Below are 60,948 nucleotides of genomic sequence, written 5' to 3'. Positions count from 1 at the left end.
CCCATCCAACCTGACAGAGCTTGAGAGGATCTGCAGAGAAGAATGGGAGAAACTCCCCAAATACAGGTGTGCCAATCTTGTAGCGTCATACCCAAGAACACTCAAGGCTGTAATCGCTGCCAAATGTGCTTCAACAAAGTACTGAGTAAAGGGTCTGAATACTTACATAAATGTGATATTTCAGTTATTATTATATTAATTTTTTTGCAATAATTTCTACAAATCTGTATTTGCTTTGTCATTATGGGGTATTGTGTGTAGATTGATGGGGGGAAAAAACGATTTAATCAATTTTAGAATAAGACTGTAACGTAACAAAATGCGGAACAAGTGATGGGGTGTGAATACTTTCCGAAGGCTCTTTATATAGTGTACTTTAAAAGTAATTAGAATTTATGTAAGGTCCTAAATAATTTAAAACATGCATCTCATCTTATCTGGTATTATCTTATCTTACCATAAGGACATGTTGAAAATCCTTTTTTATTCTACAACCGAGTGATCCCACTCCCAGACACCACATAATCAAACACGACAATAATTAATAACATGTCAATATGGGACCATAAACAAACACAATATTAAGAAATAACTTCTGACACAATGTTTTCCTCTTTGGGATATTTATTAAGTATATATTATTTGAAGGTGTCTACTGAAGGATGATGGTATTGTACAGTATATTCTACTCATTTGGTTTTGAGCAATGACTTCAAAGGAAACAATGGGGATTCAAATCACAAGATCAATAGAAACACAATCAAAAACAACAAATGTAAAAAAAAAGTCAAAAACAGAAAGATAAAAGAACATTTTCTATTGACGTTGATGTTAAAGGGAAGCAAGGAAAAAATAAAAGATCCACAATTTTCACATGAATAATGGAATAAGCCCTAGATTTAGTTGCCAAGTTGCAGAGAGATATCGGAGAATGGAAAGCAAATTAGACCCATTGATTCAATTCTAAATGCTTCAGTCATAAGGTATGAAAGACAATGGGCGCTGCGCTAGCTGGGAGGGATCAAACAAAACAAGCTGTATTGTCTGGAAACACTCCACAGAGAGAGGTAAACACCATTAACAGACCTCATAGGAAAATAAAATCTTTCGATTTATGATGCCATAGCTGAAAAGAATGCCAATGCAATCATGACTGGAATCTGACGATCAATCATCACGAATACATGTTCCTCCTGAGGGTGATAAAACCCTAGTTCCAGTTCCTTAATAGCTTTACGAGGGAACCTACTTATTAAGCAGCTTTTTACTGTTCAAATGTGTATATTATAGCATACATGACATGAGACATGAGAGTACTACTAAGGGTTTGGACTGCTATAGCAACTGGACAATATAGAGAGTATAACAGTATCAATAAAACACAACAAAAGCTAAATCATAGGAAAGATCAAGATATATCCAGAACTTAATCATAATTTATGGACACAGCAATTAATAATAAGTTACACATAATAATTTCACAAAGATATCAGTGATCCCTTGATTCTTTAACCCCAAACCCTCCCTCCAGCCCCCCCCCCCCCCCCCGCCGTTGAGTCCATAACAGTGTGGTTTGATTGACATGCAAGACCAAGCCCCCAATTGGTGCAGTCCCAGCTTATAGGAGACAGAGCTGCCTGGCCCTGTCCTGCCCACTCTAGGACTTCACTTCCTGCTTCTTCTTGCTCTGGAACTTCCTGAACTGTGATTGGATCGCCACAGCAGCCTTCTCCGTCTCAGGGGCCTTCATGTCGATATCCGCAAAGTCCTCCTCAGGAGCATCCTTCTTGGAGTCATCTGTGGGAAGGGAGGAGAGATGGTGAGACTACAACAGAAAATCAATTCAAATAAAATTGTATTGTCACATGCGCCGAATACAACAGGTGTAAAGCTTACCGTGAAATGCTTACTTACAAGCCCTTAACCAACAATGCAGTTCACGAAATAGAGTTAAGAAAATATTAACTAGATAAACTAAAGTTTTTAAAAAAGTGACACAAGAAAATTACATAACAATACTGAGGCTATATATAGGGGGTACCGGTACTGAGTCAATGTGCGGGGGTACAAGTTAGTCGAGGTAATTTGTAAAGTGACTATGTATAGATAATGAACAGCGAGTAGCAGCAGTGTAAAAACAAGGGGGGGGGGGGGGGGGGGTCAATGTAAATAGTCTGGGTTGCCATTTGATTAATTGTTCAGCAGTCTTATGGCTTGGGGGTAGAAGCTGTTAAGGAGCCTTTTGATCCGAGACTTAGCGCTCTGGTAACGCTTGCCGTGCGGTAGCAGAGAGAACAGTCAATGACTTGGGTGACTGGAGTCTTCGACAATTTTTGGGGCCTTCCTCTGACACCACCTAGTATATAGGTCCTGGATGTCAGGAAGCTTGGCTCTAGTGATGTACTGGGCCGTATGCACTACCCTCTGAAGCGCCTTACAGTCAGATGCCGAGCAGTTAACATACCAGGCAGTGATGGAACCGGCCAGGATGCTTTCGATGGTGCAGCTGTAGAACTTTGAGGATCTGGGGACCCATGCCCTCTTCACAACTGTCCTGCTGTATTTGGAACCATGACAGTTTGTTGGTGATGGGACACCAAGAAACTTGAAACTCTCGACCCACTCCACTTCAGCGCTGTCGATGTTAATGGGGGCCTGTTTGGCCCTCCTTTTCCAATAGTCCACGATCAGCTCCTTTGTCTTGCTCACATTAAGGGAGAAGTTGTTGTCTGACCTCCTCCCTATAGGCTGTCTCATCGTTGTCGATGATCAGGCCTACCACTGTTGTGTCGTCAGCAAACTTAATGATGGTGTTGGAGTCGTGCTTGGCCACGCAGTCGTGGGTGAACAGGGAGAACAGGAGGGTATTTTTTTTCAACTTTATTTAACCAGGTAGGCCAGTTGAGAACAAGTTCTCATTTACAACTGTGACCTGGCCGAGATAAAGCAAAGCAGTGTGACACGGACAACAACACAGAGTTACACATGGAAAAAACAAACGTACAGTCAATACACAATAGAAAAGTCTATATACAGTGTGTGCAAATGAAGTGAGATTAGGGAGGTAAGGCAATAAATAGGCCATAGTGGCGAAATAATTGCAATTTAGCAATTAAACACTGGAGTGATAGATGTGCAGAAGATGAATGTGCAAGTACAGATACTGGGGTGCAAAGGGGCAAACAACAAATAACAATGTGGGGATGAGGTAGTTGGGTGGGTTATGTACAGGTGCAATGATCTGTAAGCTGCTCTGACAACTGATGCTTAAAGTTAGTGAGGGAGATATGAGTCTCCAGCTTCAGTGATTTTTGCAATTCGTTCCAGTCAATGGCAGCAGAGAACTGGAAGAAAGGCGGCCAAAGGAGGAATTGGCTTTGGGAGTGACCAGGGAAATATACCTGCTGGTGGGTGTTGCTATGGTGACCAGTGAGCTTTACCTAGCAAAGACTTATAGATGACCTGGAGCCAGTGGGTTTGGCGACGAATATGAAGCGAGGGTCAGCCAATGAGAGCATACAGGTCGCAGTGGTGGGTAGTATATGGGGCTTTGGTGACAAAACTAATGGCACTGTGATAGACTGCATCCAATTTGCTGAGTAGAGTGTTGGAGGCTATTTTGTAAATGACCTTGCAGAAGTCAAGGCTTCCTATTTCGCTTTGTTGCGAAATAGGAAGCTGATTCTAGATTTAATTTTGGATTGGAGATGCTTATTGTGAGTCTGGAAGGAGTGTTTACAGGCTAACCAGACACCCAGGTATTTGTAGATGTCCACATATTCTAAGTCAGAACTGTCCAGAGTAGTGATGCTAGCAGGTGCGGGCAGTGATCAGTTGAAAAGCATGCATTTAGTTTTACTTGCATTTAAGAGCAGTTGGAGGCCATGAAAGGAGTGTTGTATGGCATTTATGCTTGTTTGGAGGTTTGTTAACACAGTGTCCAAAGAAGGGCCAGAAGTATACAGAATGGTGTCGTCTGCGTAGAGGTGGATCAGAGAATCACCAGCAGCAAGCGCGACATCATTGATGTATACAGAGAAAAGAGTCGGCCTGAGAATTGAACCCTGTGGCACTCCCATAGAGACTACCAGAGATCCGGACAACAGGCCCTCCGATTTGACACACTGAACTCTGTCTGAGAAGTAGTTGATGAACCAGGCAAGGCAGTCATTTGACAAACCAAGGCTGTTGAGTCTGCCAATAAAAATGCGGTGATTGACTGAGTCGAAAGCCTTGGCCAGGTCAATGAATACGGCTGCACAGTATTGTCGATGGCGGTTATGATATCGTTTAAGATTAAGCACCCCTGAGGGGCCCCAGTGTTGAAGATCAGCGTGGCAAATGTGTTGTTGCCTACCCTTACCACCTGGGGGCGGCCCATCAGGAAGTCCAGGATTCAGATGCAGAGGGAGGTGTTTAGTCCCAGGGTCCTTAGCTTAGTGATGAGCTTTGTGGGCAGTATGGTGTTGAACGCTGAGCTGTAGTCAATGAACAGCATTCTCACATAGGTTTTCCTTTTGTTCAGGTGGGAAAGGGCAGTGTGGAGTGAGAATGAGATTGCGTCATCTGTGGATCTGTTGGGGCGGAATGCAAATTGGAGTGGGTGTAGGTTTCCGTCATGGTGTTGATGTGAGCCATGACCAGCTTTTCAAAGCACTTCATGGCTACCGACATGAGTGCTACAGGGCGGTAATCATTTAGGCAGGATACCTTCGCTTTCTTGGGCACAGGGACAATGGTGGTCTGCTCGAAACATGTAAGTATTACAGACTCGGTCAGGGAGAGATTGAAAAGGTCAGTGAAGACACTTGCCAGTTGGTTCACACATGCTTTGAGTACACATATTGGTAATCAGTCTGGCCCGCGCTTGGTGAATGCTCACATCGGCTACGGAGAGCGTAATCACACAGTCGTCCGGAACAGCTGGTGCTCTCATGCATACTTTAGTGTTGCTTGCCTCAAAGCGAACATAAAAGGCATTTAGCTCATCTGGTAGTCTTGCGTCACTGGGCAGCTCGTGGCTGGGTTTCCCTTTGTAGTCCAGAATATTTTTCAAGCCCTGCCACATAGCCTTTAGCCGTACCCTTATCCTACTTCTCCTCTGTTCCTCTGGTGATGTGGAGGTTAATCCAGATCCTGCAGTGTCTTGCTCCACTCCCACTCCCCAGGTGCTCTCATTTGTTGACTTCTGTAACCGTAAAAGCCGTGGTTTCATGCATGTTAACATTAGAAGCCTACTCCCTAAGTTTGTTTTACTGACTGCTTTAGCACACTCTGCCAACCCAGATGACTTAGCCGTGTCTGAATCCTGGCTTAGGAAAACCACCAAAAACCCTGAAATCTCCATCGCTAACGATAACATTTTCCGCCAAGATAGAACTGCCAAAGGGGGCAGAGTTGCAATCTACTGCAAAGTTGGCTGCAGAGTTCTGTATTACTATCCAGGTCTGTACCCAAACAATTCGAGCTTCTACTTCTAAAAATTAATCTTTCCAGAAACAAGTCTCTCACTGTTGCCGCTTGCTATAGACCTCCCTCTGCCCCCAGCTGTGCCCTCGATACCATATGTGAATTGATTGCCCCCCATCTATCTTCTGAGCTCGTGCTACTAGGTGATCTAAACTGGGACATGCTTAACACCCCAGCCATCCTACAATCTAAGCTTGATGCCCTCAATCTCCCACAAATTATCAATGAACCTACTAGGTACAACCCCAAATCCGTAAACACGGGCATCCTCATAGATATCATCCTAACTAACTTGCCCTCCAAATACACCTCTGCTGTTTTCAATCAAGATCTCAGCGATCACTGCCTCATTGCCTGCATCCGTAATGGGTCTGCGACCAAACGACCACCCCTCATCACTGTCAAACGCTCCCTAAAACACTTCTGCGAGCAGGCCTTTCTAATCGACCTGGCCGGGGTATCCTGGAATGACATTGACCTCATCCCGTCAGTAGATGATGCCTGGCTATTCTTTAAAAGTGCCTTCCTCACCATCTTAAATAAGCATGCCCCACTCAAAAAATGTAGAAGTAGGAATAGATATAGTCCTTGGTTCACTCCAGACCTGTCTGCCCTTGACCAGCACAAAAACATCCTGTGGCGTTCTGCATTAGCATCGAATAGCCCCCGTGATATGCAACTTTTCAGGGAAGTTAGGAACAAATATACACAGGCAGTTAGAAAAGCTAAGACTAGCTTTTTCAAACAGAAATTTGCATCCTGTAGTACTAACTCAAAAATGTTCTGGGGTACTGTAAAGTCCATGGAGAATAAGAGCACCTCCTCCCAGCTGCACACTGCTCTGAGGCTAGGAAACACGGTTACCACCGATAAATCCACTATAATTGAGAATTTCAATAAGCATTTCTCTACGGCTGACCATGATTTCCACCTGGCTAACCCTACCCCGTCAACTGCCCGGCAACCTCCACAGCAACCTGCCAAGCCCCCACCATTTCTCCTTCACCCAAATCCAGATAGCTGATGTTCTGAAAGAGCTGCAAAATCTGGACCCATACAAATCAGCCGGGCTAGACAATCTGGACCCTCTCTTTCTAAAATTATCTGCCGAAATTGTTGCAACCCCTATTACTAGCCTGTTCAACCTCTCTTTCGTATCGTCTGAGATTCCCAAAGATTGGAAAGCTGCCCCGGTCATCCTCCTCTTCAAAGGGGGTGACACTCTAGACCCAAACTGCTACAGACCTATATCTATCCTACCCTGTCTTTCTAGGTCTTCAAAAGCCAAGTTAACAAACAGATTACCGACCATTTCGAATCCCACCGTACCTTCTCCGCTATGCAATCTGGTTTCAGAGCTGGTCATGGGTGCACCTCAGCCACGCTCAAGGTCCTAAACGACATCATAACCGCCATCGATAAGAGACAATACTGTGCAGCCATATTCATCGACCTGGCCAAGGCTTTCGACTCTGTCAATCACCACATTCTTATTGGCAGACTCGACAGCCTTGGTTTCTGAAATGATTGCCTCGCCTGGTTTACCAACTACTTCTCTGATAGAGTTCAATGTGTCAAATCGGAGGGCCTGTTGTCCGGACCTCTGGCAGTCTCTATGGGTGTGCCACAGGGTTCAATTCTCAGGCCGACTCTCTTCTCTGTATACATCGATGATGTTGCTCTTGCTGCTGGTGATTCTCTGATCCACCTCTACGCAGACGACACCATTCTGTATACTTCTGGCCCCTCTTTGGACACTGTGTTAACTAACCTCCAGACGAGCTTCAATGCCATACAACTCTCCTTCCGTGGCCTCCAACTGCTCTTAAACGCAGGTAAAACTAAATGTATGCTATTCAGTCGATCACTGCCAGCACCTGCTCACCCGTCCAGCATCACTACTCTGGATGGCTCTGACTTAGAATCCGTGGACAACTACAAATACCTGGGTGTCTGGTTAGACTGTAAACTCTCCTTCCAGACTCACATTAAGCATCTCCAATCCAAAATTAAATCTAGAATCGGCTTCCTATATCGCAACAAAGCATCCTTCACTCACGCTGCCAAACACACCCTCGTAAAACTGACCATCCTACCGATCCTCGACTTCGGTGATGTCATCTATAAAATAGCCTCCAACACTCTACTCAACAAACTGGATACAGTCTATCACAGTGCCATCCGTTGTGTCACCAAAGCCCCATACACTACCCACCATTGCGACCTGTACGCTCTCGTTGGTTGGCCATCGCTTCATAATCGTCGCCAAACCCACTGGCTACAGGTTATCTACAAGTCTCTGCTAGGTAAAGCCCCGCCTTATCTCAGCTCAATGGTCACCATAGCAGCACCCACTCATAGCATGCGCTCCAGCAGGTATATCTCACTGGTCACCCCCAAAGCCAATTCCTCCTCTGGCCGCCTTTCCTTCCAGTTCTTTGGAACGAACTGCAAAAATCTCTGAAGCTATAGACTCATATCTCCCTCACTAGCTTTAAGCACCAGCTGTCAGAGCAGCTCACAGATCACTGCACCTGTACATAGCCCATTTGTAAATAGCCCATCTATCTACATACCTCATTCCCATACTGTGTATATTTCTTTCTTCTCCTTTGCACCCCAGTATCTCTACTTGCACATTCATCTTCTGCACATCTACCATTCCAGTGTTTAATTGCTATATTGTAATTACTTCGCCACCATGGCCTATTTATTGCCTTAACTTACCTCATTTGCACTCACTGTATATAGACTTTTTGTTTTCTTTTGTTCTACTCTATTATTGACTGTATGTTTTGTTTATTCCATGTGTAACTGTGTTGTTGTATGTGTCGAATTGCTATGCTTTATTTATTTGATTTATTTTTTATTTCACCTTTATTTAACCAGGTAGGCAAGTTGTGAACAAGTTCTCATTTACAATTGCCAACCTGGCCAAGATAAAGCAAAGCAGTTCGACACATACAACAACACAGAGTTACACGTGGAGTAAAACAAACATACAGTCAATAATACAGTAGAAAAATAAGTCTACATACAATGTGGGCAAATGAGGTGAGATAAGGGAGGTAAAGGCAAAAAAGGCCATGGCGGCAAAGTAAATACAATATAGCAAGTAAAACACTGGAATGGTAGATTTGTAGTGGAAGAAAGTGCAAAGTAGAAATAGAAATAATGGGGTGCAAAGGAGCAAAATAAATAAATACAGTAGGGGAAGAGGTAGTTGTTTGGGCTAAATTATAGATGGGCTATGTACAGGTGCAGTGATCTGTGAGCTGCTCTGACAACTGGTGCTTAAAGCTAGTGAGGGAGATAAGTGTTTCCAGTTTCAGAGATTTTTGTAGTTCGTTCCAGTCATTGACAGCAGAGAACTGTAAGGAGAGACGGCCAAAGGAGGAATTGGCTTTGGGGGTGACAAGAGAGATATACCTGCTGAAGCGCATGCTACAGGTGGGTGCTGCTACGGTGACCAGTGAGCTGAGATAATATCTTGCCAGGTCGCAGTTGCAAATGAGAACTTGTTCTCAACTAGCCTACCTGGTTAAATAAAGGTGAAATAAAATAAATAAAAAATAAACATCGAACGAGCGTCAGAGCCAGTGTAGTAGGATTCAATCTTAGTCCAGTATTGACAATTTGCCTGTTTGATGGTTTTTCTGAAGACATAGTGGGATTTCTTATAAGCTCCTTGAAAGTGGCAGCTCCAGCCTTGAGCTCGGTGTGGATGTTGCCTGTAATCCATGGCTTCTGGTTGGGAAATGTACGTACGGTCACTGTGGGGATGACGTCGTACTCCTCAATGCCATTGGATGAATCCCGGAACATATTCCAGTCTGTGCTAGCAAAACATCCCTGTAGGGTAGCATCCGCGTCATCTAACCACTTCCGTAATGAGCGAGTCACTGGTACTTCCTGCTTTTGTTTTTGCTTGTAAGCAGGAATCAGGAGAATAGAATTATGGTCAGAATTTTCTCATTTAGGGCAAGGGAGAGCTTTCAATGCTTCTCTGTGTGTGGAGTAAAGGTGGTCTAGAGTTTTTTTTTACTCTGACATGCTGGTAGAAATGAGGTAAAACGGATTTAAGTTTTCCTGCATTAAAGTCCCCAGCCACTAGGAGCGCCGCTTCTGGTCTTAGTGCCAGCATTGGTTTGTGGTGGTAAATAGACTGGTATGAATAAAATACAGTAGATGAGAACTCTCTTGGTAGATAGTGTGGTCTACAGCTTAAACAATGCGAAAAAACAAACACAATAGGACAGTTGGTAAGGAGCCCGTAAAATGGCAGCCTTCCCCTCCGGCACCATTATAGCATAGAGCAACTGGGGAGTCAAACTGAATGGGTGTGTCTACCACAATTGGAGTCACTCCATTTCATCCTTGCATAATTTTTTTTTTTTTACAGTTTTCAATTCATGAATTGACTGAAATGCTCTCCTTAAATATTTATCTTTGTTTCATGTAGTTATACAATCATGTAACTAAGAAATTCACTGGAAAGAAACCAGAAAATTATTGATTGATTTGTTGAATAGTCATGACTGGTTCGAGCTATCTGTCATGTCGTAACACAACGGTGGCGAAGGATATCATTGCTACTTAACACCGATCCAAGTTCAGTTTTGAGATTCATTGGCTTAGGGTTAGCTGGAAGCTTCTGACTGGTCTTGGAAATGTGACCTCTCCCCGCTTGGCTCGATGGGATTTGTAGTGATATACCCAACACAGCCAGATTTGTATACAGTCTTGTACCCTTAACCTTTTTTAAATTGACTATCATATTTGTTTATTAAATCTGACTTTATTAGTAAAATGACTCATTCAAGAATGTCACAAGTTAATTGACACGAGAAAACAGCAACTCTACAGAGCGCCAATGGCTACAATGAATGGCAGCGTTCCCCCTCGTCACCAGCGGAGCGCATCGGCCATATCCCCAGTGAGTGCGCATTCTTGGATCAGTACCACTGGAAAGTTTTTTGGGGTGACAATAATTTCCTACAGGCTAGATGGGCTCCCGAGTGGTGCAGTGGTCTAAGGCACTGCATCTCAGTGCAAGAGTCATCACTGCAGTTCATATCCGGCTGTGATTGGGAATCCCATAGGGCGGTGCACAATTGGTGCAGGTTTGGCCGGGGTAGGCAGTCATTGTAAATAATAATTTGTTCTTAACTGACTTGCCTAGTTAAAAAAAAAAGATGGAAGTCATATTGTACAATTTGTGTCTCCCCTTTTCGTAATTCATTTTTATTGATTTGTTTCCCACTGGGCATAGACGTCAATTCAAAGACTATTCCATGTTGGTTCAACGTAATTTCATTGAAATGACGTTGATTCAACCAGTGTGTGCCCAGTGGGTTGTCAGTGTCAGCAGAGTAGGTGTCTAATTTGTATCATATTAAAAAATATGTTGCTTATGTCTCCAGTCATATAGCCTAAAATGGATGTCGGCATTTGAAGTCGTCCATGATAGCGTGATAGCGTGTATTATGCATCTATTTCACGCTGCACTGTATGCACCATTCCACAAGTAAATGAGTCAATTTATGATGAAGTTAAGTAGTGGTTGACATTGTATATGCTGTTCCACAGACTTTTAAAGCTAATATTGCAGTGATAATTGATGGCTGGAGTCATTATTTGTATTTATTTTTCTTGTTTGTTTTCGTTGTTTTGTTTGAGATGTGTAGAAATGCAGTAAATGAGCTTCAATCCTTGGAATTCACACTCCACTTTGCCATACCCTAGGTTTAGCTGAACTGATGCCACTGGTTGGAGCTGGTGACTGAGATTTATGCTGCTCAGGGACACTGGGACAATGATTGATGAAGGTCTAGTCTCAGAACACCTAGGTGAGAGCATTCGGTATAGAGGGGTATAGCTGCAATCCAGACTACATGAAATCCTCACTACCACGTATATAATCCACCAAATTTGATCTAACTTGCAATGGACTACAATAAAACATAGTCAATGTAATTCCCTATGGTAAATGTATTGTACATGTGTTCTATCTACTTCAATTTAGGCATTGAAATATGACCATAGTGGGACAATTCTAGTTGCTTAGGTTACTAAAACATTTAAACGGTTAAAACAAAGAAATTAGAACTTGACAAATGCCAAATAAATGTACTTCACACCTCAATCAAAGTCACACATTCAATCAACTACAACTATGGTAACTGGATAGATTATTCAATCATTAAAGACACTTAGGGCACAGCTGATGGATAGTATGTATGGGACTTCACATACAGTTTATACATTTCTTTGGAATTTTTCAACCCTATGCTCCTATCAGAAAGTTATATAATATATATATTATATATAACTAAATTAATCACATTTATCTAATCTCCATTACTGTAAAGTTAAACTTCAGCGGTAATGAGAAAAATGTAAATTATTTGGTCCAAAATCTATTTGAAGTGTGACTTTTAATTCAATTTCTCATCTACTCACATTCGCTTTACCCGGATAGCTGAATTCTACATTTAATGTCATTTCTGGATATCAGAGTATCCTGCCAAGCATCCTGCAAGTCTAATTTTGCTGTCTCTAACTCCAGGGATTTGAATTACATTATCATGACAACAATACCATGCCCTAGTTTTGAAAGTAGTTATTTCTGTGAATCCCAGGCTTGAATGTGCCCAAGGTAGATCGAAATACTTTATTTATTATTTAATCATGGCGTCTTTTCTTTCATTAAAAAACACAAAAGAGAGATAGTCAAGACATTATCTGTCAAGTTCTGAGACATCTCTGCTTCTCAGTTTTTGCTGTTTTTGGACATTAGGTTCTCCATGAGTAGAAGTGGAGACTGTGGACTCTCACTCAATGTGTTCTATAACTCTCACTCTATGTGTTCATATGTACCAACATGAATGGAGTTTTCAGTCATGAATTTCACAAGACACTTTTTGAAAGCAGGATAGTAGTTATACAGTACAGAAGGTCTACGTGATGTATGGTTGTACAGTATGTTGTGTATTTTGTAATATTTGTCCTATATAAATCCTTTACCCACCTTGTCCAGAAGGTTTGCTGTTTCCACTCATGGCTCCAGATTCTTGTCTCTGCAAAGAAAGATAAAGAAAGTTATCAATATTCCTCCTTCAACACTTTACATAAAGGGCAAAACTTTTAAGTAGACCAGTAGCCAGAAGGTAGCTGGTTCAAAAGTGGGAATTGAACACATACATGCATACATGTGTGAGCTTCAACTACCGTACATGAGAAAGAGTGTGTTCTACAGTAGCAGCTGAGCAGCAGATCCTACTGCTCTGCAGAGGAACACCCTCCCCATCCTGCCCATCACTACCTGAATTATTAATCAATGGCTTTCAATGAATTTCAAACACAGCAGCTCAGCTTTGAAGTTAGGCAGGCTGCTGAGGAGAGAAAACACAACAAATAATTTCTTCAGTTCTCGTATAGAAGCCAGAGGAAGGAACACTCATTTCGAGGCTTTGCCATCTGTCACACTGTTAGTGTGGGAAAAAAAATCACAAAGATTCACTGGGGTGTTGAGATAGCTTCCTTGTTGGGTCTCAGCTATCTGTGTTATATTCTGTCACATGGTCTGAGATTGATACTGTGGCTCACCATAGGCTACTACCACCCTATGGTGATGCTACTAACACCCCCCTACTCTCTCAATCTCTTGTCCTATCCCCCTCACTCCATTTTTACCTCTGTTTTCCTCTCCCCCTCTTTCTCTCTCCACTTTTCTATCTTCCAGTCTCTTCCTATCTGTAACATGAGCTGCTCGGTTTTGAAAGATATCGTGAATAACTGCAAAAATGTTGCTAAGGCTCTCCACTTTCTGGAGGACCAAGTTTTGAAATCTGTGGAATGCTCAGTGGAAGCAGAGTATGATAGCTAAGGAGAAAATTCAGACAATTGATTGCAAATGCTAAGGGAGTCAAAAAGAGAACACAGGCTGTTGTATAAAACACCTGTCCCGGATTGCATCTTCAAACGATGGACAACCATGGCATCCATGATGGAGAGGGAGAAGGGTTCATCCATGTATTTGGGTAAGACAGTCTAGCTAAGAGAGTCTAAGTACATTTTCAGATGTTATATGTTTCCAATTTAGTCAGAAAGTCGTTATCATTGCAAGTTAAAGCGTACTGTTAGCTAGCTAACGTTACGCCTATGATATGTAGTAATATTATTCATATCTCCGAGCCATTTGCATTACTATGTATAGCCTAATGTATAGCCTAGCTAACATTGAACCTAGTTGGTTAGATTTAACTACATGTAAATTCATGCAGGGTAGTAACGTTATGAGTTGGAATTATGGTTCATTGTTTAGCTAGCTATGTCAAAACAAAAGACTCCACTATGCAAGTAACCATTTCACTGTCCCGTTTACACCTTCTGTATCCTGTGCATGTGACAAATAAACGTTGATTTTATTTAATATAGTGTGTGTTTACCAGAGACGGTAATGTGAAGAACACCAAAGTCAAATTAGGATATAACGTTAGGCCAACGAGACACTGTCCAAGTTCTCCAGTAGAATGCCCTGCTTTTATTTAGTCACACGCAGAACAAATTAGCTCGCCAATCACTTGTAAATAAGGTTCTTGTTGTGAGTTTATTTTCCTGTAATAATGAATACAAATTAGCTGAAGTTAATATGTTGACAGCTATATGATATGGTAATTATTTGAACTGGCTAGCCAACTAACTTAACGTTAACTAGCTAGCTAACAAGCTAGAATTGACCCAAAACATTGTTTAGAAAGTTGCTTTTAGTTGCCTGGTTTGCTAGATTGAAAAATGTATACATTTGTTTTTAAACGGATGGGTTTATTGGTGTTAAAATAGACCAGTTATGCTACTTTGGAACAACAAGCTGCTGATTTTTTTGTTTATACTTTTTCATAACGACAATGACAAGTTTGCTGTTGGACGACAATAGAATGTTCATGATGTCACTGCAACAACTGTATACAGACATGTCGATAGACGTAGTATAAACCAGCCTTTAGTCTTGAAATCTTTGGTTGTTTAGTACATTACCGTACTCACTGTTTAGCACATGACCTCACATGTGAATCATTAAAGAGATGGGTGGGGCTAAGGCTAAAGAGGATATGAACCATGCTGAATGGGTGTAGCCAAAGAAGAGCTCTCCAGTAGGTGTACCAAATCATTCAAGGGCCATTTTCTCAAAAGTGGGGTAGCAAGTTTATCAAAATTCAAAGCAGAATTACTTTCCCATTGTCTCCTCAAATGTAGTGTATGATACAGATGAAGGTGGAAGTTTACATACACTTAGGTTGGAGTCATTAAAACTAGTTTTTCAACCACTCCACAAATTTCTTGTTAACAAACTATAGTTTTGGCAAGTCGTTTAGGACTTGTGCATGACACAAGTCATTTTTCCAACAATTGTTAACAGACAGATTTCACTTAATCACAATTCCAGTGGGTCAGAAGTTTACATACACCAAGTTGAATGTGCCTTTAAACAGCTTGGAAAATTCCAGAAAAGTATGTCATGGCTTTAGAAGCTTCTGATAGGCTAATTGACATCATTTGAGTCAATTGGAGGTGCACCTGTGGATGTATTTCAAGGCCTACCTTCAAACTCAGTGCCTCTTTGCTTGACATCATGGGAAAATCAAAAGAAATCAGCCAAGACCCATAAAAAAAAATTGTAGACCGCCACAAGCCTGGTTCATCCTTGGGAGCAATTTCCAAACGCCTGAAGGTACCACGTTCATCTGTACAAACAATAGTATGCAAGTATAAACACCATGGGACCACGCAGCTGTCATACCGCTCAAGAAGGAGACGCGTTCTGTCTCCTAGAGATTAACGTACTTTGGTGCGAAAAGTGCAAATCAATCCCAGAACAACATCAAAGGACCTTGTGAAGATGCTGGACGAAACAGGTACAAAAGTATCTATATCCACAGTAAAACGAGTCCTATATTGACATAACCTGAAAGGCTGCTCAGCAAGGAAGAAGCCACTGCTCCAAAACCGCCATAAAAAAAGCCAGACTACGGTTTGCAACTGCACATGGGGACAAAGATGGTACTTTTTGGAGAAATGTCCTCTGGTCTGATGAAACAAAAATGGAACTGTTTGGCCATAATGATCATCGTTATGTTTGGAGGAAAAAGGGGGAAGCTTGTAAGCCGAAGAACACCATCCCAACCGTGAAGAACGGGGGTGGCAGCATCATGTTGTGGGGGTGCTTTGCTGCAGGAGGGACTGGTGCACTTCACAAAATAGATGGCATCATGAGGAGGGGAAAATATGTGGATGTATTGAAACAACATCTCAAGACATCAGTCAGGAAGTTAAAGCTTGGTCGCAAATGGGTCTTCCAAATGGACAATGACCCCAAGCTTACTTCCAAAGTTGTGACAAAAAGGAAAACAAAGTCAAGTTATTGGAGTGGCCATCACAAAGCCCTGATCTCAATCCTATAGAAAATGTGTGGGTAGAACTGAAAAGGGGTGTGCGAGCAAGGAGACCTTCAAACCTGACTCAGTTACACCAGCTCTGTCAGGAGGAACGGGCCAAAATTCACCCAACTTATTGTGGGAAGCTTGTGGAAGGCTACCCGAAACCTTTGACCCAAGTTAAACAATTTAAAGGTAATGCTACCAAATACTAATTGTGTGTATGTAAACTTCTGACCCACTGGGAATGTGACGAAAGAAATAAAAGCTGAAATAAATCATTCTCTCTACAAATATTCTGACATTTCACATTCTTAAAATAAGGTGGTGATCCTAACTGACCTAAGACAGGAATTTTTACTAAGACTAAATGTCAGGAATTGTGAAAAACTGAGTTTAAATGTATTTGGCTAAGGTGTATGTAAACTTCCGACTTCAACTGTATATAATTTTCTAGCTCCGAGTCTCTACTTTTATCCAATGTAAAAAACACAATTCAAATTTTGCTACATAAGATCGAGCCGGTCAGTCACATTTCACAACTGGAGAGGATACTTTTATTGCTTTTTCCACTGGTGCTGTTGTGATTTACAGTAGAGCTGCTCAACACATATAGAGTGGTTAGAGGTTAATAAAGAAACAGTCATCGCTATCTAATCTGCTCTAACCCTGTTGTTGCTCATTGTCATTGGTGACCCTGTAATAGTTTGTTTGTTTTCTCTTTAATCACACGCAACCAGCGGCCAACAGATGTTATAGGCAGCAGCTGTGCTGAAATCCATCACCATAAAGGATGGTTTCTCTTACTCTACATCAGTTTGAGGTGAATCTCTGATTCAGGATTGCATCAGCTTTTTGAGCATGCCCCAATCTCTACACCCTCCCTCCCTTCCTCCTCCCCCTCTCTGTGATCCCTCTATCTGCCTGGATACGGTTAGAACTTACATAACCAGGCTGGTCATAATGTTCAAGAGGATTACTCTGAACAGACTGGCACATTTTCCCCACATTATTCCTCTTTCTTCTAAATTCATTTCTCTCCAGTGAGGCTCTTATCTCTCCCTCTTTCAGCTCTATTTTTGTTAAACAGCGCCTAATAAATGTGTAATTTTTTAAAAAATGTGTATTTAGACGACATGACTGAATTTCAAATGAAACATTTGTCACAGCTCCTTGATTTTCACATTCTCTTCGCTCACTTCGGCTTAGCTCCTTGATGATTATTGTTCCCTTGCTCATGCCAACTTTTGTCAAAGTCCTGCCAGCAACATCATCAACAAACCATTCAAATCCTCATTATGTATTCTATATAGTACATAATTATGGATCACATACTCATTGTGTTGTGGCGGCTTTCCACACATTACCATTTCACTATACCAAACACAGGCGCAACGAAGTGTGGGCCGCTGTCAGATGAAGTGATGAGTCTGTATCACTCTGTTGTCCAGAATAAATGGAGTTACATGTGGGGCGCAGTCCCTATCTGAGCCACTCTACTACTGTAGGGGTAAATACTGGATTCTGTACCAGGAACCACTACAATCCCTTTAAGTGGGCACACAACAAAATACATCCTCATACACCCTCTGACTTCTTTTCCCTCTGTTTTTTTTCCTCGCAGGTCTTGTCCTGGAGGCAGAACTGAGTGTTTTCCCCTTTAATCTCACAAAATGTTAGGCATGATGCAAGATAGGATTCCAAACAGATGTAAATAACAAGTATTGCATATCCAGCAAGCTAGCTAGCTAGGTTAACTAGCAAATAGTAAGGATAAACAATAATACAACAATTTACTGTTGTAAATCTCTGAAACTGAAGCTGGTTTTACTATAAAAAATATTTGCCTAAGCATGCCTGATAGACATGGCTGCAGGTCAATATTGTCTGCCTACCTACCTACCATTTGTACAGTCTGGTCACTGTGCAAAGTTTGAATGTTATGCCATATTTCCTTCTATAAGGCTAGATATTGTGAATGTAATGCCTGTGCACATGCATGCATGTTCAACTAGTCTACGCTAATGTTGATGTTATGCTGGCACAGTTCCACTGTTTTTCAAACTGTACAATAGAGTATCATTGTTTATTGTCTTACAGAAAATACAAGATGGCTGGGCTTTTTCCTGGAGTGGATTCTAGATACAAAAACAGAATTCATTTGGTTGCGTGTGTCATTGTAGCAGAACTGTATCCCTCTCGAAGGATTATACATTATGCTCGATTTCAAGCAGATGACTCATGAGGAGCTGAATGGCAGTTTGATCATGACCACACTCCCCCCACAGATTTACAAATATTCCTTGAATTTACTGTACGTTTCTTTGGAATGGCCATTTCATAATGACCACCTCTCCCATCATCTGCGGATCACCAGTTATTTTAACAACAGATTGTTACACCAGATAATGTCATTTAACTATATTTGACGTATCCATTACTGGCAGTTACAGGATAGGTACTGTTTTGTGTAACACAGAGAATTTGACCAACCTTCGTCCTCAATTCAGGGAAACAGGAGTCTCATAAAAACCTTTTTTGGTCCATAAAGTTATCCAACAATATGTGCACCGCCATCGTGTCTATTTCAAGTCTTCTCACTCACTGATCGAGACAGGTGGGTGTCCACCCCAAAGTGCTGCATGGCATGATGCTACAGAGCCCTGTACAGCTTATATAAATATATTCAGTGTATCCATAAAGGCAGACAATTTTCAAAGATTGATAGAAAATATCCATATTTATTTTATTGTGGTTATAAATCAGGGCTCTCCAACCATGTTCCTGGAGAGCTATTGTCCTGTATGTTCACTCCAACCCTAATCTAGCACACCTGATTCTAATTATTAGCTGGATAATAAGCTGAACCAGGTTAGTTACAACTGCGATTGGAGTGAAAACCTACAGGAGGGTAGCTCTCCAGGAACCGGGTTAGAGACCCCTGTTCTACCACAGGAGGTTGGTGGCACCTTAATTGAGGAGGACGGGCTTGTGGTAATGGCTGGAGTGGAATTGTACCAAATACATCAAACACATGGTTTCCATGTGCTAACGTGCAAGCTAGCTAACGTTAGGTTACCTCTAATCTTCTGTTTTGTTGTGAAGGAAACAAATCGATGGTATCGCATCACTTCTCAGCTGTCATCAAAATGGATTGCCCATCAGTTCAGCCTGAAAATCCCTCTGATAATCGTTGGTCACGGCATCATTCTTGATAGCCCAAGCCACCAGCAGAGTTGGGGTGAATCTCTGGTAGGTAGAACGGTAACACATTTTCACGCATGTTTGTAATTAGCCCAAGCCAGGCACAGAACACCACATGGACATGATGACAAAAATTACAGAAAAAACAAACCTTTTCAACCAAAAAATTGTCTAGAGAAGTTCAGAGATTACTATGTGTTGGTTGTTCTAAGTAAAGAACTCCATTATTCACACCCCCCTCTTCCTAGCGGGAGATATCAGCGTTCGCTATGAATGCCAGACTGCTGTTCACTATGAGCAGACGAATACACAGGGAGTTGAAACTTCCCGATTCTACCAGTGAAATGAAAATGTGCTAGTTGTAGCTTGTGGTTTGGATAATTGTGATGTTTATGATAAAAATATAATGTTGTTAATATAGTATTGACTATATGCCGTGGCAGAGCCAGGGTGAAATTCCCCTTTAACATAACAACCTGGTCAGTTGGGCTCTTTTGTGGTTGTTTCTTTGTTGTACCTCTGTGGATTGGCATCATTAGTCCACCAATAAAGAGGCATGAGAAAAGAGATGGGCAGCCTGAACTTGTAAGCAGGAAAAATGTTTTGTGACATCTTCCATCAAAGTGGAGAGAAAGCAGTAGATCCTGAATATTTGGTGCTTCAGGGTTTGGGGAGATACAAACTGCCTTTTCTTTTTGTGTGAAACTCATGCAAAATAGCAGCTTTTGCATTTTCTAGCCAATAATCAAATACCCACACACGTTAATTTGTGACTGGCAAGAGCCTCACCACAATACAAGAGGAGACATTGACATGATCCGTACAAACGTATGACTGCTATTAGCATTTTGTCTCATGGGGGAGAGCTTAAATTAAAATGTATGTCACAATGTGCACTGGCAGTTTGGTACTGAGGGGAGACCAGCACCTGAAACCCTGTCCCTGGTAGACCCAGCATCCACACACACACACACACACACACACGCACACCTCCTCCACTGCTCTCTTCCTCTCCCTCTCCTCTCTTCCTCTCCTCTCCCTTTCCTATCTGCTCTCCTCTCCTCTTTTGTCCCTCTCCTCCGCTCTCCCTCCTCTCACCTCCACTGTGTTTAACTGCATTAACCAACATACCTACAGTGGGGGAAAAAAGTATTTGATCCCCTGCTGATTTTGTACGTTTGCCCACTTACAAAGAAATGATCAGTCTATAATTTTAATAGTAGGTTTATTTGAACAGTGAGAGACAGAATAACAACAAAAATATCCAGAAAAACGCATGTCAAAAATGTTATAAATTGATTTGCATTTTAATGAGGGAAATAAGTATTTAAACCCCTCTCAATCAGAAAGATTTCTGGCTCCCAGGCGTCTTTTATACAGGTAACGAGCTGAGATTAGGAGCACACTCTTAAAGGGAGTGCTCCTAACCGCAGCTTGTAACCTGTAAAAAAGACACCTGTCCACAGAAGCAATCAATCAGATTCCAAACTCTCCACCATGGCCAAGACCAAAGAGCTCTCCAAGGATGACAGGGACAAGATTGTAGACCTACACAAGGCTGGAATGGGCTACAAGACCATCGCCAAGCAGCTTGGTGAGGAGGTGACAACATTTGGTGCGATTATTCGCAAATGGAAGAAACACAAAAGAACTGTCAATATCCCTCGGCCTGGGGCTCCATGCAAGGTCTCACCTCGTGGAGTTGCAATGATCATGAGAACGGTGAGGAATCAGCCCAGAACTACACGGGAGGATCTTGTCAATAATCTCAAGGCAGCTGGGACCATAGTCACCAAGAAAACAATTGTGGCCTAGCCAGTCTCCAGACCTTAATCCCATAGAAAATCTGTGGAGGGAGCTGAAGGTTCGAGTTGCCAAACGTCAGCCTCGAAACCTTAATGACTTGGAGAAGATCTGCAAAGAGGAGTGGGACAAAATCCCTCCTGAGATGTGTGCAAACCTGGTGGCCAACTACCAGAAACATCTGACCTCTGTGATTGCCAACAAGGGTTTTGCCACCAAGTACTAAGTCATGTTTTGCAGAGGGGTCAAATACTTATTTCCCTCATTAAAATGCTAATCATTTTATAACATTTTTGACATGCGTTTTTCTGGATTTTTTTGTTGTTATTCTGTCTCTCACTGTTCAAATAAACCTACTATTAAAATTATAGACTGATCATTTCTTTGTAAGTGGGCAAACGTACAAAATCAGCAGGGGATCAAATACTTTTTCCCCCCACTGTATCATAAAGAATGACCTTGTCTACCCCTCATCTCATCTTCACTGATAGAGATGTTCATGACATGAAAGCCTTGGACACAGAGAGTCATGACTGGAGGAGACTGGAGTCATGACCCCCCATCAGAGTAATGAATGAAAGGTGATACGGTGAAACACTTAGGAATACAGCACCAAGAGCCAGTCTAACAAAGCTTTTACACTACGACACCTTTTGCACATTAAAATGAGAGGACAAATAAAGATTAAAAGAAGGAGTAGAAAAATATAAATAGTTAGAGCATGTTTTACTGGATCTACTCTACACTTTTCCCTGTCGCATAAGCTTGGTATATGAATACATTCATTTGGACAACTGACTAGGTATCCCCTTTCCTTTCCCTATGTGGTCCTGAAAATATGAAATCTCAAACCTCAGCATCCCTGAAAGGTAGCGGAGCAGAGCAGAGCAGGGGTGAGGGGCAGATTTACAAAATGCTTAGTGATGCTGAGGCATCAATGTGAACAGTCTTCGCCCGTTCTGGCTTACAGAGGAAGAGCTTGCGGCCAGCTCCTGAACTCAGTGGCCGGGCATTCTATGGTGAACACTTGTGGTTGTGGGTCACACTCCCTGACCATGTTGTGCTGATGGTCATTCAGGAGTGCCGTGCAGACACATTGAGACATCTGTCACAACATTATGTCAGACTCACACTGAACACACCAGCTCGCCATTTAGAATTTTACACTGCATGCAGGCAAAGGCATAATATATATATATATATATATATATATATATATATATATATATATATATATATATATATATATATATATATACACTGCTCAAAAAAATAAAGGGAACACTTAAACAACACAATGTAACTCCAAGTCAATCACACTTCTGTGAAATCAAACTGTCCACTTAGGAAGCAACACTGATTGACAATAAATTTCACATGCTGTTGTGCAAATGGAATAGACAACAGGTGGAAATTATAGGCAATAAGCAAGACACCCCCAATAAAGGAGTGGTTCAGCAGGTGGTGACCACAGACCACTTCTCAGTTTCTATGCTTCCTGGCTGATGTTTTGGTCACTTTTGAATGCTGGCGGTGCTTTCACTCTAGTGGTAGCATGAGACGGAGTCTACAACCCACACAAGTGGCTCAGGTAGTGCAGCTCATCCAGGATGGCACATCAATGCGAGCTGTGGCAAGAAGGTTTGCTGTGTCTGTCAGCGTAGTGTCCAGAGCATGGAGGCGCTACCAGGAGACAGGCCAGTACATCAGGAGACGTGGAGGAGGCCATAGGAGGGCATCAACCCAGCAGCAGGACCGCTACCTCCGCCTTTGTGCAAGGAGGAGCAGGCGGAGCACTGCCAGAGCCCTGCAAAATGACCTCCAGCAGGCCACAAATGTGCATGTGTCTGCTCAAACGGTCAGAAACAGACTCCATGAGGGTGGTATGAGGGCCCGACGTCCACAGGTGGGGGTTGTGCTTACAGTCCAACACCGTGCAGGACGTTTGGCATTTGCCAGAGAATACCAAGATTGGCAAATTCGCCACTGGCGCCCATGGGTTCTTCACAGATGAAAGCAGGTTCACACTGAGCACGTGACAGACGTGACAGAGTCTGGAGATGCCGTGGAGAACGTTCTGCTGCCTGCAACATCCTCCAGCATGACCGATTTGGCGGTGGGTCAGTCATGGTGTGGGGTGGCATTTCTTTGGGGGGCCGCACAGCCCTCCATGTGCTCGCCAGAGGTAGCCTGACTGCCATTAGGTACCGAGATGAAATCCTCAGACCCCTTGTGAGACCATATGCTGGTGCGGTTGGCCCTGGGTTCCTCCTAATGCAAGACAATGCTAGACCTCATGTGGCTGGAGTGTGTCAGCAGTTCCTGCAAGAGGAAGGCATTGATGCTATGGACTGGCCCGCCCGTTCCCCAGACCTGAATCCAATTCAGCACATCTGGGACATCATGTCTCGCTCCATCCACCAACGCCACGTTGCACCACAGACTGTCCAGGAGTTGGCGGATGCTTTAGTCCAGGTCTGGGAGGAGATCCTTCAGGACACCATCCGCCACCTCATCAGGAGCATGCCCAGGCGTTGTAGGGAGGTCATACAGGCACATGGAGGCCACACACACTACTGAGCCTCATTTTGACTTGTTTTAAGGACATTACATCAAAGTTGGATCAGCCTGTAGTGTGGTTTTCCACTTTAATTTTGAGTGTGACTCCAAATCCAGACCTCCATGGGTTGATAAATTGGATTTCCATTGATTATTTTTGTGTGATTTTGTTGTCAGCACATTCAACTATGTAAAGAAAAAAGTATTTAATAAGATTATTTCTTTCATTCAGATCTAGGATGTGTTGTTTAAGTGTTCCCTTTATTTTTTTGAGCAGTATATATATATATATATATATAAACACAAGCCAAAACAACAACCAAAACAACAGATTCTCCTTCTGGGCCACCAAGCAGCACAGCACAGCCATTTCCAGAAATGCCACTCATTAGGAGTAGGAGATAGGAAAAAGAGGAACAACAACAGCGGCCATGGTCCACTGAGTCCATAGCATAGAGTCTTTCACCGAGACTCAGGCTGTAACATGGCCAGTTAAACAGTGAGTGGGCACAGTAACTGCAGGAAGTGAAAAGATAATGAGTCCATGGCATTCATTCAGTTCAGTCAATTCCCAGCTGACAGGCATCATGGGCACAGCTTGGACTGAGGCGCTAAGGCGCTGCTTGTCACGTCACACTCCCCCCAGAGAAGACAAGATGTTTGCCTGCTCCCAGTCCCATATGTTGGAGCTGGAGAGGGAGATTAACTCATGGGACGACGGTGATGATGGTGATAGTAGTAATGATGATGTTTTCAGCACATAAGGCTTGTTTTTCCTTACATGGTTGAGTCATAGGATATAGTAAGCACACAGCTCTCACAGCTGGTAGATAACACAGCATAAAGAGCTGTGGTTCTGGTGTGTCAGTAATCCCCCTGGGCATGCCCAGCCCAGTCTGGTCCTATATCCCATTGTAGAGCTTGGCACACACCACAGCGCAGTGCGTTTAACCTGGTGCCACCTAGAGGTCTGCACTCAGCACTCCACAGTCATTCAGTCTGACTCTTCAGCCTGTATGCCTGCCTGGCATTGCCACCCAAAGTCACGTCCTCTACTCATTGCATTTTAGTTTTAGAGTTTATTTAAAAATTGCTTTGTTGATTTTTAAACCACTACATGGCCTGGTATCCGAATACATGTCTGATATGCTTTTAAGGTATGTGCCCGGTCGGCCCCTCAGATCTTCTGGCACTGATCTTTAAGTTGTTCTAAATGTCAGAACCAAAACTTTTGGTGAGGCTACCTTAAGATCCCGGACTGCATCTTTAGTTAATGTATTCATCTCATCTCTCATGATTAAACTGAGTCAGATCTCTGATATAGTCTAAACATAGAGTAAGTGATGATCTGATCTTCGATGATAAAGACGTACTGTATGTTCAACCATTAATATCATTTATATAAAGCACGCTCTCACATCCCACAGTGATGTGATCAAAGGATGCCGTGGTAGTATTGGGGGGTTGAATTAGCCAAATAAATAAATGATATATCCTTGTGGCCGTTTCTAGGGGTATTTTGGGTGTTTCTGTGAGCTTGGTCTCTCCAGAGGGGCTCCACACTGCACTGAGTGTCTATTAACTATTCAACAAGGAGAGGAGGAGACGCTAGGCGAACTAGGCCACAGATGACAATGTCGGCAACTCAGCCCCAACCAACACATTACAACGCCTCAGCAACCCCAGCGTGGTGGGGAGTGCAGGGGAAGGGACTCAGGAGCTCAAAGGGATAGGAGAGAGGTGGGAGCAGAAGGGAAGCATGGTGCTTGTATGATGGAGCCGGCTGCTGAGACAGGGTCACTGGGTGACTCAGACACCGGACCATAACAGCTATAGTTTGGTTGTGTAGCCAAACACGTTCACTCAAGCTTAGTGGGTTTTCTGCTGTCTAGCCCCCATTGTGATTTGGTAATATACATGGACACTGAAATTGTATCCACCTAAGTGTTGTGTGCTCACCTAAGCTTATCTACAGTTGCATTCGGAAAGTATTCAGACCCCTTTTTCCACATTTTGCTACGTTACAGCCTTATTCTAAAATTGATTAAATCATTTCCCCCCCCCCCTCAATCAATCTACACACAATACCCAATAATGACAAAGTAAAAACAGATGACATTTGTTTTTGTACATTTATTACAAATAAAAAACTTAAATATCACATTTACATAAGTATTCAGATTATTTACTCAGTACTTTGTTGAAGCACCTTTTGCAGCGATTACAGCCTCGAGTCTTCTTGGGTATGATGCTATAAGCTTGGCACACCAGTATTTGGGGAGTTTCTCCCATTCTTCTCTGCAAATCCTCTCAAGCTCTGTCAGGTTGCATGGGGAGCATCGCTGCACAGCTATTTTCAGGTCTCTCCAGCGATGTTCTATCGGTTCAAGTCAGGGCTCTGGCTTAGGGTCGTTGTCCTGTTGGAATGTGAACCTCCACCCCAGTCTGAGGTCCTGAGCGCTCTCAATGATCTCGCTGTACTTTGCGCCGTTCAGCTTTCCCTCGATCCTGACTAGTCTCCCAGTCCCTGTCATTGAAAAACATCCCCACAGCCTGATGCTGCCACCACCATGCTTCACCGTAGGGATGGTGCCAGGTTTCCTCCAGATGTGACGCTTGGTATTCAGGCCAAAGAGTTCAATCTTGGTTTCATCAGACCAGAGAATCTTGTTTCTCATGGTCTGAGAGTCCTTTTTTGGCAAACTCCAAGAGGGCTGTCATGTGCCTTTTACTGGCCACTCTACCATAAAGGCCTGATTGGTGGAGTGCTGCAGAGATGGTTGTCCTTCTGGAAAGTTCTCTCATCTCCACAGAGGAACTCTGGAGCTCTGTCAGAGTGACCATTGGGTTCTTGGCCACCTCCCTGACCAAGACCCTTCTCCCCTGAATTCTCAGTTTGGCCAAGTCTTGGTGGTTCCAAACTTCTTCCATTTAAGAATGATGGAGGCCACTGTGTTCTTGAGGACCTTCAATGCTGCAGAGCTCTTTTGGTACCCTTCCCCAAATCTGTGCCTTGACACAATCCTGTCTCAGAGCTCTAAAGACAATTCCTTCGACCTCATGGCTTGGTTTTTGCTCTGACATGTGCTGTCAACTGTGGGACCATATATAGACAGGTGTGTGCCTTTCCAAATCATGTCCAATCAATTGAATTTACCAGGTGGACTCCAGGTGGACTCCAATCAAGTTGTAGAAACATCTCAAGGATGATCAATGGAAAGAGGATGCACCTGTGCTCAATTTCAAGTCTCATAGCAAAGGGTCTGAATAGTTATGTAAATAAGGTATTTCTGTTTTTTATTTTTAATACATTTCCCCAAATTTCTAAAAACTTGATTTTGCTTTGTCATTATGGGGTATTGTGTGTAGATTGATGAGGGAAAAAAAGGATTTACTCCATTTTAGAATGAGGCTGTAACGTAACAAAATGTTGAAAAAGGGAAGGGGTCTGAATACTTTCCGAATGCACTGTATGTGTTTACCTACATTTTTTTCTATTGGCCCCATTGTGATTTGAATTGTTGCTTGGTAAATGAAACAAGCTATAAACCGACTGATTAGGGGAAATGTAGATTATTCAAATGAACCATTTTAACCAGTGACCAATGGAACCCTCAAATTAACCTATGAAGAACTCCTCCCTCACTACATTACCAGGTGTCGAAAGCAATTATCACACAGCAACGTTCTAGACGAGACACAAGAAGAAAGTGTCCTTTGAATTAATGCTTTCAAGTAAGAGCTTTGAGCTGAGATGGACTTTACTGTCACTATCCCAAGCTCTATGGGAGGAAAGGGAGCCAAGGTTGTACTCAGCGCAGCTGCCAACACATTAGATAACTCTGACTTGCAGCACCATATCCACCTGTTTACAGCACGATACCCACCTTTAAAGGTTCAGGCTTGGCAAAGTTGGATGGAGCAGTGCTAACATTCCTTACATGCGCATCCAGAAAGTATTACTTAGCCTACTAGTCTCTGGAATCCTGTCAAGTATCCATCTAACTTGACGAGTAGCGCTACAATACCTGCTCACTCAGCAGACGCACAGCAGCCATGTTTAGAGGATAGAGGAAGTCCATGTTGGAATGGGATGGGGTAAAGGAAAATGTCATCCTCTCATGCATTAAGGCTCTGGTGTTGGACGGCACAGTTAGGGCATTCAACTTGGTTTGACTTGTCCATCCTAAAACTGAACCTGACATCATCATTATTAAAAACAGCCTAGGTCAGTGATGCCCCTGAGAGAAGGAAAGTTAGGGGATGACCTTGGTGGTAGGAGTGACCATGAAATGCCCCTGAGAGAAGGAAAGTTAGGGGATGACCTTGGTGGTAGGAGTGACCATGAAATGCCCCTGAGAGAAGGAAAGTTAGGGGATGACCTTGGTGGTAGGAGTGACCGTGAAGAAAGACAGTTCGGAGATGGCCTCATCTTCGTGACAGCATGTTTCATGATTAACTACTCATGGTGTGATTGTGAAAGCATACATAAACTGAAGTCCTTTTGTTCACCGGACCTAAAATACCTCACAATCAAACGCCGACCGTATTACCTCCCAAGAGAATTCTCTTCGGTTGTAGTCACAGCTGTGTATATTCCCCCTCAAGCCGATACCATGACGGCCCTCAAAGAACTACGCTGGACAATTTTTTTTGTTAGATACTACTGCACTGTGGGAGCTAGGAACACAAGCATTTCGCTACACCCGCTATAACATCTGATAAATATGTGTATGTGACCAATAAAATTTGATTTGATTTGATTATGGGAGCAGAGTTTTGCCTTTTCATTCAGTCTGCACACTGATGGAAAATTCCAATGACAATAACAAGATACTGTCAAACTATAATGTAAATTCTTTATATTTGTCTTTCCGTCCATACTTGCTGAAAGGTTCATCTCCTATATTACTGTCTTTGTATAAAGATCATTATCATTCCATGCATTTAGTCAGGTACTTCCATTGGCATCCAATCTGCCCTGGATGCCCCTCCATGACATGGTAACAGAACCATCATTCCCTCACTGACGTCTATGTGGTGTTCTAACTACAGTATTCATTATCAGACAGGCAGGCAATAAGTAACAGTTTTTCTCCCTGCTGGAATAATCTGAGCAAAACTAATGATACAACACCATGGTTTCCTCATAAAACATTAACACGCATTAGCCAGACTCCAGGGCTCTCAGCACACATCCAACTAACTTCACTGCATCCTTCAGCAGCACATTTCTGCTCGACATCAGGGCCTGTATTCACAAAGCATCTCAGCGTAGGAGTGCTGTTTTAGGATCAGTTTTGCCTTTTAAAATATAATGAATGGACAGGGGGGAGCTGATCCTAGATCCACACGCCTACTCCGAGACGCTTAATGAATACAGGCCCAGAACACATGAAGGCTGTTGTCAACACTGTCATTCTATGAGGATGAGTAATCAACATGAGCGGTAAGTCCATACAGTAAATCCTGTCCCTCAGTCCTAGCTTGAGGACAATATGTAGCTAAATGGTTATTGTACAGTAAGTGAAATCCTTCGGCATCACACGGACTGTGTTACGAAAGCATCATAAAAACAATGGGGTCTTAGCACTTCTTCAACCTCAGGCGGCTGAAGAAATTTGACATAACCCAAAAACTTCTACAGATGCACCATTGAGAGCATTCTGTCAGGCAACTCCATGCAGGCAACTCCATGGCTCCTCAGAGGGTGGTGCGGTCAGCACAACGCATCACCGGGGGCACGCTGCTTGCCCTCCAAGACATTTACAGCACCGTTGTCAAAGGAAGGCCAAGAAGATCATTAAGGACCTCAGCCACCCAAGCCACGGTTTCTACCATTTAAAAGACAGGGACGGTACAGATGCATCAGAACCGGGACCGAGAGAGTGAGAAACAGCTTCTATCACCAGGACCCCGTTTTTAAAGTTATCTGGATTTCGCCTATCGGTTAGGAATAAATGCATAGAAATAGAATGAATAGTACGGACAAATCACTCCCGTTCTACTCATTTTATTTCTATGCATTTAATCCTATCCAATAAGAGAAATCCAGATACAGTTGAAGTCGGAAGTTTACATACACCTTAGCCAAATACATTTAAACTCAGTTTAATAATTCCTGACATTTAATCCTAGTAAAGATTCCCTGTCTTAGGTCAGTTAGGATCACCACTTTATTTTAAAAATGTGAAATGTCAGAATAATAGGAGAGAGAATGATTTATTTCAGCTATTATTTCTTTCATCACATTCAGAAGATTACATACACTCAATTAGTACTTGGTAGCAATACCTTTAAATTGTTTAACTTGGGTCAAACGTTTAAGATAGCCTTCCACCAGCTTCCCACAATAAGTTGGGTGAATTTTGGCCCATTCCTCCTGACAGAGCTGGTGAAACTGAGTCAGGTTTGTTGGCCTCCTTGCTCACATACGCTTTTTCAGTTCTGCCCACACATTTTCTATAGATTGAGGTCAATACCACACTATGGACTTTATCCCAATAGCCAGAAGGGGGTGACAAGAGAAGCATTGAACTACAGAAATTCAGCTGTGGTAATATATTCATTTTGACAATAGATATTCTGCTGGTTAAAGCAACTGGGATGTTAGGCCATCTACTGAGGTAAAATTGATTTGTGTCAAAGTTTCTATATAAAATAAATAGAGCCGCACACTCATAAGCTCCACCACGTACCTTTATTAATAAACAAACAACATTTCCATCCTACAAGGATCATTGAGGTGGTAATCAGATATGTTGGAGAGCCTTGGTTGTCTGTGGATTGTAGTTGGTCTTGTTAGATGTCCAGAATGGCATTCATGTGTGTCTCAATAACCAGTAGGTATTCAGTTAATTCTAACAATATGCTGTTCAGAGAATCAAAAAATGTAGGATTATATGAATTTGGAGTATACACACTAATAAAGGCAATTGTTTTTGCATTATACAGTTGAAGTCGGAAGTTTACATACACCTTAGCCAAATACATTTAAACTCAGTTTTTCACAATTCCTGACATTTAATCCTAGTAAAAATCCCTGTCTTAGGTTAGTTAGGATCACCACTTTATTTTAAGAATGTGAAATGTCTGAATAATAGTAGAGAGAATGATTTATTTCAGCTGTTATTTCTTTCATCACATTCCCAGTGGGTCAGAAGTTTACATACACTCATTTAGCATTTGGTAGCATTGCCTTGAAATTATTTAACTTGGGTCAAACATTTTGGGTAGCCTTCCACAAGCTTCCCACAATAAGTTGGGTGAATTTTGGCCCATTCCTCCTGACAGAGCTGGTGTAACTGAGTTAGATTTGTAGGCCTCCTTGCTTGCACATGCTTTTTCAGTTCTGCCCACAAATGTTCTATAGGACTGAGGTCAGGGCTTTGTGATGGAAACTCCAATACCTTGATTTTGTTGTCCTTAAGCCATTTTGCCACAACTTTGGAAGAATACTTGGGGTCATTGTCCATTTGGAAGACCCATTTGCGACCAAGCTTTAACTTCCTGACTGATGTCTTAAGATGTTGCTTAAATATATCCACATAATTTCCCTCCCTCATGATTCCATCTATTTTGTGAAGTGCACCAGTCCCTCCTGCAGCAAAGCACCCCCACAACATGATGCTGCCACCCCCGTGCTTCACGGTTGGGATGGTGTTCTTCGGCTTGCAAGCCTCCCCCTTTTTCCTCCAAACATAACGATTGTCATTATGGCCAAACAGTTCTATTTTTGTTACATCAGACCAGAGGACATTTCTCCAAAAAGTACCATCTTTGTCCCCATGTGCAGTTGCAAACCGTAGTCTGGCTTTTTTAGATACTACTGCACGGTTTTGGAGCAGTGGCTTCTTCCTTGCTGAGCAGCCTTTCAGGTTATGTCGATATAGGACTCGTTTTACTGTGGATATAGATAGTTTTGTACCTGCTTCCTCCAGCATCTTCACAAGGTCCTTTGCTCTTGTTCTGGGATTGATTTGCACTTTTCACACCAAAGTACATTCAACTCTAGGAGATAGAACGCGTCTCCTTCTTGAGTGGTATAACGGCTGCGTGGTCCCATGGTGTTTATACTTGCGTACTATTGTTTGTACAGATGAACGTGGTACCTTCAGGCGTTTGGAAATTGCTCCCAAGGATGAACCAGACTTGTGATGATCTACAATATTTTTTCTGAGGTCTTGGCTAATTTCTTTTGATTTTCCCATGATGTCAAACAAAGAGGCACTGAGTTTGAAAGTAGGCCTTGCAATACATCCGCAGGTACACCTCCAAATAACTAAAATTACGTCAATTAGCCTAACAGAAGCTTCCAAAGTCATGACATCATTTTCTGGAATTTTCCAAGCTGTTTAAAGGCAAAGTCAACTTAGTGCATGTAAACTTCTGACCCACTGGAATTGTGATACAGTGAATTATAAGTGAAATAATCTGTCTGTAAACAATTCTTGGAAAAATGACTTGTGTCATGCACAAAGTAGATGTCCTAACTGACTTGCCAAAACTATAGTTTGTTAACAAGAAATTTGTGGAGTGGTTGAAAAACGAGTTTTAATGACTCCAACCTAAGTGTATGTAAATTTCCGACTTCAACTGTAGATAACTTTTGAAAAAAGGGTCCCAAACCATCAGACTGTTGAACAGCCATCACTATCCAGCTACCTGCCCGGTACTCTGCCCTGCACCTTGAGAATAAAGCCCCATGTATATAAAGACATTGAACACTGGTCAGTTCATATACTAAAAATCATTCTTTAACCTGTCTCCTCCCCTTCATCTACACTGATTGAAGTGGATTTAACAAGTGACATCAATAAGGGATCATAGCTTTCACCTGGATTCACCTGGCCAGTCTATGTCATGGAAAGAGCAGGTGTTTCTAATGTTTTGTACACTCAGTGTAGCTCAGTATTTGAATAATGTATTTTATACAGTCATTATTGCTCATCTTTATCAAGGGTGTCAATAATTTTGGACCCAACTGTATACTTTATTCTCAACATAGCCCATCCTAACTAAGAGGGCTCCCGAATGGCACAGCGGTCTTAGGCACTGCATCACAGTGCTAGAGGCACCAATACAGACCCTGGTTCGATCCCGGGCTGTATCACAACCAGTAGCGATCTGGAGTCCCATAAGACGGTGCACAATTGGCCCAGCGTTGTCTGGGTTAGGAGAGGGTTTGACCGGGATAGGCTGTAATTGTAAATAAGAATTTGTTCTTAACTGATTTGCCTAGTTAAATAAAGGTTATGTAAATAATATATACCTTCTACTGTACATACCATTTTCTTTGCAAAAAATACAGTATACTGTCTACACACACACCACATATTAATGTTCAGGAATATGAAACTACTCACTCTAATATATCTACTTCATATCTACTTTGGATTGTGGACTCATTCTGACATTTCTTGATTTTTTTAAATTTTGTTATTATTATTTGTATATTTGTATTGCATTTGCTAGACATTCTACTGCACTATTGGAGATACTAACGTAATAATTTTGCTGCACCTGCTAATAACACCTGCAAATATGTGTATGCAACCAATACACTTTTATTTGATTTTGAGAGGATTTTAAGCCAATTCAAAGATTTAAAAAAATAAATCTTTATGCACTATCAGTTGGTCACTCAGAAGAGATCACACCAATTAATATGACATTTCCACTAACAGATTAACCGTGAAAGATTCTTTGTTCAGGTCAGAGACGAGGCAAAACAACTCAAAATAGAAACGCTAAAACAACAAAAAAGTTAGTTTAGCTAATTTCCTCAGACTTCCATTGACTGAGTTAATCTCCAAATCTGTCCAACAGGCACTTCTGAGCTGAATATAATTTACTCACACTGACTTTAATCAGTAGATACACAGGGTAAAAAAAGACAGAGACACTGCTCATCCTTCTACTACTCTGACCTTTTTACACTAATTGGTAGCAACCCTCTCTAGTTCTCCTTGTCCATTTGATGTATACTAGAGAGAAACGCTGGAGTGAAACAGAGGGCTCTGCTAAGTAGACACCAAAGCCACTGTGAAGTCCCATGATAAGTTAGTGGTAGCAACACCATATTGGACTCTTCATCTGATGCAGTGCTTTTACTTAAACAGAGCATGTTAAGATTTGAAAAATACTAATTTCAGAAAAAGGATGGAATGGAATGGATTAACGTTTTATATCATAGCAATGTAATAAAATGTGAAAAATATCAAGTCACAGCAATGCACCACTGTTAGTTGAGCAAAGCATGCATGATTGGTGGTTTTTGAAACATTGAACCATTTCCTTATTCTTCTGCATTTACTGTAAGCATTTCCATTTGAATGGCACACTACAGTACTTGTCATCTTAACCTACAGTGACTGACATTCCAGCTCATCACCACAACGTTCACACAATGTGGACATGGTTGTGATTGTTTATTTGTTTGTTCACACTTTAATGATGTTCTTCTATGTCATATATGTTCCCTGTTTTGAAACTCAGGCGTTTCTGTTTCCATCTCTATCCACATGGAAAACAACAAACCACTGGACCATGCTCTCAATGCTAATCAGACAAGGCTGACTGCACCCTGTTTTAAAGCCTGGAGGCGACACTGACTGTACTGCTGTCTGTCTGTCTATCTATCTGCCTGCTTCCCTTCCATTCCCATCTCTCTACATCTACTTGTCTATATGCCTGCCTGATCACAATCGACAACTAACTCAGAGACATTGGTTAGGTTAATTTACAGCACGTTAGGGTTAAGCGTCTGTTGGTTGGGTCCCTCGAGGCTCTACAGAACAGGGATAGAGCCTTCCGCATCATCTACCCATCATCTTAACCACACTGCACCATCACTGTGGAGGCAGTGTCGAATCACATCATGTTTCATACTGACATAACATCACGCTTCAGGTACTAAAACGCTTATTTCCCCCCCAAGATAAACTTGGAGGCAAGAGAACAAACAGTGTTGTGTTGCAGCCATTGTGAAGAGGACAAATTCAATTGAACCCAAGTGTCTCATCAAGAAGACAGATGTCATAGCTGTTGAATGTGTCTGACCTATCTCAATCTGTAAGTGATAGCAGGGGATAGATACATCGCACTACAGACAGATCCAAATATCCACTCGAGCAGTTACATAATCCTGCATAGCAACAAAAGTATTGAACAAATCTGCTTAATATTTGCGTGTTTGACGAGAGCATTCTAATCTAGCCTGCCGACAGAGGGACGGTGGCTGTCTCTAAATGTGGAGATATGTGGATTTTGTGCCCTGGTTCTAATGCTGTCCTGACACAGATGTGCTTACCAATAATACACTGGCATATACTTAAGATATTACTGAGATTCTTTTCAAGACCACAGACTCTGTAACTGTTTTAAAGTCGCCATTAGCCACATAGTGAAATCCCTGAGTGGTTTCCTTCCTCTCCAGCAAATTAGTTAGGAAGGGCGCCTGTATCGTTGTAGTGAATAGCTGCATCGATACACAATCCAAAGTGTAATTAATAACTTCACCATGCTCAAAGGGATATTCAATGTCTACTTTCTTTTACGTTTTCCCATCTACCAATAGGTGCCCTTCTTTGCGAGGCATTGGAAAACCTCCTTGGTCTTTGTGGTTGAATCTGTGTTTGAAATTCACTGCTCGAATGACTACCTCAGAGATGAGGTAGTCATTAAAAAATTATGTTAAAAACTATTATTGCACAAAACTTATGCAACTTATTTTGTGAGTTGTTAAGCACATTTTTTGTCCTGAATTTATTTAGGCTTGCCATAAGAAAGGGGTTGAATACTTAAACATTTCAGCTTTTTATTTTTGATTAAGTTGTAAAACTTCTAAAAACATACTTCCACTTTAACATTATAGGGTATTGTATGTAGGCCAGTGAAAAATATGTTTTTTATTCATTTTAAGTTCTGGCTGTAACACAACAAAATGTGAAAAAAGTCAAGGGGTGTGAATACTTTCTGAAGGCACTGTAACTGCATCATGGAGATGGGAAGCTAATTAATGTCCTGTGTGCTGTAAGATACCACTTTGTATCCTAGAGCACACAGGACATTTGTCTTGTAAAATCCTGTTTATGCAGTACTGTAGAAACCTATATAAACCATGAACAGAGAAAATCATTGTCAGATGTGTGCGCTGTGACATACAGTATGATCTCAAACCTCCACAAGTACATGTTGGTTGATGTTGGAAAATGTTGCACTAACTAAATACAGGTAACACTTAGCTACACAGCCTAAAATAGTGTGTAATGTGTTTTAGTGGGTAGGGTTGGCTGGGCAGGTTTCCCTCAGCCATACACCGAGGCAGCCACTGACCAAGCCTCTCCATTGGACCACCTATCCAGGCAGAGTGACGTGCTAGGAGAGAGAGGGGGCAGCTGTGAAGAAGGGAGGGGGCACTGCTGTAGAGCTAAGAGGACTGGCCCCATCTGTCACTACCACAGCCAGCCCAGTCTGTCTATCTCTCTGCTTCTCTGTCTGTCTGTCTCTCTCTCTCTCCCTCTCTCATTCTCCGTCTCTCTCTCTGCCTGTACCGGCCTAACATACAACAACTGCTGCTGGAATCCATTGACTTTGATGGAAAGGCCCAACTGTACTAGCCTATACATCAGGCAAGCAACCAGAAAAGAATGCAGCTCAATTGTTTCCAAGATTGGCCCATTGTTTTGAGGGAAAGAGACAGTGATAAGGTCTCCGATTGGGGGCCTCATTTATTTCCATTCCCACCTGCGCTATGCATGCAGTGACAGAACAGAATGTGTTATTTCAGTGGGTCAGCCTTGAATTATTCAGTGACAGCCAACACTCAGTGCAGTGTTTGCATATAGCGAATTCTGGGATGCTGGTGCTGTTTTTCTCTAGCAGTGTAATAAGCACAGAAACCCAAATGCCTTCAGCTAAGACATGATGATTATAAACATGGCTATTATGGCTTAACTGAATTGACTGGTGCATTCAGTTGATTGGCAGACTTTGTGTCTCTAGGTCAATATCACCCCCGCTTCAGCTAACACATAAACTGTTCATGCTGGAATAAACATTAACTTACAAATGTCATGGCTCAACAATCTTGTTTATCAAAGGACGTAGACTATTCCTGTATGTAGACCTATACTCTCTCTCTCTCTCTCACACACACACACACACCACACACACACACACACACCACACACACACACACACACACACACACACACACACACACACACACACCTTTCTCCTTATCACTTGTTTTCTCTCTCTTTCTCCATTTCTCCCTCTATACTGCCCACATCATTACTCAACCCTAAAATCGAACGTATTCACTGTAGTTACTTTTAATTGATAAAGTAGTTCTGCCTAAATCATGTGCAAAATACGTTTGCTTCTTATAGTGAAATGAGAAGACTACATGCACAGGCGACTTAATTGAAACATGAAAACAAGTAGGCCATTGCAGTATGACAACAACCGTTAAATAAAGACTGCATAAAACATGTATGTACCGCCATTAGTCCACTTGTTTCCAATTTCCCAGAATATTTGTATTTTGTGTTCTCCTGTGCAGTAGCGGATTTAGGTATAGACGATAGAGGTCGACCGATTAATCGGAATGGCCGATTAATTCGGGCCGATTTCAAGTTTTCATAAATCGGTAATCGGTATTTTTGCCCACCGATTTGCCGATTTTTTTTTTTTTTTAAACCTTTATTTAACTAGGCAAGTCAGTTAAAGAACACATTCTTATTTTCAATGACGGCTTAGGAACGGTGGGTTAACTGCCTTGTTCAGGGGCAGAACGACAGATTTTTACCTTGTCAGCTTGGGGATGCAACCTTACGTTAACTAGCCCAACGCTCCAACCACTTGCTTTACGTTGCCAAGGTAAGTTGCTAGCTAGCATTAAACTTATCTTATGAAAAAAAAATCTATCAATCATAAACACTAGTTAACTACACATGGTTGATGATATTACTAGTTTATCTAGCCTGTCCTGCTTTGCATATAATCGATGTGGTGCGCATTTGCGAAAAAGGACTGTCTTTGCTCCGACGTGTACCTAACCATAAACATCAATGTCTTTCTTAAAATCAATACACAAGTATATATTTTTAAACCTGCATATTTAGTTAATATTGCCTGCTAACATGAATTTCTTTTAACTAGGGAAAATGTGTCACTTCTCTTGCAAACAGAGTCACGGTATATGCAGCAGTTTGGGCCGCCTGGCTTGTTGCGAACTGTGAAGACTATTTCTTCCAGACAAAGACAGCAGACTTCGCCAAACGGGGATGAGTTAACAAAAGCGCATTTGCGAAAAAAAGCACAATCGTTGCATGACTGTACCTAACCATAAACATCAATGCCTTTCTTAAAATCAATACACAGAAGTATATATTTTTAAAACTGCATATTTAGCTAAAAGAAATCCAGGTTAGCAGGCAATATTAACCAGGTGAAATTGTGTCAGTTCTCTTGCGTTCGTTGTACGCAGAATCAGGGTATACAGAATCTGGCTCGATGCGAACCAATTTGCCAGAATTTTATGGAACTGTGAAATAACATTGTAGGTTGTGCGATGTAACAGGAATATTTAGACTTATGGATGCCACCCGTTAGATAGAATACGGAACGGTTCCGTATGTCACTGAAAGAATAATGTTTTCGAGATGATAGTTTCATATTAATGACCTAAGGTTTATTATATTATAGTTAAGTCTATGATTTGATATTTGATAGAGCAGTCTGACTAAGTGGTGGTAGGCAGCAGCAGGCTCGTAATAGTCAAAGGTATATGGTCTAGAGAGAAATAGTCGACGCGTCATAATTCCTGTAATAACTTGCGGCTGAACTTGAAAGGGGTTCCTTCGTTATTTTACCGTTCATGTCTTCCATAGAGAATGTCTTGATCTACTTCAAATAAGGTCTGTGTTTTGTGCTGAAACCGCCTCGGCGTTTTGATACCCGTGTAAATCTCACTAGGTAACGTTTGTCAACATATTTTCATAAATCCACTCTACAAAAAAATTATCTTCGCTTATATTGATCAGAGTTATATCCTATGGATATCTACACAGTTATAAAATTGGCAAGGTGGTGTAAGCCTAAACCAAACACAGACCTTATTTTAAGTTAATCTAAAAATATCCTATGGAATAAATGAAGGAACTGCTTTTCAGATTTTGCTAGAAGGTGTCATGGGAATTATGACTCGCACTTTGGTAGTCAATTCTTACCATGCCCATTATTAAAATAGGATTTCCTGCATATAGAAATTACAGTTTTTGTTTTCAGCATTCATCACAGGTAACTTAAACTCTATTTTTATTATTCAAACAGTTGAGAGTATTTGTCTCCTAAGCAGACTCTTCAGTATCGTTGTCACTTCAGAGCTGTGTGTGTGTGTGTGTGTATATATATACATATAAATAAATAAAATAATCGGCAGATTAATCGGTATCAGCTGTTTTGGGCCCCCAATAATCGGTATCGGCGTTGAAAAATCATAATCGGTCGACCTCTAATAGACGACATGGGCAGAGGGCGGCACAGGGTGCCCACACAACATTTTTTGGAATGGTGACATTTGCCCGATCGGTTTTCTATCGCTCATTTGCACATCACGTCAATGATACCATGTCATCGTGTGGGACTGTGGGTCAATTAACCTTGTTGTAGTGGGTGCCCTGATTCTAGTTTGTGAGCTAGGCAGGCTACTGCCTGGAAAGGTCTCCCACACAGAAGTATGAGATGGGGAGGGGGGCGGGGGTAGGTTGACCTCAGGTCTCCCCACTGGAAGCCTGAGGTAAGGGGAGTGGGGGAATCTATCAAATAGCGCACTTTGACTCTTACTTTGTACAGTACTAATGCAATTAGTAAAATCAGTCACACTACGAAATGTTACCAAATAAACCCCAATTCATTCATAATACTGTGAATATATAGTTTCACAGACATATTGTTGCATTTTTTTCTGGTTTGTGCGAAATCGTTAAGAATAATATAAAACCAGTCTGCACACCACCAAGGTGAATTGGTTTAGTCTTGACACTTGGTTGACAGTGTTGGGGGATGGGTAATGTATTGATGCTCGAGTGCCAAATCAACACAAATTTGTTTCTATTTGTCTGTGTTACTTCTTTTTGATATTTGAGTCTTGTTTTTATGTACATTTTTATATTTATATAGTTTTAAATGTTATGATTATTTATTTGTGTTGTTCCAAATGTCTGAATAAAAATTACAGTTAGTGCAGAATGGTGCTTTTTTTTATTTTGGCGGGGGGCGCTGAAGGGGTGGGGTTCGCCCAGGGAGCCATACAAGCTAGAACCCCACTGCTCCTGTGATTGCTGCCCGATTTAACCGAAGATTAGAGGACACACAAAACTGTATCCATTCAACAAAAGTCTTCAGTTATTATGTAACCACATAAATTAATGTCTTCACTTTTAAGTGTAAAGTTAGACAGATGATTTATGGTTTTTCTAGCACATTCCTTGTTGCAATACGTTAAAATCATAACGCACCAGAAAACAATGTGGAATTGTGTTTATTTTAACATAACTTTACCCACTGGGCAAAACCTGGTTGAATCAACGTTGTTTCCACGTCATTTCAACCAAATAAGTCAGTGTGATCACGTTGAATCAACTTGGAAAAGTATTTGGATTTGAAAAAATAAATCAATTTATGGGAATTTCTTATTTTTTTCCACCCATCTTTTAACCTACATCCAATAACACGGTGACTTTTTTGTTGTTGATTTCACGTTAGTTGACAACTCAACCAAATATTAGTCAAAACTAGATCTTGAAATTAAGTCTGTGCTCAGCGGGTAAGGGTTGCACAATAGCCCATGTCTAGGCTACACAAATAAGCATGCAGGCTACATTTCCAAAGCTATGCTCTCTATAGGCTACTTCCCGTCCATACCAGCAGCATACATTATTGTACAAACCATCTCTACAAAAAAAAAACATCTAAGGACAACAATCACGAATGGGGGGTCAGAGAGGACCGTTTGGGGTTCGTTGCCCGGTAGTTGGATAGCCTAATAAATAATGTTGACCTGCTGGACGTCAGTGACACTTTCTTATATTGTAGCAAATCGTTTCATATCGTTGCCATCGGCGAAACTACAAAAAATGTAATTTATTTCACGCTTTAATGGGCTCATTTGAAACAATTTGGTTGCGCTCCGCTTGAACGCTGGAATTAGCAGTGTTGCAGCAGCAGACTATCCATGGATACACTTATTAGCCTACCGTATGATGTGAGCGACAATTATACATCAAAGGAAAGGCTTTTAAAAATAAAGTACACCTACCTCACTCATGATTTATAAGTGTTGTAGTTACGATGATTCCAGTACTTGATGTACACTTGTCACTCGTAAGCAGTCCTCCCGTCCACGATGCCTTGGTCCGTTATAGAGGGGAGGTTTTATAGTATGTGGAGTAACCCTTTCATTTCCTCACGTTTCCATTAAACCAATAGGAATGTCTTCGGTATATCCCTATCTCAAGTCACCACTCAAGAGCTCAAATATTCATTCTAGTCGTACATATAGGCAGACAGACTTATCAAGTTATAGCCACAGCTCATTGTTATATTAAACCAACCAATAGAACTTATTTTGCTACAGCACAGTGTAGACTACACATCAACGTGTGCTTTATGTAATGCAAAGCAGCTCCCCACTGGGCACAAACTGGTTGAATCAACGTTGTTTCAACGCCATTTGGAATCTACATGGAAAATAGCCTAAAATGGATGTGAAAAAAGTTATCAATGTAAACTGTTGTTTTGAGTGTGAAATTTCAACCACATGATTGTCACCGTGGTAACCACATTTCAACATAAACAAACCTAGTATAAAATATGTTGAATTTGTACCTTTACGACAAGGTCAGATCTTCCATGTTATATCCACTATCAGAAAAAAAATGTAGGCTGGGCAGGACATTCTACAGGATAATTGATGTATCTACAGGTACCATTTGGACGCCCATCCATGGTTTTAACGAAGCCCTGCTTAGCTATGATATTTGTCACTGACCATAACCAATGTAATATTGTGAGAATGATTGTTGAGTGATCTCCACTTATAAATTAAATAGATTCACTGTTGCTATTGAAGTCATTCCAAAGGGTAGGTTTACCAGAGCAAATGAAATGTGACCATACTTTATCACTCATATATCATCAATGATGATGATATAGCATTTGCAAGGTCATGATCAGCAATTGTTTCAATTTAAACCATAATTAAACTAAAAATAGACAATACCTAGGGTTTTAAACTGTGGTTGATTTCAAATTGAATTATGTGATATTGAATTGTGTTTGATTGTCAACACAACCAATTATCAACATTTGAAGGAGATATCTTCTGCTTGAATAGTTCTATCGGTACCACTGACTTAGTCTGGCTTTAATTCCAGCTTGTCTACAATTTAATAATTGATATGTGGGATTCACGTCTCCATCTCAACCAAAAAATGTTGTTTAAAGAATAGGACTAAATCAAATCAAACTTTATTTAAAGTGCATTTAAAGTTTGATTTGATTTAGTCCTACTCTTTAACATATACGTTCACAATTGCTATAATAATCTTTGCAGAATCTCGAACTACATTGAAAGCACAATGTACTTATAATGTAAACTGAACTGTAATACAGGTCATCTGGTTTTGCTATTAGATGAAGTGCAGTGATAAATCATTCATTTATTGTAGTACAGCCCCCTGCTGTTCATACCAGGGAGAACACTTCTGACAACAATCCAAAAAAAAACTGTGTGTAAACTAATCCATTCAATCAAGACCTTCCCTTCACCTACTAGCCCACACCAAATGCATGGCTGAGCTGGGATGAGTGGATACTTGTCTATTCTTAATGTAGTACTAAGCCACAACATCTCAGTTGGTAGTGCATGGTGTGTGCAACATCAGGGTTGTGGGTTTGATTCCCATGGGGGACCAGTATGAACATTTATGCACTCATTACTTTACTGTAAGTCACTCTGGATAATAGAGTCTGCTAAATGACTAACATGCAGTGGTGGAAAATAACTAAATTGTCATGCTTGAGTAAAAGTAAAGATACCTTCAGAGAAAAGTGAAAGTCACCCAGTAAAATAATACTTGAGTAAAAGTGTTTGGTTTTAAATATACTTAAGTATTAAAAGTCAATGGAATTCCTAAAATGTACTTAAAAAGTAAAAGTACAAGTATAAACCAGTCCAAATTCCTTATATTAAGCAAACCAGACAGCACAATTTTCTTGTTTATTTTTTATTGACGGATAGCCAGGGGCACACTCCAACACTCAGACATAATTTACAAACGAAGCATTTGTGTTTAGTGAGTCCACCAGATCAGAGGCAGTAGGGATGACCAGGGATGTTCTCTTGATAAGTGTGTAAATTGGACCATTTTCCTGTCAAAATATAACGAGTACTTTTGGGTGTCAGGGAAAATGTATAGAGTAAAAAGTACCTTATTTTCTTTAGGAATGTAGTGAAGTAAAAGTAAAAAAACGACTTATGTAGTACTTTAAAGAATTGTTACTTAAGTACTTTACACCTTTGCTAAAATGTAAAATTTGTATTCCCATTTTAACTTTGCTGTACTTTTAAATGGTTGAAAGCGCAGTCATAGACATTTGGGTGACAACTAAACAAAAATCAGACATTGTTTTTACATTGGAATATGGTTGTGCTTTTAAAAGGTTGAAAGCAAAGTGATAACACTTTGGAAATTCAATGAACATTTTGGCTGTCTTTTTGAGTAGGTGAACATACTATAGATTGTAATCTCATTTATCAACATCCCAACCAAATATTACCCAATTATCCAAATATTACCCAATTATCCACATTGAAATGACGTGGTGTGCCCAGTGGGATAATGTCATCCAATGTTATTTGGCACTGCAAGATGACTAGACAATGTACAGTATACAGTGAATTCGGAAAGAATTCAGACACCTTGACTTTTTCGACATTGTGTTACGTTACAGCCTTATTCTGAAATGAATTAAATAGTTTTTTTCCCTCGTCAATCTACACACAATAACCCATAATGACAAAGGAAAACAGGTTTTAAGACATTTTTACAACAATAAAAAAACAATACCAGAAAAATAACATTTACATAAGTATTCAGACCCTTTACTCAGTACTTTGTTGAAGCACCTTTGGCAGAGATTACAGCCTTGAGTCTTCTTGGGAATGACGTTACAAGCTTGGCACACCTGTATTTGGGGAGTTTCTCCCATTCTCTGCAGATCCTCTCAAGCTCTGTCAGGTTGGATGGGGAGCGTCGCTGTACAGCTATTTTCAGGTCTCTCCAGAGAAGTTGGATCTGGTTCAAGTCCGGGCTCTGGCTGGCCCACTCAAGGACATTCAGAGATTTGTCCCAAAGCCACTCCTGCTTTGTCTTGGCTATGTGCTTAGGGTCATTGTCCTGTTGGAAGGTGAACTGTCTCCCCAGTCTGAGATCCTGAGCACTCTGGAGAAGGTTTTCATCAAGGATCTCTCTGTACTTTGCTCCGTTCTTCTTTTCCTCGATCCTGACTAGTCTCCCAGACACTGAAAAACTCCACTCAGCATGATGCTGCCACCACCATGCTTCACTGTAGGGATTGTGCCAGGTTGCCTCCAGATGTGACGCTTGGCATTCAGGCAAAAGAGTTCAATCTTGGTTTCATCAGACCAGAGAATCTTATTTCTCATGGTCTGAGAGTCCTTTAGGTGCCTTTTGGCAAACTCCAAGTGGGCTGTCATGTACCTTTTACTGAGGAGTGGCTTCTGTCTGGCGACTCTATCATAAAGGGCTGATTGATGGACCATTGAAGAGATGGTTGTCCTTCTGGAAGGTTCTCTCATCTTCACAGAGGAACTCTGGAGCTCTGTCAGAGTGACCATCGGGTTGTTGGTCACCTCCCTGACCAAGGCCCTTCTCCCCCGATTGCTCATTTGGGCCGGGGGGCCAGCTCTAGGAAGAGTCTTGGTGGTTCCAAACTTCCTCCATTTAAAAATGGAGGCCACTGTGTTCTCGGGGACCTTCAAGGCTGCAGAAATGTTTGGTACCCTTGCCTAGATCTGTGCCTCGAAACAATCATGTCTCGGAGCTCTACGGACAATTACTTCGACCTCATGTCTTGGATTTTGCTCTGACATGCACTGAGCTGTGGGAGCTTACATAGACAGGTGTGTATCTTTCCAAATCATGCCCAATCATTTGAATTTACCACAGGTGGACTACAAACAAGTTGTAGAAACATCTCAAGGATGATCAATGGAAACAGGATGTACCTGAGCTCAATTTCGAGTCTCATAGCAAAGGGTCTGAATACTTATGTGAATAAGGTATTTCTGTTTTTCTTTTTTAATAAATTTGCAAAAGTTTCTAAAACCTGTTCTCACTTTTTAATTATGAGGTATTGTGTGTAGATTGATGAGTTTTGATTAAATGAGTAGGGCTCTCTCTCTCTCTCTCTCTCTCTCTCTCTCTCTCTCTCTCTCAAGAGAGTCCACTGACTGCAGCTGCTCTTGGAGCACATTTAAGTGCAGTTTGAAATCAATCTCATCTTTAATACAAGAGCAGAGTGAAGCTGGTCCACTGTTAGAGTATTAGCCAGACGTCCATATTTTTTCCTGTTTCAAGAAACACAGTCGAACTGATTCACTGCAGTAGTACCGGATCACCCACTACCACAAATGAATGGGTTTTCCTGTCTGTGCAGCATGGAATAGTATTGTGGACGATTCCTGTCTCTGAGGGGGTTGAAGTCCCCTGACCTGCTTTGTTGTTTGTTGAGGTCTAGAGGTATATAGCTTCCATAGTGCAGCCATTTTGGCAACTTTGGTTGTCCTTATCTGTAAAATGGGATACAGAATTTATTTTTCCTTGAGAGCTACCAGGATTAATGTTTTTCTTTGCATAGTAGCTCAGTCCATAATCAATTATTCTGATTAAAAGCCATCTCACGTGTGTGTATGTGTTTGTACTATAAATTAATCAGGGTATGACTGGCAACTCTCAATCAGTCACTGTTCCCCATCACAGCCAGTTGGAGCACCCAGCTGCATCAGAACCAGCAGACCCACCTTCTCCTTCTGGGCCAGGCAGGGGGAATTGGGGAATAGCACTATATGCTTTACCTTCCATTGATCATCAGTCACTCTGCTCATAGATTTAACTGGATTGCTTATGGACACAGCATACCCAATCTTCCTAGCTCCAGGAATTAAATTAGTAAGCCCTGCTACTCTACTATTATACACACACACACACACACACACACACACACACACACACACACACACACACACACACACACACACACACACACACACACACACACACACACACACACACACACACACACGTACACAGTTAAAACTAGGAGAGCAAGATGACGAGCAATCGATGTGAGATTAATTAATGTTACAATTTACAATGTGAGTTCCTGGTGATGAAGTAGCTCCAATGGTGTTTGGTGGGAAGAAGTGGTGCAGGCCTGCATACTGTAGAAGTTAATTCAAGAACAACATCTATGGGGCCTCAAGAGTGGAGCAGCAGTCTAAGGCACTGCACCGCAGTGTTTGAGTTGTAACTACACACCTGGGTTCGATCCCAGGCTGTGTTACAGCTGGCCGTGACCGGGAGACCCATGAGGCGGTGCACAATTGGCCCAGCGTCGTCCGGGTTTGGGGAGTGTTTGGTCGGTCGGGATTTCCTTAGCACTCTAGCAACTCCTTGTGCCGGGCCGGGCACCTGCAAGCTGACTTCGGTCGCCAGCTGGACGGTGTTTCCTCCGTTACATTGTTGTGGCTGGTGTCCGGGTTAAGCGAGCAGCGTGGTGTCAAGAAGCAGTGCAGTTTGGCAGGGTCATGTTTTGGACGACGCATGGCTCTTGACCTTCACCTCTCCCGAGTCCATAGCGGAGTTGCAGCGATGGGACAAGACTGTAACTACCAATTGGGGAGAAAAAAAAAGAAAAAAAAAAAGAACAACATTTACTCTGCAAAACTACATATGCAGGCAGGATGCCATCATTGTGCTCTTGAAACAGCCCGAATTGATAACCTCTAAATATCTTAGTGTGAGGTAAGAGGCAACACGTGAATAGCCCTGTCATTGAGTTACATTCGCTCCCCGACCAGCAAGATGCTGCAAAATAAACCTCTTTGATGTGGGGAATATTTGAATAGACTCTGATGAAACAAGGCACTAAAATAGCCGCCTAAAAACAGTGGTGTAAACAGAGGGAGGATTTCCGCCTGATTGGCTGTTTCATTGTACTGTCCTGTCTGTCTGTCTGTCTCATGGTGGCTCTGGCCTTTGGAATAGCACAGACAGCTAAAGTCAGGCTGTGAGTCACCGCTCTGCTCTCCTTTTTCATGTCACATTATTGCTTTTAATAGAGGTGTCTTAATTGGAGCTGGCAATTAAATAGCACTCTGTGACACCCCCTACTCCTAACCACCTCCCAGCCCAGGCTAGTGACTCTTGGTCTGGCAGTGCAGGGGAGGGTAGACCGTGGTGCTGTCTAGAATGTCTGTCTGTTATTCTGTTATCAGGACACTGTTAATGAAGGCTAGGCTTAGTATTCAGCATGTACATGCATGGCTTTGTATGTGTAGCCAAATGCCAGCTAACCTCACCTCAGCCTTGTTTTAACCTCTACAGGATCAGTCCCCCCCCCCCCCCCCCCCCCCCCCACAGGACGGTTAAGCTAACGTAGGCTAATGTGATTAGCATGAGGTTGTAAGTAACATGAACATTTCCCAGGACATAGACATATCTGATATGGGCAGAAAGCTTAAATTCTTATTAATCTAACTGCACTCTCCGATTTACAGTAGCTATTACAGAATACCATGCTATTGAATACCATGCTATTGTTTGAGGAGAGTGCACAATTATGAACCTGAAAATGTATTAATAAACCAATTAGGCACATTTGGGCAGTGTTGATACAATATTTTGAACAGATATGCAATGGTTCATTGGATCAGTGTAATACTTTGCACATACACTGCTGCCATTGAGTGGCCAAAGTCTAAATTGCACCTGGGCTAGAATAATACATTATGGCCTTTCTCTTGCATTTCAAAGATGACGGTACAAAAAAACAACATGTTTTTTTGTTTGTATTATCTTTAACCATATCTAATGTGTTATATTCTCCTACATTCATTTCAAATTTCCACAAACTTCAAAGTGTTTCGTTTCAAATGGTTTCAAGAATATGAATATCCTTGCTTCAGGTTGTCGTGTCTTTGGCATCATTAAAACTGAAGACATATTTATCAAATAACTCTCTGTAATTATTATTACGCGATTAAACTGATTAATCGTGTAACTGTAATTAACTAGGAGGTCGAGCACCAAGGAAAATATTCAGATTACAAAGTTATAATTTTCCTAATATAACTTTCAGATATTATAATATCTGATCTATTAGTCTTCTGATTAATGACGTATTAGTTACCTCACGTCAGTCTCATTCTAAACGTCGTAAATTGTTGGTTATCTGCACGAACCCAGTCTTCACTATGAGTCATCCATACATCAATTGTCTTAAAATAATTTATTTACTAACTAAGTAATTCACAGAAATGCATAACAAACAGTAGATATCGTTACAAGAAATGATAGAGGAATGTGCCCTAGTGGGCTAAACTGGCATGGCGGCTTGTTAGACAAAAGGGGAGTGGGGGAGGCTGAGAAGACACTACAGAGTTGACAATTATAACAATTGAAATGCTAATCCTTTGCACATGAACGCTCACTCATTCGGGAATAATTGTAATCAATATATATATTTACGCTCAGTGTGTCGTCGGGATCTTTGTTGAAAAGTTTGTTTCTGTTGGAGAGTTTGTCCACGCGCTCTATCTCTCTCTCTATCTCTCTGTCTCTCTCTCTCTCTCTCTCTCTCGTGGTTAGGATGGATAGTTCAGAGTGACATTCATTCATGTCATTATAGAATGGCGGTTGTCGGTCTTCGCGTTCAATGATACCGAATTCCTAGCTGCAGACTAGTAATTAATATCAAAGACTTGTTCTTATTCTGTTGGTATCGTTAGTCTAAGAGTTTAACCACGTGGTATGGTTAACCTCTCTAGGGTAGGGGGCAGTATTTGCACGGCCGGATAAAAAAACGTACCCGATTTAATCTGGTTATTACTACTGCCCAGAAACTAGAATATGCATATAATTATTGGCTTTGGATAGAAAACACCCTAAAGTTTCTAAAACTGTTTGAATGGTGTCTGTGAGTATAACAGAACTCAAATGGCAGGCAAAAACCTGAGAAGATTCCTTACAGGAAGTGGCCTGTCTGACCATTTCTTGGGCTCTACATTCTCTTTATTGAAAACTGAGGATCTCTGCTGTAATGTGACACTTCCTACGGCTCCCATAGGCTCTCAGAAGGCGGCAAAAAGCTGAATGATGTCTTTGCAGCCCCTGGCTGAAAAACATTAGCGCATTTGGTAAGTGGTCGATCAGAGGACAATGAGACTGAGAAGATTGGTGCACGAGGCGCACAAGGTGCACGAGGCGACACCATGTTTTTATTTTCTCTGTCTTTGAACGTAAACAGGGTTTCCCGGTCGGAATATTATCGCTTTTTTACGAGAAAAATAGCATAAAAATTGATTTTAAACAGCGGTTGACATGCTTTGAAGTACGGTAATGGAATATTTTGAATTTTTTTGTCACGAAACGCGTCGGGCGCGTCACCCTTCGTCACCCTTCGGATAGTGTCTTGAACGCACGAACAAAACAGAGGATATTTGAATATAACTATGGATTATTTTGAACCAAACCAACATTTGTTATTGAAGTAGAAGTCCTGGGAGTGCATTCTGACGAAGAACAGCAAAGGTAATCAAATTTTTCTTATAGTAAATCTGACTTTGGTGAGGGCTAAACTTGGTGGGTGTCTAAATAGCTAGCCCGTGATGGCTGGGCTATCTACTCAGAATATTGCAAAATGTGCTTTCACCGAAAAGCTATTTTAAAATCGGACATAACGATTTAATAAAGGAGGTCTGTATCTATAATTCTTAAAATAATTGTTATGTTTTTTGTGAACGTTTATCGTGAGTAATTTAGTAAATTCACCGGAAGTTTGCGGGGGGTATGCTAGTTCTGAACGTCACATGCTAATGTAAAAAGCTGGTTTTTGATATAAATATGAACTTGATTGAACAAAACATGCATGTATTGTATAACATAATGTCCTAGGATTGTCATCTAATGAAGATCATCAAAGGTTAGTGCTGCATTTAGCTGTGGTTTGGGTTTATGTTACATTATATGCTAGCTTGAAAAATGGGTGTCTGATTATTTCTGGCTGGGTACTCTGCTGACATAATCTAATGTTTTTCTTTCGTTGTAAAGCCTTTTTGAAATCGGACAGTGTGGTTAGATTAACGAGAGTCTTGTCTTTAAAATGGTGTAAAATAGTCATATGTTTGAGAAATTGAAGTAATAGCATTTCTAAGGTATTTGAATAACGCGCCACGGGATTCCACTGGCTGTTGAGTAGGTGGGACGATTTCGTCCCACATACCCTAGAGAGGTTAAAAGTTCAGCCAGAGAAATGCATGGTCTCAAACCTTGGCCCTCTCATTATCGAGGTAAACTCGGTCTCCAACCTTTAGCCATCTCGTAATTGAGGTAAGCTCGGTCTGGTGATAGAAAACCAAGGTGGGGGTTTTATTCGGGACATAGAAAAAGGCTGTCTCATGACGCCAGGTCCTGTCTGTTCATGGGGGCACGCCCATGACTTAGTGAAACTTTAAACAGAAATACAATTCTCTCACATTAACATCATTACATAGCATCCCATCATATCCCAAATAGCTACATCCTTATTCATTCATTTTATACAACCATTAGATGTAAGTCTCATAACTGAGGCTATTATATAAACAGCACAATGGTAATATGGTCGTATTGTCTCTCATGAGTTTCACAAAATTGTACCAAATGGACCAGTTCGTAGCTGGATTCTTCACCGATCTTTTAGACCTTCTCCAGAACCTGAATATTGTTCGGTTGTCAAGTTCTGTGAGGTAGAAGAATTCCTTTGTTTGGTCTATGAAAACTCACTCTCTCTCTATACTGGGGCCATGAGGCAGGATCTTCTCATAGGAATTTACGACCTCTTCTGACCACAGCAGCCTGGGTGTGGGAGACAGAGGTAGGGGGATGGTGCATAGAAAACACAAAGAGGGCAACGTCATGACAAGGTCCTGAGCTACAGGCAGTTAGATTTGGGTATGTCATGTTAGGCGAAAATTGAAAAAAAGGTGCAGATCCTTAATTAAAGGCTATTATACTCTGCCAAGCACTGGCCCTCTCCTATGACTCCGCTCACCTCACCTGAGAGAGACACTGCTGGGTTAGTGTGTCTGAGTCCCTGCCCATATTACCAACACTTGGCCTTCCATTCAGCTCCAGGTCATCTGGCTCTCTACTCTCTCTCTCTCTCTACTGTGTTCATTCTCCACACTTACTCACACACTGAGTCTCCTATCGCACTCATACAAACACACCCTGATACTCATGCACACACACAAACACACTCTTACTCTACCTATAAAAGAAACAGCTATTTCTGTCTGTCCCTGTCTCATTCCCTACATATCAGACTCATAATATCCATCCTCTCTCTCCTCTCTCCCTCTTTCTCCCCTCTCTCCTCTCTCTCTCCCTCTCTCTCCCCTCTCCCTCCCCTCTCCCCTCTCTCCTCTCGCTCTCCCTTCTCTCCCTCTCTCTCCCCTCTCTCCCTCTCGCTCCCTCCCCCTCTCTCTTCCTTCCCTTCCCCTCTGTAATGCATTCTGTAAATTGCAGTAAGGGAAAGGTCTGAAAGATCCTCTGTGTGTTTTTGTGTGTCAGGCTGGCGACTGGCATCTAATCCTGGTAGTCTCTCCTCTGCCTGTGGCCAGTGTGCAGAGACAGAGACAGCTGCCTGTTGACAGCCTGCCTGCCTGCATGGCTGCCTGCCTAAACGGGGAAAGTTCTCCAGCCAGCCCTGCGTTTTACGGAGTGTTAGGCTGTTGACAGAATGTGAGAGGTTCCTATTTCAGGCACTGCTGGTTGTTTGAGGTCCTGCACGACTCCAGGACAAGGAAGCGTGCAGGAAAGATCATCACGACCCCTTGCATCCTCTTCAAAAGACTGGCAAACGGTTCAGGTCAATCACAACCAAAATCTCCTGCCACCTGAACAGCTTTGGCCCTTACCAAATAATGTAATAATGTGTTCGTTAAACTCCACATTATTAATCCAAGAACTACGTACCCTGCACTTTCATCCCAGACTGCACATTGCTTTGTACTGCACTCTGCCACGGACCGACTCCCACATACAGTTGAAGAAGGAAGTTTATGTACACTTAGGTTGAAGTCATTTTAAAACTCGTTTTTCAACCACTCCACAAATTTTTTGTTAACAAACTATACTTTTGGCAAGTCGGTTAGGACGTCTACTTTGTGCATGACACAAGTAATTTTTCCAACAATTGTTTACAGACAGATTATTTCACTTATAATTCACTGTATCACAATTCCAGTGGGTCAGAACTTTACATACACTAACTTGACTGTGCCTTTAAACAGTTTGGAAAATTCCAGAAAATTATGTCATGGCTTTAGAAGCTTCTGATAGGCTAATTGACATCATTGGATGTATTTCAAGGCCTACCTTCAAACGCAGTGCCTCTTTGCTTGACATCACGGGAAAATCAAAAGAAATCAGTCAAGACCTCAGAAAAAAAATTGTAGACCTCCACAAGTCTGGTTCATCCTTGGGAGCAATTTCCAAACGCCTGAAGGTACCACATTCATCTGTACAAACAATAGTACACAAGTATAAACACCATGAGACCACGTAGCCATCATACCGCTCAGGAAGGAGACGCGTTCTGTCTCCTAGAGATGAACATACTTTGGTGTGAAAAGTGCAAATCAATCCCAGAACATCAGCAAATTACCTTGTGAAGATGCTGGAGGAAACAGGTACATAAGTATCTACATCCATAGTAAAACGAGTCCTATATCGCCATAACCTGAAAGGCTGCTCAGCGAGGAAGAAGCCACTGCTCCAAAACCGCCATAAAAAAGCCAGACTATGGTTTGCAACTGCACATGGGGACAAAAAAAATCGTACTTTTTGGAGAAATATCCCCTGGTCTGATGAAACAAAAATAGAACTGTTTGGCCATAATGACCTTCACTATGTTTGGAGGAAAAAGGGGGAGGCTTGCAAGCCGAAGAACACCATCCCAACCGTGAAACACAGGGTGGCAGCATCATGTTGTGGGATGCTTTGCTGCAGGAGGGACTGGTGCACTTCACAAAATAGATGGCATCATGAAGGAGGAAAATTATGTGGATGTATTAAAGCAACATCTCAAGACATCAGTCAGGAAGTTAAAGTTTGGTCGCATATGGGTCTTCTAAATGGACAATGACCCCAAGCATACTTCCAAATTTGTGGCAAAATGGCTTAAGGACAACAAAGTCAAGGTATTGGAGTGGCCATCACAAAGCCCTGATCTCAATCCTATAGAAAATGTGTGGGCAGAACTGGAAAAGCGTGTGCGAGCAAGGAGGCCTACGAAGCTGACTCAGTTACACCAGCTCTGTCAGGAAGGGGCCAAAATTCACCCAACTTATTGTGGGAAGCTTGTGGAAGGCTTCCCGAAACGTTTGACCCAAGTTAAACAACTTAAAGACAATGCTACCAAATACTAATTGAGTGTATGTAAACTTCTGACCCACTGGGAATGTGATGAAAGAAATTAAAGCTGAAATAAATCATTCTCTCAACTATTATTTCACATTCTTAAAATAAAGTGGTGATCCTAACTGACCTAAGACACAGATTTTTTACTAGGATTAAATGTCAGGAATTGTGAAAAACTGAGTTTAAATGTATTTGGCTAAGGTGTATGTAAACTTCCGACTTCAACTGTATATATTTACCCCATTGCATATCATCCTGTTAAATTGGTTCTCTTAATTTGTTTTTTATTCATCCATCTCTACACATACAGTTGTAATGTTGCTTATAGTGTTGATAGTATAGTCAGTTGTTTTTAGCTCATAGTGTATAAATTCTGTGTCTATATACTGTGTCTGTCTTTTCTGTCTATCACCTGTCTGTTTAAATAAATAAATACATGTTTGTCTGTCTGTTATTGTCTGTCTGTAACTCAATAGCAGCACCATTTCAGAGTCAAATTCCTGTAAATCTATTTGTCGAATAAATGAATTCTTCTGATTCACCAGCCTGTTTAATTGGCCCTTATCCACGGGTTGAAGCAACTAGTCCAAAGGTTCATTTTTGTAGTGAGTTGTTCTAACAAATAAATTATTTGTTATACTATCTACAGTATTTCATATTTGATAATCTGTAATTATTGGTAGATTTACTACAATGACTTAAAAAATATAGTGGCTATTGGTATTGTGGCAGCCCAGGTGAGTCAGAAATAAAAGTCACAATAAAATAAGACAGTGGGAGACCGTTTTGCAGTGCTCAAACAAATGTTGTTCTTTAATAAAGGTTGGGGAGAACAGGGAGGGGAGAAATACAACTGAAAGGCCTCTCAGATAATGGATGGGTCACTCTGTGTCCGGCGTGGTGGCTCCTCGGACCGCCTGTGTTAATGAACAGAACAGAGAGAGAGAGCGATGAGTCTGGGGTTTCAATACATGCACTCTACTTGCCCCAGGTGGCGTGCAGTCGGGAAAGGTGGAACCAATTCAAGGTGCCAATTGGTGGTAGAACCTGGACTGGGTAGTTGGTTGGTTTTGAATCACGAGCCCCAGTTGGTGCCTGTAGAGCTGTCCATGGTGCTGACTCTCCTTGGCCTCTCTAGCCCTCTGGAGCTGACCAAGGTCCTGCTCCTTCCTTGGTAACTCCCTGCTGGCCCTTGGGTTGCCGCAGAATTTACACACACATGTAAGCTGAACAGAAATACAATAGCCTAGTGAATATGAGACTGGGACAACACACCACAGTTTTTGCAATCAATTTACCAGACTGTACTTCCTTTTGATAAATACTAATTGTGTGACACGTCAAACTAAGGCAACCAGTTCTACCCTGTTAGATGGTATGCTTGGAGGTGACCCTCGAGCCTATACATTTCCCCAAGCTATGCCTTCTGCTGCACTGTGCAATCCAGTCTCCCCAAGCAATCCACCAACAGTCTGACAAATTAGAAACCAAGCCCAAAAGCAATGTTGGTCTCCCATTGCTAAGGTCAGGTATGTATATGCAAGACCCATCTCATGGTGAACGTTTGTGGTGTTCTCAGTTGTGGTAGTCTTTTGCAACATATATCAGGACATCAGTAGACACTGCTGAGGGGAGAACGGCTCATAATAATGTACAGAGCAAATGGAATGGCATCAAACACCTAGAAACCATGCGTTTGATGGATTTGATACCATTTCACTGATTCTGCTCCAGTCACTACCACAAGCCCATCCTCCCCAATAAAGGTGTTACTAACCTCCTGTGCAGGACATACACCGACTGATAAGCAGTTATATTTCACTGTCAATATAATAATTGCATGCAGATACAAAATGGCTTCATGTAGAGCACTATCACAATGAAGACTCAAACTAACATGGGTTCTATTATCTCTCCCAGCACAAGGCACACAGTCTCAACTCCCTCCTCCAGGCAGTCAATTTCATGATTAAGTCTGCTTAATCATTACTTTCAGGGCCATTCCTTATGTGGTGGAACTGAACTGCTTAGGGAAGCAGACCCACTCACAAGGCAGTCCAGTCCGGGCTTTGAGAGCCTGGAGGAGTTGAGAGGCCACATTACTGATGGCCTATCAATACCCATTACCAAAGCACTTTTCATTATTTCCCATCGCTCCGACTCTCCCTGTGATTGCCTATGCTGGGGAAAGCAGGGCTAGTAAATACAGTGCATTCGGAAAGTATTCAGACCCCTCGACTTCTCCCACATTTTGTTACATTACAGCCTTATTCTAAAATTGATTAAATAAATTAAAAAATCCAGATCAATCTACACACAATACTCCATAATGACAAAGTGAAAACAGGTTTTTAGACATTTTAGCAAATGTATTACAAATAAAACCAGAAATATCTTATTTACATAATTATTCAGACCTTGACCTCGAAATTGAGTACAGATGCATCCTATTTACACTGATCATCTTTGAGATGTTTCTACAACTTGATTGGAGTCCACCTGTGGTAAATTCAATATATTAGATATGATTTGGAAAGGCACAGACCTGTCTATACAAGGTCACACAGTTGACAGTGCATGTCAGAGCAAAAACCAAGCCATGAGGTTGAAAGAATTGCCTGTAGAGCTCCAAGACAGGATTATGTCGAGGCACAGATCTGGGGAAGGGTGCCAAAACATTTCTGAAGCATTGAGGGTCCCCAAGAACACAGTGGCCTCCATCATTCTTATATGGAAGAAGTTTGGAACCACCAAGACTCTTCCTAGAGTTGGCTGCTTGGCCAAACTGAGCAATCAGGGGAGAAGTTCCTTGGTCAGAGAGGTCACTGTGAGAGTTCCTCTGTGGAGATGGGAGAACCTTTCAGAAGGACAACCATCTCTGCAGCACTCCACCAATCAGGGCTTTATGGTAGAAAGGCACATGACAGCCCACTTGGAGTTTGCCAAAAGGAACCTAAAGGACTCTCAGACCATGAAAACAAGATTCTCTGGTCTGATGAAATCAAGATTGAACTCTTTGGCCTGAATGTCAAGCACCACATCTGGAGGAAACATGGCACCATCACGGTGAAGCATGTTGGTGGCAGCATCATGCTGTGGGGATGTTTTTCAGAGGCAGGGACTGGGAGACTAGTCAGGGTTGAGGGAAAGATGAACAGAGCAAAGTACAGTGAGGTCCTTGATGAAAATCTGATCCAGAGCGCTCCGGACCTCAGACTGGGGCGAAGGTTCACCTTCCAACAGGACAACGGCCCTAAGCACACATCCAAGACAACACAGGAGTGGCTTCGGGACAAGTCTCTGAATGTCCTTGAGTGGCCCAGCCAGAGCCCGGACTTGAACCCAATCGAACATCTCTGGAGAGACCTGAAAATAGCTGTGCTGTGACACTCCCCATCCAATTTGACAGAGCTTGAGAGGATCTGCAGAGAAGAATGGGAGAAACTCCCCAAATATAGGTGTGCCAAGCTTGTAGCGTCATACCCAAGAAGACTCGATGCTGTAATCTCTGCCAAAGGTGCTTCAACAAACTACTGAGTAAAGGGTCTGAATATTTATGTAAATGTTTTCAACAAAAAAAAAAATTCCTGTGTCATTATGGGGTATTGTGTGTAAATTGATGAGGGGGAAAAAAATGAAATCAATTTCAGAATAAGGCTGTAACATAACAAAATGTAGAAAAAGTCAAGGGGTCTGAATAATTTCCGAATGCACTGTACCTATGCGTTTCTCATCATCAATGTTTGTCCCTAACATTTTTTGTAGACCGATCAATGTCTGAAGTCATTAGTTGTAAAACTGTGTCGTCTGGAGAAAATGAAAGATTATACAACATTCTGTAACCTCTAGAGGACAAACAGCATGTGGGACATAGGCCTATTTGTTAGAACAGAGAACAAATATCACACCGAGCTCACACGCAGTTCAGAAACAGGGGAAAGGGTCACAACAGAGGACATTACAGAAGTGTAGATCTTTGCAGACTTATACCTAACAAAAGATCATCCAGGATTATTACGATACACTTGTTGTCACGTCCTGACCAGTATAAGGGTTATTTGTTATAGTAGTTTGGTCAGGACGTGGCAGAGGGTATTTGTTTTATGTGGTTCGGGGTGGTGGTTTATTTAGTGGGGCGTTTGATTTATTATTTCCGGGTTTTTGGGTAATGTTCTATGTTTGTATTTCTATGTGGTCTCTGGTCTTTTGTATTTCTATGTCTGGTTTATTGGGGTTGGACTCTCAATTGGAGGCAGGTGTTTTCTCGTTGCCTCTAATTGGGAGTCCTATATATGGGTATGTGTTTGGTTTAGTGTTTGTGGGAGATTGTTTCTTGTTTTGCGTGTCTATGCATGACAAGACTGTATTTTCGTTGTTCATCATTTTTTTGATTCTTGTATACGTGTTTGTTTGGTTTTCCTTCTTAATCCTATTAAAAGAAGATGAGTATACAACCCGCTGCGTTTTGGTCCTCCTTTCCAGATGACAACCGTTACACTTGTATTTGTGATGACAACACTAGATTGAGTGTCTATTTGTAGCCTTGCACAAGTCTTGACTTGGCTTGTTGAAGCCAGAACGTCTCAAAAGAGCAGTAGCCTATCTCCAGTTTCTGTAGCGTGAGGCAGCTTGATGTACAAGTACACCCCCTGTACAGGACGCTAGTCTATTGCAGGGCCTTACCCCCAATCTATCTCCATGTGTCTATTGGCTAGTCACTATTTATGGTTATAAATGGCTTGACCCCTAGACTCTAAATCTTTAACTAGTGCTTATAGATCTCCTAGGAGAGCAGTTAAGTCATAGGCTACAACATATGTGCAAAGCTTTTAAGTCAAATAGGTCTTCTCATTTTATAAGACCGCATGAAAGCTCATAAAAACAATCCTTATTAGAGGCTATTAGGCTAATTATACTAAAACTAATTCAGTGCTATACATCTATCTTACAATGTTGTACAGGGTTGTATGTATTCACCAGTAAAACATTACTAGATGAAGCTGACTAGACTCTTTCTGGCTGTGACCTATTGTGGGATGTGTTCTCTAATCTGTCCTGTCAGATGTTCCTTGTGTCAAGACAACACTGCACCAAAGTGAACTGCAGTCCATCACATGATACGTGTCCTGATGCAGCCTTTCAGAGTAATGACAGAGTGAACAATTAAGATGCGGAACTATAGATGCTCCTGTTGCTCCTGCCAATCACACCACAGGGATGGGGAGGTGTTCTGAGTGCACACATCATAAGGAAATGTTCCTGGGAAAAATATTACTTGCTAAAGTATAGTCAGAATACTCTGGAGATATTACACAGTGTGATCCAGTGATGGATATTGTACAGTATCTTGCACAGACATCAGCTTTTTATTAGAAGCCTAGTTGGTACTTGGCCCACAGTAATAGGTCATAACTTGGATCATTTTGCAGGTTCAGAGTGTCCCGGAGGCATGATAAAATAACAACAAAAGTCCAACTACGAATTCAAATCAAACCGTTTCAATCAAAAACAATACTTGTAAAATGTTCTTAAAAGTTGACCTGGTTGTCCCAGTGTCCCTGGTGGCTGATGATGAATCGTACTCTGTAGACCCTCTATTTCCCTCGCCGAGCATTAACATTAGAGAAAACAACAGCTATATTTATGTATTAAACAGCATTGCAGAAAATGTAGACTTGATGATACTCAGTCAAGCACAGTCTGAATGTTTAATCATAGCCCTGACGGCTTTGTAAGTAGTACGTAAAATATGTCATAAATGATGTTTCAGAGATGAATTCATTTGCATTCACGAGTGGTTATTAATATGATTTTCATCTTTAGACACAGAGGGGGAATAGACATTAAACTACAGGACGTCAATGACATGGTGTGTCTCATATTGTTTTCTCATAGCTCTCTCTTCTATCATGTGACTTCCTTGCTTCAGTTACTTATAACCTAAAATGTTTCTTACTCTGTGCTTAACCTGTTCATCATCATATTTCTCTGCAGCAAGGTTTGTTTGCATTGCCATTGCTAGTGGTGTGTCTGTCTGGTGGTCACCCCTCTCATCTTGTCTAGCCTGTCCTAAAAGACAGTCCCTGTCCACCAACAAACAGCCAGCCCAAGGCTGCAGGACATACAGCATGGTCATGTGGATAAATAAAATAAACTGTCTGACCTTCCAAAATCTCACTTCTGCAGTTATCTGCCCAAGGCAGTGGCAGCCATTTGAAAGAAATCAAATTAAATTAAACTAATTAAATTACTATCTAAACTTACCAACATTGTCTAGTTTACTTTCCTGCCATGTACTCTCCTGCCACGTTGCTGTGAACACGCAGTCAAACTTGACGCAAGAACAGAGAGATCTTATCATCACACAAGTGTGTATGTGTGCATCTGTGTATGTGCGTGAGTGTGTGTGTGTGTGTGTGCATGTTTGTGTGGAACATCGAGGCTCCTAAGAGCATTGGTGTTCGATCTGGGCCCAGACACAGGGTGATTTACTCCCTGGTGACACATTGTGGAGCACAAGCGCAGCGTTTATTGTTTGGCTGGCGGTCCCTGGGCTGCCAAGTGCAGGTCATCTGGGTTCTGACCCTGTTATACAGAAGGGAAACCAACCGCATGCTGACTAGTCAGGCTGAATTTGCTCCAATGAATACTTGTCCCGGATTTATGTTTACAACATTACGTCTACCCCAGAGGCCAGGTAGACTATTTAGCACATATACCGTTTAGTAAAACTAATGCAGTAGTCCTATGCCACAGCTAAAAGAGTTGTATAAGCAACAGTGTCCAACTGGATTATTGACAGGGGGGTACCTATGGGCAGTACTCCAAAAAGGGCTGTAAGGGGAGACGGATCTATAACAGTGTCATATACACTGCTCAAAAAAATAAAGGGAACACTTAAACAACACAATGTAACTCCAAGTCAATCACACTTCTGTGAAATCAAACTGTCCACTTAGGAAGCAACACTGATTGACAATAAATTTCACATGCTGTTGTGCAAATGGAATAGACAACACGTGGAAATTATAGGCAATTAGCAAGACACCCCCAATAAAGGAGTGGTTCTGCAGGTGGGGACCACAGACCACTTCTCAGTTTCTATGCTTCCTGGCTGATGTTTTGGTCACTTTTGAATGCTGGCGGTGCTTTCACTCTAGTGGTAGCATGAGACGGAGTCTACAACCCACACAAGTGGCTCAGGTAGTGCAGCTCATCCAGGATGGCACATCAATGCGAGCTGTGGCAAGAAGGTTTGCTGTGTCTGTCAGCGTAGTGTCCAGAGCATGGAGGCGCTACCAGGAGACAGGCCAGTACATCAGGAGACGTGGAGGAGGCCATAGGAGGGCAACAACACAGCAGCAGGACTGCTACCTCCGCCTTTGTGCAAGGAGGAGCAGGAGAAGCACTGCCAGAGCCCTGCAAAATGACCTCCAGCAGGCCACAAATGTGCATGTGTCTGCTCAAACGGTCAGAAACAGACTCCATGAGGGTGGTATGAGGGCCCGACGTCCACAGATGGGGGTTGTGCTTACAGCCCAACACCGTGCAGGACGTTTGGCATTTGCCAGAGAACACCAAGATTGGCAAATTCGCCACTGGCGCCCTGTACTCTTCACAGATGAAAGCAGGTTCACACTGAGCACGTGACAGACGTGACAGAGTCTGGAGACGCCGTGGAGAACGTTCTGCTGCCTGCA

General features: G+C 41.8%; 1 protein-coding gene across 1 annotated transcript; it reads right to left on the bottom strand.

The window, feature by feature from the left end:
• Positions 1-1,048: 1,048 nt before the first annotated feature.
• On the bottom strand, positions 1,049-40,923 carry LOC106603560 (calmodulin regulator protein PCP4). Its single transcript, XM_014197412.3, has 3 exons — positions 40,798-40,923; positions 12,500-12,548; positions 1,049-1,797 (listed from the first exon to the last, which is right to left on the bottom strand). Exons 1-3 carry the CDS (start codon positions 40,804-40,806, stop codon positions 1,658-1,660), a joined length of 198 nt encoding a protein of 65 aa, XP_014052887.3. The 5' UTR covers positions 40,807-40,923; the 3' UTR covers positions 1,049-1,657.
• Between the last annotated feature and the right edge of the window lie 20,025 nt (positions 40,924-60,948).

This window comes from Salmo salar, chromosome 04, assembly GCF_965601325.2.
Source record: "Salmo salar chromosome 04, fSalSal1, whole genome shotgun sequence".
Lineage (NCBI taxonomy): Eukaryota > Metazoa > Chordata > Actinopteri > Salmoniformes > Salmonidae > Salmo > Salmo salar.
This window is presented reverse-complemented; position numbering and strand designations above follow the sequence as displayed.

Excerpts from the sequence above, each read along its gene's own strand:
- LOC106603560 (XM_014197412.3), bottom strand. Across the intron at positions 1,798-12,499 it reads CAGCAAACCTTCTGGACAAG|ATGACTCCAAGAAGGATGCT; the intron begins GTGGGTAAAGGA and ends CCCTTCCCACAG.